General features: G+C 37.6%; 3 protein-coding genes across 3 annotated transcripts; all 3 read right to left on the bottom strand.

Moving 5' to 3' along the window:
• Positions 1 to 12,740: 12,740 nt before the first annotated feature.
• Positions 12,741 to 17,086, bottom strand: ptger4a (prostaglandin E receptor 4 (subtype EP4) a). Its single transcript, XM_020932348.2, has 2 exons — positions 16,056 to 17,086; positions 12,741 to 15,708 (listed from the first exon to the last, which is right to left on the bottom strand). Exons 1-2 carry the CDS (start codon positions 16,833 to 16,835, stop codon positions 15,196 to 15,198), a joined length of 1,293 nt encoding a protein of 430 aa, XP_020788007.2. The 5' UTR covers positions 16,836 to 17,086; the 3' UTR covers positions 12,741 to 15,195.
• Positions 17,087 to 39,190: 22,104 nt separating this feature from the next.
• On the bottom strand, positions 39,191 to 52,130 carry mrps27 (mitochondrial ribosomal protein S27). The gene is made up of 11 exons (XM_020932355.2): positions 52,049 to 52,130; positions 51,741 to 51,818; positions 50,927 to 50,997; positions 50,797 to 50,855; positions 49,966 to 50,080; positions 48,939 to 49,017; positions 47,922 to 48,037; positions 44,108 to 44,210; positions 43,582 to 43,724; positions 41,128 to 41,283; positions 39,191 to 40,298 (listed from the first exon to the last, which is right to left on the bottom strand). Exons 1-11 carry the CDS (start codon positions 52,119 to 52,121, stop codon positions 40,056 to 40,058), a joined length of 1,236 nt encoding a protein of 411 aa, XP_020788014.2. The 5' UTR covers positions 52,122 to 52,130; the 3' UTR covers positions 39,191 to 40,055.
• A 3,778-nt stretch (positions 52,131 to 55,908) lies between these two features.
• On the bottom strand, positions 55,909 to 71,297 carry znf366 (zinc finger protein 366). Its single transcript, XM_055161769.1, has 8 exons — positions 71,280 to 71,297; positions 71,056 to 71,198; positions 65,619 to 66,566; positions 63,870 to 64,037; positions 63,502 to 63,652; positions 61,486 to 61,697; positions 58,029 to 58,201; positions 55,909 to 57,034 (listed from the first exon to the last, which is right to left on the bottom strand). The coding sequence occupies exons 3-8, from the start codon at positions 66,557 to 66,559 to the stop codon at positions 56,568 to 56,570; spliced, it is 2,112 nt and encodes a 703-aa protein (XP_055017744.1). The 5' UTR covers positions 66,560 to 66,566; positions 71,056 to 71,198; positions 71,280 to 71,297; the 3' UTR covers positions 55,909 to 56,567.
• Between the last annotated feature and the right edge of the window lie 792 nt (positions 71,298 to 72,089).

Here is a 72,089-nt window from a genome sequence, read left to right as displayed (position 1 = left end):
CTTTCACATAGTCTTTCCACAGATCTGACCTCAAACTTGGCCTGATGGAGTCAAAAGTTTAATGCCATATTGTGCAACATTCACTAGTAAAACAATAACACCCTAAAGGATACAAAGAGCTGCTTTAACAGTAATAGCACTACTCAGAATAGCTCTCTATAATCTTTTAGCTTCTTTAGCTTATCCTTTCTTCATATGTAATTTATGAAGCATTCCAGCATTTAACGAGGACCTTTCTTTACAACCCAGCGAAGTTGTTAAAGGTCCTGTAATACACAATATTGACTCTTGTGAGCATTAAGCCATGTTGTAATGTTATAATCAAAAACAAACTTTGTGTTGTGTTTTGTTTCATTCACACAGTAGCCCTTTAAATTTGTGTACCATTTGTTCATTTGTTTTTCAAAATAAAACCAAAAATAAGAAAACAAACAAACAAACAAAAACATTATTTTCTTCTTTATTTGTCTCCAAAACCAAAATGAAAAAACGCATAACAATTAGTCTTTTTAATTTACGATTTTGTGTTTAAATGAATAATGGAAAAAACATATAACGGCCGTTTCCCGTTTCTGTGACTTAAACTGCGATGCCGGACTTTTGCTCCATATATGGACTGAACCAGGACTGAACCGGGACTAAAACAGGACTACACCAGGACTAAAACCGGACTGGAGTGTCGGGACAGGCCCTGAGGTGTGCCCATGTAGACTGTCGGGTGATCAGGACTGAGACTAGAATGAGACTGGGACGGAGACTGGGACTTAGACCAGGCTGACCCGGTTTAGTCCTGGTTCAGTTCTGGTTTAGACCTGGTTTAGTCCTAGTTCAGTTCTGTTTCAGTCCTGGTTTAGACCTGTATTAGTCCTGGTTCAGTCCTGGTTCAGTCCATAGGTGGCACAAAAGTCTGGCATCACAGTTTAAGTCACGGACATGACTGTTGTCCGTTTTTTCCATTATTCATTCAAACACAAAATCAAAACCTGAGAAAATGAATCATTATCCGTTTTTTTTTTTGTTTTGTTTTTTTTTGGTTTTGGAGACAAATAATGAAGAAAATAGCTTTTTTTTTTTTTGTTGTTGTTTTTTATTTGTTTTATTTTGAAAAACGAATGATACACGGATTCTGTTATTATTAGTCTGTCCACATCTCCAAAGATCAAAATGCTGTGTTCCACCTTGTGATGTCATGAAGCTGTAGTTTTCAAGTTAACAGCTCCCTTTTACCTTTAGTTAAGTAAAGATTGAAAACTCCAGGTCTAAATTTATCCATATTATTCTAGTGAAGATGCATGGAGTTTAAAAACACAGTGGAGCAATTCCTGTATTGCCGTACATGACATCATAAGGTGGAAAAGAGTGTTTTCAGTTTTAGAAATAGAGTAATATAGGCCATTTGACAGTAATAGCACCACTCAGAATAGCTCTCTATAACCTTTTACATCCTCATAATTTCTTCATATGTAATTTATGAAGCATTCCAGTATTTAATAAGCTTTCTTTACATCCCAGATCTGTTGTTAAGTTGTAACCTCGTGACCTTTCCTACAGCTGTACCTTTAGCACACATTTTCTCACACACGCCATTGGTTCAGAGGTAAAATGGACCAGATATGGCCTAACATAAAACAGTGAAATATTACAGAGGATATTAGAGCTGGACATGATTTACAATGCTGTTAAAAGCATATTTCCCTTTAAAGCGTGTTTGCCTTCAAGTTTAGGTTGATGAATGAATAAATTAAACATATAAGTCACAGTGAACTTTCACGCATGGAGCAGTTGGATTTGAATTACACGCTACTACATTTTTAGATGTCAGAACATCAGCACAATTTAAAGGAGCAGTGTGTGGAGAGTATGTCACATGCTTTTCTCCATAGAGATGTTATATGCTTTTGTATGCTTGGAATGTGCCACAGTAAAGCATTAAAAAGGTGCTGTAACAGATTTGTATTGTCTTCAAAATGTGGGGAAAAACAGAGCTAGTTAATTTTATTTTCAAAGTGATCCAGACTTAGCCAGGCTGGCGCCACCTAGTGCTTCCACTCAATTGAATTTCTCTCGAGCGACTAGGTCAGGAATCGGAATAGGTTTGCAAGAATCCCGGAAGTTGTAGACTGTGTACCAGTCAATCAGCGAAGAGCCATACATTCTGTGTTGGCAACGACTCCCGAGATCAAGGATTTAAAGCCAGAAGAGAATGTTTGATGAATTTTATCAAGGGGAAAGACATTACTGCCCTTCTTCCTACGAGATTTGGGAAAAGCTTAATAAAGCCCCATTAACCGTGCATTATATATGTCATGACCAAATAGCAACGATTGGTTAAATAAAAATAGTACCCGCCTACCATCGAGCGATCGAATCCTAATGCTGTGAGGTCAGACGATTTCCACGAAGTGAAACCGGCTGATGAATCAGGCTAGTCCAGACTTATTCTTCCTTTTCAAACCAATGCTACTTCCTGGTTTACAGATGATAAAGGTGTTTTATAGTTAAATACAGACAGCGTTCTCATTACAGTGCTTCATCCTGTAGCAAGACAAATTAAAGTGAGTTCAGTGCTCATAAACCTATTTCCATAGAGACAAGAAGATGACATTTCCAGGTTACATGTTAGGTCTGCGGAGAAGCAAGTCAATAAGAATGCATGTTTTCCAAGGTAATTTTAAGCAAAAACCCCTAAAACACCAGTAATGAAAAAATGCTAGATTAATGAAATACTGTGGAACAGTTCAGACAAAACAATAACATCTCCATGGTTACAACCAGGTTGCATATAGTACACCTTTAAATAGGGCTGGGTATCATTAAGAAGTTGCCGATACAATAGACACTTTGATACATAGGCCAACACATATCTCGATACAGTGCACTTTCGATTCAATACGATATATTTCAAAACAATTTGATACGGTTCCGTAAAAAAATAAAGGCTAAATCATGGCTGTGATACTAAAAATCTTTGTTAAACCACTTCTTGTGCAAAGTTAATATGAAAAAAGCAATTTTTATGTTTTCTTCCTCTAAACAAGCAACAAAACTGTAGTGCTTTGACAAAATAATTTAGTAAAATATACGAAAAAATCGTCTTGGCAATATATCGATACAGCAGCCCCCGATATCGATACTGTATCATCACATTAAATTATACGATATATCTTGCATTATATGATATTTTTGCACACCCTTACCTTTAAACCCTCAATATCAATGTGTTAGACCGCCATTTATTAGAAAATGACCAAAATATGCATGCATTTCTATGTTTTGACAAGTAGTGAGTGGTTGGACCTTCCCAGCTATAATTCAATGATTAATAGTGCAGAGAAATGTGGTCTGTAATTGGTAATTACAGGGTTTAATGATTTTCACAGTGTGTAATGGACAGAACTGACGATAGTTTTAAGACTTACTGACGTACAGTGCGGACTTGGCAGAGCTGCAGGTGGAGATGGGAAATGGCGCTATAGCTTCCAGTATTTGGAGACCCATGTGAATTACTGATCTCTCTATGGATTTAGGGATAAGCAAAACAGGTTATAATATAATTTTATCTGACATATAATTCCACTGTAATCATCAAAATAGTCTAATATAAGAGCGTGTACCCAATTTGGTAAAGTCAGAATCATTTAAAGGTCCTGTATTACACAGAGTGGATTCTCATAAGCTCTAAACCATGTTTTTATCTCTTCAAAAACATACCAGGAGTTGTGTTTTGTTTCATTCACACATGTTGAGTAATCCTTTATTAGTCTGTTTACATCTCCAGTGCTCAAAATGCTCTGTTCCACCTTGTGATGTCATGTATATTTTTTTATGTTATTATTATTATTTTTGACTTGCTTTTTTATTTATTTTATGCTTTGTTTTATTTAATGTATTAACTGATATTGTGCTTACTCTGTGCTGCACTTTGGAGACTTTGTGTTGGTAAAATGTGCTATACAAAAATGAATTTAGTGGTTGTTTTCAAATTAACAGCGACATTTCCCTTTTTTTGTTCAGTAGAGAGGAGCAGTTCTAAGGGTGTAATCATCTAAATGATTCTAGTGAAGGTGTATGGAGTTTAAAAACACAGTGGAGCACTTAACACATTACCACATGATGTTAGAATTATACGGTTTCTGACAAAGATGTGTGAATGAAACAAAACCCAACTTCAAACATGTTTATTATGATGAAACAACATTATAACATAGATAATAAAATACTATAATATGAGCCCTTTAAAACATTAACAAATTTATAAACTCATTTAAATATGGATGTTACTTTACTTGTTAAGCCTGTGCTACCTACTTGTTCCCATGAAGATATAAGTTATTGTTATACCTGGAATGTTTCACAGTATGGCATTAAACCTATTTATCTCCATGGAGTCAGATCTGTAGAGGTGACCCTGCTCACAGTAGAATGCATGTTCATAATACAAAAATGAAAAAAACAAAAACAAAACTCTATTGAATGAATAGAAGATAATAGAAGATCATTTCATACTGTGGAACATTCCAGGCATAAGCAATAACATCTGGAAACAAGCAGGTGGTGGATCTTCTTCCAGATGTTACGACAGGCACCTTTCAAGGTCCTACATTACACAAAATTAACTTCTGTGAGCTCTAAGCCATGTTATAAAGTTGTTACCTCCTCAAAAACATATCTGGAGTTGTGTTTCGTTTCATTCACAGATGTCTGAGTAACCCTTTATTATTAGCTCATCTACATCTCCAAACCTCAAAATGCTCTGCTCCACATGGTGATGTTATGAAATTGCATTTTTCAAGTTAACAGGATTGGTGTGAATGAAACAAAACAAAACTCCAGGTATGTTTTTGATGCAGAAACAAGATAAAAACATAGATCAGAAAATAATGGGGTGTAACGATATCCAAGTCTCACGATACGATATTGTCACGTTATGAACCCCACGGTACGATATTTATTGCGATATGGTGGGGAGGCTCACGATTAGGGAAGTACCAATATCCTAATCTCTTGGTATGATATTTACATGATACACATCTCACGGTATGATATTTATTGCGATATTTTGTGGAGGCTAACAAAACAGTGAATATGCAACTTTTTCCTCTTAAAATGCATTGGCAGGACCTAATCCAGAGAACTAAAACTTAAAAGTGCTTAGAAATGTTATTTCTTCATGTAGTCTACACTGAAATGGTGCAAAGAATCATGGTCTTTGTAGTTCCCTCTGTCTTTTTTTTAGCTATTGCTGCACCATAACTCTTAATTTAAGCAAAGAGACTTGTAATTCAATATATTGTGATGGTCCACGATATTATTGTGAGAACTTTGATGATACGATATCACGATATTTCTGTTATTGTTACATCCCTACTTTTTAACTAATCTGACATAAAATAGGACAGTAGGCCAACATTAGCTCTTAACATCTAATAGTTAATCAAAAAGGCAAGGAAATGTACTTAGTGATGTATAGATTAAATGCAGTGTGGAGATAATGGAGAAGGTATATCATTAACAATTTAGAGCTATTTTGACATGTGATTTAGGTTGCTGTAAAAGGCAGAAGTGGTTTGTGTGTTGGACTGGAGAAATACAACCAGGATCAATATTGAAGTGGCACAGGTCATTTGTTGAGCTATTGGAGGAACCATATACTAGAAGTGTATAATGCACAAGAAGACGTTTAAACAGAGCAAGTTTAAACATGCCCTATATGTCGAAGTTCTGGTGGAGGGTCCCCAACCTTCTTGTCTTTGTGGATATCATATTGCTTTGCCAGGAATGTTCCTCTGTATTGCTTTAAACTTTTATTATTGCTAGAAAATACCTTGAAAAACATGCATTCTTACTGTCAGCAGGGTCACCTCTCTACAAATTTGACCTGTATCCTCACCTTGCGTGGTCACTTGCTTGTCTTCATGAATAAGAAGAACTTCCAGGTCAAGCAATAACATCTTCATGGAGACAGATAGACCTGAAATAACTAAAACGGCTCCACTTTTATAAAAAAAAATTAACATAAATAAATACTGAGCCCTAAAATACAGCTTTCATATACTGACGTCAATATAGTAATTGTTGTGCCAAGTCTACACTACCTAATTATATAACATTTCCTGTCTATCTGTCTCCATGAAGATGTTATTGCTTGAGCTGGAAGTTCTTCACCTTCCGTGGTCACTTGCTTGTCTTCATGAATAAGAAGAACTTCCAGGTCAAGCAATAACATCTTCATGGAGACAGATAGGCAGGAAATGTTACATAATTAAGTAGTGTAGACTTGGCACAACAATTACTATATTGACGTCAGTATATCAAAGCTGTATTTTAGGGCTCAGTATTTATTTATGTTAATTTTTTTGATAAAATTGGAGCTGTTTTAGTTATTTCAGGTCTAATATAGTAAGTAAGTAAGTCTTTATTTATATTAATTTATTTCACAGACATTTTTTGTCCCCAAAGACACTTTACAGAGCATTATTCATTCACTGTATACCTGGCGATGGTAAGTTACTATTGTAGCCACAGCTGCCCTGGGGCTGACTGACAGAAGCATGGCTACCATGCCAATCGGCACCATCGGTCCCTCCGACCACCACCATCACTCACGCACACAGACACCACTTCCATACTAGGCAATGTGGTTGAAGCGTCTTGCCTGAGGACACAAAATGATTGAATTGATTGTATTTAACTGACCTTGACTATCAACTGTTCATGGAGACCTGTAGCATGTTTTGGGTTGATGGTGGAAACCAGAGCTCCCGGAGGAAACCCATCCAGACATGGGGAGAAACATGCAAACTCCACACAGAAAGGCCTGGGCGAACCGGGGATCAAACTCAGAACCTTCTTGCTGTGAGGCATGAGTGCTAGCCACTCAGCCACCATATATCAGCCATATAATAAGATTTGAGCCGAAGAGGGTTGAATAGCTTAGCCTGATTCATTAGCCGGTTTCACTTCGTGGAAACCCTCTGACCTCGCAGCATTAGGATTCGTTCACTCAATGGTAGGCAGGTACTTTTTTATTTAACCAATTGCTGCTATTTGGTCGTGACGTATGTAATGTGCCGCTAATATGCCGCTAATGTGCCAGGGCTAATTGGTATATTAAGCTTTTTCCAAATCCCATAGGAAGAAGGGCAATAACGTCTTTCCCCTTGATAAAATTCACCTAACATTCTCTTTGTTCCGGCTTTAAATTCTTGATCTCGGGAATCGTTGCCAAATGTATGGCATCTACATCCATCTTGACCACTTTTTTTTTACTATTGTGCTGTACCACAAGACAGACCCTGACAAGCTCTTTTGATTTTGACGTCATGGCTTCACAGGTCTTCGCTGATTGGCCGGTGTGCGGTTTACAACTTCTGGGATGTTCGCAAACCGTCTGGTGTATTCCGATTCCTGACCTAGTCGCAGGAGAGAAATTAAATTGAGCACAGGCACTAGATGGCACGCGCTTGGCTAACATAGTGTAGACCTGGCACAACAATTACTATATCGACTTCAGTATATGAAAGCTGAAACAATATATTTTGGGGCTCAATATTTATTAACTGTACATTTTCTTGGTAACAGTGGAGTAGTTTGGGGTATTTCATTTGTAATATAAAAAGAAGAAGGTTGAATAAGTGGCTTCTATCATTCATTTTTTTCATTCATTTTAATTCTGCTATTTATTTGCTGTAATTCAGGTCTTTTAATTATACTATCTATTTACTAATGGTTTACTGGGATAACTTTGCATTGTTGTTATTGTGTCAATGGTATAAAGTTGTTTCAAAGTTATGGTTTATCGCAGTATATTTCTGTATCGTGCTTCAACATTTGTTATCGTGACAGGTCTAAAATAGTGCACCTTTAAACACTTAGTGTATGTGCCCAGTGATGAGTTTATCTTATCTCGCTCTTCTGACAAAGCTTTTAAGAAGTGTGTTGATATTATTAGACCCTGAAGATCAAAGTTAGCATTTAGCACTTTATTTTCTGGGAACTATGGCTGCACTTTAATCTTTGAACAAAGTCACTGTATATTTTGGGGGGAATTTAATAGACGAGCGAGTGACCAGTCGTGTTGACATTGGCGTCCCTCTGTTGAGATGATAGCTTCCTCTATTCTTGGTTTTCAGTTTCCTGTTATCTGTGACATTTTGACAACTTTCCATTATTCAGAAGATAAAATAATTTGTTTTAAAATGTTAATTGCTATGGTAAGAATCAACAAAAGTGTTCATAAATCTGAAATCCATGATCGCCAACATCTGATAAGGCAAATGGGTCTAACAGAGTCACAGTGAGCTCTCGATCATCTATGTCAGTTGTTGTTCTTGGTCGTATAAAAAATATACAATAAATATATGAGGCTCTGTGGTTGTTTATAATGGAAGCTGAGAATTGGGACAGCAGTGACCCGACCTGTTGTTGTGTCCTTGGGCAAGACACTTCACCCACCTATGAATGATTGTGATGTGAGATGTAATTTGAAAAATTACCTCTTCATGACATTACGAGGAAGAAAAGAGCATTTTGAGCTTTGGAGACGTAGACAAACTAATTACAAACAAGTGAATGAAACAAAACACTACTACAGATTTGGTTTCAATGAGGCAACAGTCTAACATGGCTTAAAGGTTGTATAGAGGATTTTTTAAAGGGAAAAGAAATACAGTGACAGAACTTTTTCAAATGTTGTGCATGCGTGACACCACCTTCCTCCTCCACAGCTCCCTCAGTAGAAACACCTCCTCCTGCCTCCTCACTCTAAAAACCATGCTTGTTTACAGTCAGTGCGTGTTCAGATTTACTGCTGAAGTGACCTGTCTAGAAATAATATAGCAACCGGTGCGTCAGTTTTTAGACCCTTTGTCTGCTTCATTCGTGCAATCGCTGGAAGAGTTCTCCAAGAATCACGTGTTTGGCTTTGCTCCTTTTCTCCTTCTCTTCTTCTTTCAGCGACCTCAAAAACGGACTTTCTTTTGTGGCAAACTGGTCGTGGATTCTCGTCCACCACCTCAACAAACAAGCGAACTGCGAGGAAGCTACAGTTTAAAAAAGGCTCTAAGAACCGCTGCATAAACCACATAATCCCTGCGTGCATGCGAGTCAGTTACACTAGAAACGTAGGGAGTTTGATTGACACCCTAATAGCCAATAGAAAATGAGGTAGCCTTATCTATTGGCTGATGTTTATCTGCCCTCACTAGGTTTTTTTTTTTTTAGTCAACATAATTACAAGGCTGCTGCATCACTGTAAGGGTATTTTAAACTTTCATTGACAATTTGAAACTCAAAAAAAAATCCTCCATACAACCTTTAAAGCTTACAAGAGTCAATTTAGCATAATATAGGACCATTAATGTTTTCTTGTGCATGAATAATAGTTATGCACTACATCAGAATTTTGGTTTCACATTTTTAAGATAAGAGGTTGCTCTGCACGTCGAGTGTAATGGCTGTCAAAACCAAAAATAGAAAGACTTCCACACTCTGTGAAAAACTTGAAAAAGTTAGCTTTATTTACAGCGGCGCAATGTTTCAGCAAATGGTCCTTCATCAGGTTTGTGTGAGGCTGTGAAACCATTTTAAATATGATATTAAAAGTAATATATAATAATATGATAATAAATATAATACATAATAATATTTAAAATGGCTTCACCGCCTCACACAAACCATTTACCTGATGAATGCCTAGTTGCCGAAACATTGCCCTACTGTAAATAAAGCTCACTTTTTCAAGTTAGACAGAGTGCAGAAGGCTTTCTATTTTTGGTTTGACATTTTGACCATTGCGAGATAGTGCCAATGCCTCAGTGGAGGTCTATCTCTCTCAATGCTGTCACTGCTGCAGATACTTTGTACACAGATTTCAGTGCCTAAAATAATTTGGTTGCAATGTGTTTACCAGATGTTTCCTGGGGATGACTTTCTAAGAAACAATGTGAACGTGTGGTCTCTTAATTAAGCCAAACAACCTATCCCTTCTTTAATGGGATGAGGAAATTGTTCTTGGACAAATCCTCTTGTTTATTGTTCAAATCTATCACTGAACAGTGGCTGAGTGTTGTGGTTCACATTAGCGCTAATAGTGGTTCATTACTTAAGACATTAGATTAGGCAGAGGCATAACACACAATCACATCTTGTTCTGGTGAATGTCCAAGTCTCTGCTGATTGAGTAACGTGGATGTGACAAGTGGTTACTACTTTCATTTAGAAGATACACAGTAGAGAACCAGGTATTACTTACAGGTATTACTCTTGTGAGCATTAAGTCACATTGGCATGTTACCTCATCAAAAACATACCTGGAGTTCTGTTTTGTTTCATTCACACACATTTGACTCTCCTGTGTTATCAGTCTGTGTACATCTCCAAAGCTCAAAATGCTCTGTTTTATGTTGTGATGTCATGAAGCGTTAGTTTTCAAATTCAACAGCTCCTTTTACCTTTTGTTCAGTAGAAACTGGCAATTTCAGGGCTGAAATTATCCAAATGATGCAAGTGAATGTGTATGGATTTTTAAAACATTCACTTTCTGTATTACAACATGACATCACAAGGTGGAACAGAGTGTTTTGTTTTTCAACAGAGGGTTTGAGAGAAGAACTTCTGTCTGCCAAAATATGCAGAATTTGTATATTTAAACGTGTGTGTGAATGAAACAAAACACAAATCCAGGTATGTTTATGATGAGGAAAAAACATTATAACATAGATCAGAAAATGGGGGGCCTTTATCTTGTAAAAAATATTTTAGTTTCTGGGATTGGTGGAAGTAAAAAGTATATTATTGATCAAGAGTATGAGAAGCATTCTGGAAGATCTGGAAAGAAGGCAACTGGATCAATGATAAACTAATTATCTAAATGATAATGGTTTTACAACATTAAAACAAACAACAAGTTAGAATTTCCAATGAAAACATTTTAGTTAATTTGCTTCTCTATGAAGAAGGATGGAAAAACACAAATTTCTAACCTCAAAGTTGTATTTCAGCTTCACAAAAAGTATCATTTTGATGAAATGTATAATATATCTGTAGATGTGACAAACTGTAGTGGATTTAACTGGATGTTTTTTTTCGTCTTCTTATGTTAACAAATAATGTATAATACTATTGTAAATGTTTTTAAACTGGGCTTTGATATCACTCACATGTTTTGGAGCGATTTTCATTTGCCAAATGTCCTTTGATTTATCATATTTTGTGATATTCTGAAGATAATCCCAGTTTTTCCATTGAGAGCGCATTATGTTCCACTTCACTTTTGCCTCCAGTTGCCTCCATTCTTCATTTAGTTTGTTTAAATGTTTTTGTTTACAATTTTTAAAGGGTCTATTGGGTTTTATATTCAAATGAGGGTATCTTGAATTTAGAAAAGCAAAATGGATCAAGCGGTTGTCCTATTTTTGTGTGACTCATTCTTGCTTCTCCTGACCCTGTACCTGATTAGATTTTCCATAAATGTCAGCCACTCCTTTGGCTTTATCCACAATTCAACAACTCAAGTGTCTGAAAAACATGGGACCTGTTCCACTCTGTGTTGTGCTACTGTGTCTCATCATTTCTCACACTTAAATTCAATTAAAGTTTGTTTTTCCAAAAGTCTGGAAAGTCCATTGACCCGGCCTCTATAGTGTACTCTGCAGCCTGTCCAAGTCACTTTTCAAATTGCGTTGGACTCTATTTATTATTTCAGTAAATATATCTTCAGCCAGGTTCACTTCCTGACACAGACTCTCTCCAGTTTCTGTCATAATTTTATTCAATCTTTTGGGTCACTCTTTAGTTTATAAGAATACAAACAGTTTGGCTTCACTCGCTTCAGTTTGTCTTTAAAGATGCACTGTGTAACATTTCTGATGGACGGTCCGTCAAATGCTTTTCTCAATGGAGATGTTACTGCTTTGCCTGGAATTTTTCACAGTATGATATTAAACCTTTCTACTTTCATGGAAACCAAACCAGACCAAGTTACAGGTCAGATCTGTGGAGAGGCGACCCCACTCAGAACCTCATATTTTTGTTTTGTTTTACTATAAAGCCACCTCTTAATTTAATAAATGTAAGGTGGGGCTGTTTAATGTCATACTGTGGAAAATTTTAGGCAATAGCATATCCATAGAAACAAGCTGGCGACAGATCTTCAACCAAAACGTTACACAGTGCACCTTTAAAGAAGCTGTAAGCGATGAGAGAGAAAAAAAAAAGACTGAAAACTGGACACATGTTAGTAACTTCCTCTAAGTGCTGAGTTTTGAATATATAGGTCAAAGGTTAAAGGTGATGTGTGGGGTTATTTTGTTATTGTACACACACAGCAGATCAAAGTAGCAAAGTATTAGTAAATAGTGTAAGATTTAAAATAATAGAGAATGTGAAGTTCAGCTTTAACTGAACTTTTCCCAAAGCTGCTTAGACAAATCTGCAGACACTAAGTCACTGTGTGTGCGGCGGTTACTGAGAAATTTACTTGTGTAATTAGTGCACAAACTCGGTGGAAAATGGATGTAATGCAGTGTTACATTGTTAGAATATTTAAGGCTAACGAAATGAAGATTACTGTTGGCAAAGTCATCTAAAAGTTTGCACATTCGTAACCCTGTCTGTCAATGTTTTCAGTGCAAACGACAGTGTTGAAAGTGGACTATTGCAAATATCTGACTATCCTTCCTGTTTTTGCCTAAACATAGAATGTCCTATTTATAATAACTGACACAATACAAGCTGCCCATACAGTACATAGTGTATTTTCATTGGGGAAGTTGGACATCAAAAATCTGATCAACATTACAGACAATAGGTTGGCCTGTCACGATAATTACTATATCGATTTATGGTTCAATACATGACAGATAAAACAATATTTTTTAGGTCAATATTTATCTTATGTAATTTTTGTTTGCAATACTGTGAAATTCCTGGTTATTTTTTGGCTATGTGATAAGATTTAAGTTGTAAAAGGTTGAATAAATCAAACTTAGTACTTAGGTGTCTGCTATTTATGTACTGCAGCTCATGATTTTCTAACAATTTAGAATATTTAGAATAGTTTTTAGTAGTTTAAATTTGCTGTGGGGTTATGTCAGTAATTACTTTCAGTATTACTGTTTATCATCTGTATTTTCTTATCGATATATCTCACATCAAAACGTGTTATCGTGACAGGCCTAACAAGAGGTGGACGAACAGACAGAAGTTACAACCTTCTCACAGAGAAGAATCAACAGCCATATTACTGTTAAAATAAAGGCTTTTTATACACTTCTAATACTAAACATGAAGACACATGACTCAGTAGTGGTGGAAGTTTCCAATTCTATTATGATCTTTTACTGTAATCCAGGTGCTGATGTCCATTTAAACTGACATTGTAGAGTTTTCCAGAGCTAAAGAACAAAACGGAGCTGTTCTATCGATGAACATTAGTCACTGATCCACCACACAATGTCCTTCAAGTGACTGCACAATACACACTGTTAAAGAAAAGGGACCACACTCAGCAAAACCAGGCCTGAATCACACGGATCACATTCAACTTGGCTTTGCACCAGCCTGAACTGCTTTACGGTAAGGTTTCCATGACGACAGCGGAGGGGACAAATGATAGCTTTTCCATCACTGACACAGGAGAAGTGGGCCATCTCCGCTTAAAACAACATCTGCTCTGAGTCCAGTGACTTATGAGGTAGATCTGTGCTAAAACAACACACGCTTCAAGTTTCATTATGACAAAACTAATTCACACAACACAGAGATGGGCAGTTATTTGAAAAAATATTATGTAAATTTCAGTATGGTTGACAGTGCTTATTACTTGCTTGCATCTATTGTATTCTTGCTATTACTGATGCAAACTTAAAGGTCCTATATTACGCAAAATTGACTCGTGTGAGCTTTAAGCCATGTTATAATGCTGTTATCTCACCAAAAACATAGTGGAGTTGTGTTTTGTTTCATTCACACGTTTGAGTTTCAAGTTAATAGCTACCTTTAAGCTACCTTTAGCCTTTGATTCAGTAGAGATTGCCAAATCCAGGACTAAAATCATCCAAATGAGTCTAGGGAAGGTGTATACTTAAATACTCAAGGTCTGTGTGTTAACCATGTGTGAATTGAACAAAACACAACTCCACGTATGTTTGTGATGAGGAAACAACATTATATAAAAGTAGATCAGAAAATATGGGCTCTTTAAAGACGGGTGTATGTATCAATTTTTTTTTTTTTTTAGAATTACTGAAAGGTTGTAGCATTGTGGCCACATGTTTGGAATCTAAATCTTGCATGGTGTAGTCAGCTTCTTTTGTAAACTGCTTTGTAAGGGTGACAACTCATCTCACACATATTGAATAGTTTTGAAATTTTGGCAAAAATGTATACTATGGAAAAATGTTTCATTTTGTTTCACTTCACATCTGACTTAAGTAACTGCTCTCACATACTTCTGTTGGCTCTTGATCAAGATTTATGACTAGCCAAGCTGGAATCTAACCAGGCCAAAAAAGTAGTCATTGTAGTACAAGAGTTTGGCAATATTGATAAAAATTTTCTCAACATTTTTACATGATTCCAAAGCTGATATTCAGGAGCAAATGTGCGTGTACATGTTGTGATAGTGGTTCGCCCTAGGGTTGTGAAGCGTATTGAAATTCAGATACTAATCGATACTAAGTAGTACGAAAAGTAGATACTCATTTGAGCTAGTATCGATACTAATAAAGTCACATCAACAGGACAGAAATGAACCTTTCCTGAATAGTCTTGAGCTGTATCAGAACAAGTATAAGACCACATAGACTAGTATACGCCCATGGACCACTATGGAACCTACTTGGACCACTGAGGGATTACACAGATATAAGGCCACATGGTAATATAAAAAAAGTACTATTATTTAATGTTGAAAATGACATTATATCGACTTAAAAAAAGAGTGTTTTTATTATTATTGTGGTATTGGGTATTCAGTCTATCCTTTAGTATTGAAATCAAGTTTGAAATTTTAATATCGTGACGACACTAGTTGACAGAAAACGTAAATGGACTGTAATGTAACCACCAAGTGCAAATACTCTCCTAATACGGGCCTTAGTGCACATTTATCCACCCACCTCTGCAGCTGTGTTAATGTATGTGCCTACTAATTGTTTTCAGTCTTTTTCAGATTTTCAGATAAGTTTACAATGCTCAAATTGATTTTTCCTCCACAGTTTGAGTTGTTAGAGACACCTGTAGTGCTGTGTCTTTGGTACAGGGTAGAGCGGGAAGTTTTACCTCTTCACTGCTCTGCTCTGAAGAAAACGAAGCTTGTGAGTCTTTCGTTAACTTTTGAAAAGTGACAGAAAGTAGATCAGTTCTCTCTGGCAGTGGAAAGAACGTTTGTGAGGAAGTTGTGGCTCCCCTTAAGTCCTGGGACACCACGGAATGAGAGTCTTGTCTGGATATAAGTGAAGATTGGTGCTGTGAGTCTATGCAGTGGAAGTTACCGGGTGCCTGCTGCCTGCCCCGTGCTCCCATCTTACAGAACAGACACTTGACTTTTTCTATGAGCTTCAGCAGCACAGCCTTCCGCAGGAGGATGTAGATCCAGGGGTCCAGGATAGGGTTGAACGAGGCGAAGCGGATGGCTCTCAGATCTGGGTTCTTCTCCAAAAGCTTCTCCACCGGGGTCTTGTAGAGCTGGTTCAGAAACACCTGTGCCTGGAAACAAAGCAGTGAGATTTCAGAAGGGGTTCAAGCATTACAAAAGACAATTACAAGGCAAAGAAATGCATGTACACTTGTTTTGTTAATATTTTTATTGAAATGGTAGAAGATCTGAATCCAACAAAATGGTTGGCTTATGTTAAAGACGTGTGCATTTCACAACATTGCTACTATTCATAATTACGTACTTACAATACAATAAAGCTCTTCTGCACAAGTTAAAACTATGACCTGTTGCTAATGCTGACTATACAAAATAAGAACTTCCATATAATCCATCAAATAGCCGTGCGTAAAACGTGCGTAAAAGATGAAAACTGACCACAGGCGCAAACACTCACCACTAGTGGAATGGAGCAGACCAGAATGACTACCGATGTGCCGATGAGCAAAATGACCATCTGGATCTCTGCTCCGGCCAAACGGCTGAAGCTACGCGCTCTCCTGCGCGGGTCCACGTTGCGCTGAGGATCCGTGCCCAGAGACATCCTGCGCACGTAGAGCCGGTGCATGCGGATCAAAGCCACGCACACCAGCACGTTACAGATGACAGTGGCCATAATGAGCACAGAGCTCAGTCCGGCGTACGTAAAGGAGTACGCGGCGTCGCTGGTGCGGTTGCTCCTCCATTCCAGGAAGCACCAGGTCTTCGGGTACTGCATTTTGATCTGCCCGAAGCCCATGCTGGGCAGCGCGCAAAACAACGCGTTGGACACGTAAATGCCCAACAGCGTGAGCGCCGCCAGACGCTGGTCCACGAAGTCGTTATAGAAGTAAGCATGGTTTATGGCGATGTAACGCTCCACTGACATGGCGCAGATGATGCTGAGCCCCGCCAGAGAGAAGAACAGCATGGTGAAGCCAAAGTACTGGCACAGAGGCTCTCCTCCGGGCCACATGCCCTTCACATAAGTGGCGATAGTGACAGGACTGGCCAGAAGCGTGCCCAACAGGTCCGTTACAGCCAGTCCACACACCAGAGTGTAGAAAGTGGTCTCCTTCTGCTCCCTCCGGGTCTTACACAGCACCACGATGGCGATGACGTTCCCCACCACCCCGAAAATAAACATGATGGACGGGATAGTGGGAACCATCGGCCGCGGGATGGTCTCGTTATTCATCGCTGCGTCCTTGAAGAGAAGTTTCAAAAAGTTTTAACGCCAGTACCTCCACTCCAGAGCGTGTGACTCTTGTTCTTTTGAGGAAACACTGAGCAGCATGGTCAAACGTTTTTCTTGTCTCTTTGCTCAAAAATGAAAAAAAAAAAAAAAAAAAAAAAACCTTTAAGTGAAGAGCAGGCAGGGAGCGAAGTCCAAACTTTTGCTCGGAGCCTGTGCACAAAGAGACTCCAGGGTCTGACAGCACCGAGACTTTTGGCGCTACTCGGCCCCTCCCTTTCGCTTCACGCACTGCCTTCTCCGCCTCTATCACATTAGGACATGGAGGTGTGTTGAAACTGTAATCTTATTTAGCTACCTGATGGCAACATATTTTGATTGTGTAACGACCTAACAGGTTACAAAAATAGAATCACTGAATCAACTACAGGTAGAACCACAAAAGGCTTTTAAGAGGTCTTAAAAAATGTAATAAAAATTTTGAATAATTGGCAAGAGATTCATACACAATGAAATAATATGTTAATTATTGCAATTACACCTTTAATATTAGGCTACATTGTTGTAAGCATTAATTATAGGCTAATAAAACTTTCTGTGGTTATGTATCCTTGAGCAGATCCAGTAAAAAGCTATTTGACCACAAGCTCTGTTACTAATGTTGTATTTTTACTTCAAAGACTACAAAGAAAGACAAAACTAGTAAAATAACGTCATGCAATGTGACGACTGTTGGGTCTGATTTGAAAACCATGTCTGGACATTTTAATTTGTTTTGACTTATTCACTGAAGCTCAAAAGTAAAAAAGTATTATGAGTTGATGAAAAGACAGTGATTTTAAATAAATAATGGACTAAACAGGCAGATATCTGGAGACAATGCAATGGAAAAGATCATTAGTGTGTCAGTTATTTGGATGTCTAGTCTTGTGGATTGTTGCAGGAATTTAATGACGTCCTTCTGAAGACAGTTAACTCTGATAAGGAAGTATCAATATCTTTGTTCGGTTTTAAGAAAAAAACAAGCTGAAATCAATAGAAAATATAGGCTACAATGTACAAGTTAGGTCAATGACGTCAACTTTTATATTGGTAATTCAAGCTCTGTTTCTGGTGTTACTTTGTGAATGTGTGATTGTGTAAATGGTGGTGGTCGGAGAGTCCAGTGGCACAGAATGGAAGCCACAACTCTATCAGTTTGCCCCAGGGCAGTTTTTGGCTTAAGGTATAATGTAGAATGCTAGAGAGAAAACTGAGAATTGTAAGATCCTTTGAGAAGATTTGTTGAAAAATCTCAATAGAATCAAAAAGACTGCACTAATTTCAAGTTTCTATATTATATCCAATTGACTCTTGTGAGCTTTTAGACATGCTAGAATGTTGCTACCTCCTCGAAAACATACCTGGAGTTGTGCTTTGTTTCATTCACACATGTCTGAGTAATCCTGGTTTATTAATTTGTCTACATCTCCAAAGATCAAAATGTTCTGCTCCACCCTGTGATGTCATGAAGCAGTAGTTTTCAAATTACCTTCTGTTCAGTAGACATCATGACATCAGGACTGAAATCATCCCAGTGATTCTAGCCAAGGTGCATGGAGTTTAAAAACACAGTGGAGCACTTCCTGTGTGTATTACCACATGACGTCACAAGGTGAAACAGTGTGTTTTCTGTTTGAGAGAAGAAATCCACTTAAATATGCAGGGCTTGTACAATATGTTTAACATGTGTGAATGAAACAAAACACCCGGTCTGTTTTTGATGAGGAAACAGCATTATAACAGATAAGGAAATAGCACAATATGGGCCCTTTAAGTAAAATAATTTCCTTTCCAAATAACAAAACATCTTATAGACCTCTACATTATCTGAAATAAATGAGATTCCAGTATATCAGTTCATATTTCAGAAGTACAAATAAGCTTATCTTTACATCTTGTACAGCTACTTCCTTCCGTCTGTTGCACACATGGGTCTTGAGGCCTGGTGACCCTATGCTTTCTCAAAACACTGCACTAAACTCCTCTTTTGTTTCTCATTCTCAGTCTTACTCAAACAGAAGTGGGGAAAGCCCTGAGACCCTTTAGGCGCTTATGGAGACTGCCTTGAAAAAATATTTATCCTCAACTTTGACATTCGTTGGTCGTATACAGTGTTGGGAAGTAACTGAACACGTACTGAGAATATGTTTTCTGAATTCTAATTTTGAGGAACTGTATTTTGGTACAGTTGTTTTGTTAATTTGGTGCTAGTCAGAATAAAAGTTAGTTCTAAATTAAAGGTTCATTGTGTAACGTTTCTGGTGGAAGGTCCGTCATCTGCTTGTTTCTATGGAGATGTCATTACTCTATCTGGAATGTTTCATAATATGACACTGAACAGATCTACTTTACATTTAGGCTACATCCACACAGCAACGCTCCTGGATATTTATTTTTTTGCTGGTTGAAAAAAATTTGCGTCCACACACGTGTTGGATCAGTAAATATTCACGTCCAGACAACAACAAAGCACTGAGTGAAAACGATGTAATACATATGCCACACCTGTATGTGGTGCTATAAACAGGATACAGCCAGAGCCACTGGACACACAATACTACAAAGAGCTCATGCGCCTAAAGTCCTTTCTCTTCCGCAACAAACACACGGGCTCATCGTTTTCTAAAAGCTGCGGTTTGTTTATCCACACGACAACACAACGCCGGTGTTCTCAGATTTCTCCACTCTGGAACCCGTTTCCAAACAACACTGTTTTCGCCCACCTGAAATGCCGGCTCTGTGTGAACGAAAGGCAAAAACCAATAAAAACTTCACTGTTTCGACCAAAAAACGTTGTCATGTGGACACCACATTTTTATAGCTCATATACAGAAAATAAATATATAGAAAAACTTACTTGTTACTGTGAGTGGGATCGCCTCTCCACAGATCTGACATGTAACTTGGTCTTGGTTTGGTCTCCATGACTATAGAAAGATTTAATGCCATACTCTGAAACAATTACAATTAACATTTTCATGGAGAAAAGCATCTGATGGACCCTCCACCAGAAAGAACATGGTGCTACTTTATCATGTCATTTTGGCTTTGACCTGCACGGTATTAGAAAACATAGCTCTTTCAGCGTATGTATGTGTAATCTATTTAGACATAAAATAATGCATAACAAAAACAATGATATGTATAAGTATATATTATTAAATGACACATTTTCTCACTATAAGATAATGCAACTTGGTGTAAAAGTATTCTATGTTCTTCTGTTCTATGTACTCTGATTGGACCATGCATCAGAGTATGCTACAAATTACATTTTCATTCAAGTATTCAGTGTTCCGTAACCACAACTAAATACATTCTCAAAGTATTGTTCCCATCACTGGTTGTATATGCATAATCATCAAGTCATACTCTTGAAAAAGCGTGGTTGGTGGTTATGTAATGTTTTTGTACAACTACATGTGGCACTTTAAAATGACATTTTTAGCATATTTCCAACCTCAGTAGAATATGCACTAAGTAGATTTTGAAGATTAGACTTCTTATACATTGGCTTTTCCTGGATTTGTTTGTGGAAGTCAGATACCCCGGACTAGAATATTATCAACCTGCAAGAATCCATATTTCGGGGCCTCTATTGTAGACCGGACAATTGCACGGCTGGTTGTTTTGCAGCTGGACTTTGGGGCAGAGGAAAGCCCTAGTTTCCAAAAACAGGTCTGTTATTCCCATGCCAAACAATGGGTTCATAACATTGATAATTTGATTTCATATTTCAGATGGAGAACTTTGATATAACTTTGAAAAATATACATGTTGAAACTAATTATATTTTGCTGGGTCCGTAGTCATGCCATAAAAATGCAGGCCTTATCAAAAACATACCTGCAGTTGTGTTTTGTTTCATTCATACATGTTTGAGAAATCCTTCATTGTTAGACTGTCTGCAAAAACTCTCCAAAACTCTAAATGCTCTGCTACACCTTGTGATGTCATGAAGTGGTATTTTTCAAGTAAGCAGCTACCTTTTACTAGCCTGATTCATCAGTTGCAAACCGTCTGACCTCGCACCATTAGGATTCGTTCACTCAACAGTAAGCGAGAACTTTTTTTATTTAACCAATCGCTGCTATTTGGTTGTAATGTATGTAAAGCGCCAAATTCCATAGGAAGAATGGCAGTGACGTCATTCCCCTTGATGAAATTCACCAAACATTCTCTTTGCTCCGGCTTTAAATCCTTGATCTCAGGAATTGTTGTCAACACAGGATGTATGACTTCGTCTACATCCATCTCGCTTTGTTTACTGTTGTGCTGTACCACAAAAGGGACCCAGACAGGTGCTTGAGTTTGAGGTCATGACTTCACAGCTCTTCAATGATTGGCCAGTGCTCAGTCTACAACTTCCTGGGTTCTTGCAAACCGTCTAGTGTATTCCGATTCTTGACCTAGTCGCTGGAGAGAAATGAAATTGAGCGGAGGCACTAGGTGACGCCAGCCTGGTAAACCTTTTACAGCGGAAATTGGCAATTCCAGGGTTGAAATCATCCAAATAATTCTAGTGAAGATGTATGGAGTTTAAAAACACAGTGAAGCACTTACTGTATCACCACATGACATGGTGGAATAGAGTATATTCTGTTTGAGGAAAGAACTCAGCTTAAACATGTGCAATTGAAACAAAACACAACTCCAGGCCTGTTTGTGATGAAGAAACAACATTATAACACACATAGATCCTTTAAAGTTGCATTATGCAACTTCTCTGGTGGAGGTCTGCCACTTGCTTGTCTCCATGAAGATGGTGTAGCTTTGTTTGAATATTCCACAGAAAGGCATTAAACTATTTTTGAACGTGGGTGTCTCCACTTCACAGATCTGACCTTTAACTTTGCCCAACTTTGGAACATTTCTGGCAAAAACATTTCCATGGAGACAAGCAGGTGGTGACACTCCACCAGAAAAGTTACATAATGCACCTTTAAGTTCTTTTAACAGGCAACGATTATGCCTTTGTGATTAAATAATTGTTGTTTTGGTAGTATGGAAAAGATTTAGTTCTTTATCTTAACAGAGAAGACAATGAACTTTATGCCAGTTTTTGTTTCACCTGAATAGACCCAGTAATTACAGATATTGAACCGAAACCGGGTCAAATCATGTACATCACAATGAAAAACAATTAAAGAGCAAATCCACCATAGAATTCTACCATAACATCCATGGAAGCGCCAGACTTTACAGTACGGACAGTTTAAAATGTCCTAATCCCACGCGAACGCCACCTATCCGCACATTGTCTTCTTGTAACGCTCAATAAAAAATAAATAATTTATCCCACTCATTTTAGGACTTTAACAGAATAAACTGAAAGTGCAGGTGTGTGGCGCTGACTGTTCAGAAGCATTTAGGTGTAGCTGATTTCCCTTGAAGCGATGTGTCTGTGCCTTTTGGTTTTAATGCCAGTACTAAGCCTTTGATTTATCGGCCCAGATTACGATACGCCACAGGGTTTTTATTTGTCAGGAAAAACAACAGGCCCCATTGAAGAGAATTCGAATAACATGGGACAGGTACAGACAAGAGGGAGGGAGGTTGTAGAGCAGGTCAAAGGAACCCGTTTTCATACCTACAGAAATCCTGCCAATGCTCCAGTGATGTATCAACACGCCCAGAGAACCGTGCCCCAGATCCTTTGGCAAATCAGACATGGCCATAACTTTTAAATTCACTGCGCCTGTCTCATTTGGGTTTTACGTGTTACCACAGTGTTTATTCTGATTGACTTCATTTTCTAAGACTTGATTTTCGAAGTGAGGAATTTGACTAGTAAACATGATAGTAAAACATCAGAAAACATGCTACTACTGATTTTCCTGATAATGTATTTATACTTTACACTGTGTCTTTCTTGGTTGTTGCGATTGTATTCCCTCTGCACAGTAGCTCAGAGTGTGTAACTATAAAGTTAGTGGTTGAAGGCAGCTCCACCCATAATGTCTTTGGGCAAGACACACCAACTTTGTCTATGGCACCGCCTACATAAGTAGCTTACCACCACTTGAGTACGGACAGTGAATGAAAATTGTTCCACTGTTAAAGAGCCCGTATTACGCAATTTTCTGATCTGTGTTATGTTGTTTCCTCATCAAAAACATACTTCTGTTCTGTTTCATTCGCACATGTTTAACACAGAAACCCTGCATATTTAGGCTGAGTTAAAACATTCATGAGGGAATACAGAAGGTGCTCCACTGTGTTTTTAAACTCCATTCATGTTCACTAGAATCATCTGGATCATTACAGCCTTGGAATTGCAAATCTCTATTCAACAAAAGGTAAAAGTTACTTGAAAACTACCGCTACATGACATCACAAGGTGGAGCACAACATTTTGAGCTTTTGAGATGTAGACAGACAAATAATAATAGTACACACCAAGCTAACACAAGCTTTATTTAGTTTGGTTAGTTTATTTATTTAACGATACAGGGACAGTGCACAATCTACATTAACCTTAAAAGGAGAGATGCATTGTACCAGGTTATAAATCCAGCGCAAATTTCCACCTGTCGTCCCTGCGCTGGTTGATGTTATAGTTCATAAAATCAAACATACAAAGAGAATGTCTTTATAATGTCCGGAGCATCATAACAATTCTGTAACATCATCACACCCAGTTCTCTCAGCATCTTAAAATCATCATCCATCAAAATCATAATTCAGTTCATTCACTCCAGAACATCATCATCCTTATGGGCGCAGGTTTGGTTTGAGAGGAGCCACTGTTTCGACAAGCATGAGAAAGTGCCGTAGTTTGTACATGTGTTGGTAACATGTTCCACTGACAGCCGGACGCGCATTAAAAGGCTGAGCTTCCAAATGCTGTCCTGCGTTAGGGGATCCTGATGTGCAACTAGTGGCAAATGCATTGTTCCCATGTACAGACTCTTGTTCAGTCCTCTTTCTCTGACAAAGGGGCCAGACTGTGGAACTGTTTACCAGCTAATATAAAATTGGAAACCAATAACAAATTTAAAAGTCAGTTAAAATTATTGTATGTTTCCAATTAAAAATGCATCCACTGAAAATGTACTATATATATTTTATCTGTATGTGACTTATGCGTCTTTTCTTATCTGTTTTTATGCATGTAGTTTAGTTTTTTGTTTTGTTTTTTTAATATGGACAGGTGTTGAAAACTAGCACACAAAGCAATGCATCTGGCTTGCGATTGTGAGTCAGACTCGAGTCAGATTTGAATCACTATTTTTAAGACTTGAGACTTGATAAAATAGACTAAGACTTGGGACTCGACTTGGACTTAAAGGTCAGTGACTTGGGACTTGACTCGGACTTGAGGTCAAAGACTTGAGACTTACTTGAGACTTGCAAAATGTTAACTTGGTCTCACCTCTGGGCTTTAACAGTAATTTGCCATCACAGAGAAAATAACAAATGACTGCAGTGTATTGCTTTTACAGGCAAACTACAAGTTTTATTATTAAGCAAAGATTAATTGAAATTTCACATTCATCACATTCAAGTAAACATTTCATTCATGTTCCAGTATTTCCCCGCAGTGATCCAGGTGCAGTCCCGTCTGAATCGGGACTCTCCATTCTGGCCTGCTTTAAATGTAAACTTTAGAAAGACTCAGACATGTTTATCCTGGGCTCAGTGTGATTCAAATACCATTCAAATAACATCCGTACGCCATCTCTGCTCAGCATAACAAAATTGTGAAGCGCACTATCAGATGTAAACTGTTTGCTCTGGCCCTCAGCTCCACATGTGGCGCGGCCTGGAAACGGAAATGGCTATTGTAAAAAAGATTGGATTGGAGAAAAGTAACTAGATTTTAATCACTGAATTTACTTAGGCATAAAATATATATTGTGGGTATATTGATACACTTGAGAATCTATTGTTTAAAGGTGCACTATGTAACATTTCTGGTGGAACATTTCTGCTTGTCTCCATGGAAATGTTGTTGCTTTGCCTTATAATTTCCATGAGCTTGGCATTAAACTCTATCTCCATGTAGACAAACCAACAACCAACAAGCAAAGTTACAGGTTAGATCTATGGAGAGGCAAGCTCCCAGTAAGGATGTATGTTTATCGAGCAATAAAAACATCTGTAACTGATGCAAATGGAAGATAAGCATGTTTAATGCCGTACCATGGAACATTAGAGGCACAAAGATTGCATCTTCTATCACTAAATTACATAGTGCACCTTCAAATTGAATATTTTGAATAGTTTTCTTTCATAAATATTAACTGTCTCCTCTATAATTACTATTATAGCTATTATATTTAAAGGTTCTATATTACACAAAATTGAGCTTTTAACCATGTTAGAATTTTGTTACCTCCTCAAAAACATATCTGGAGCTGTGTGTTTTGTTTCATTCACACATGTTTGACTAGCCCTTTATTATGTGCATCTGTGTACATCTGCAAAGCTCAAAATGCTCTGTTCCACCTTGTGATGTCATGAAGTGGTAATTTTAATGTTAACACCTACGTTTTATCATTAGTTCAGTGGAGATTGGAAATTTCAGGAGTGAAATCATCCAAATGATTCTAGTGAATGTGTATGGAGTTTAAAAACACAGTGGAGTATGTCCTGTAGTACCATATGACATCACATGCTGGAAGAGAGTGTTTTTTGTTTGAGAGTATGAGAGTGTGTATGAATGTGTCAGCCACGTGTTACGGTAAAACAACTGGGGTAGGACACGAGCACCAGAAATGGTCCCAAACATGTACATGCGCATATCCTTATGTTTGTAATGTACCTTGCTCAAAAAAAAAAAAAAAAAAAAAATGCAGGGTTTGTGTATTAAACATGTGTGAATGAAACAAAACACAACTCCAGCTATGTTTGTGATGAGGAAATAACATTATAACATAGACCAGAAAATACCCTAATATACAGTATGCAGAACAGCTCCCTTTTCCTTTTCTGACCAGAAACTGCACAATAATGAGTTAGTATAAAAATAATACAATCTTCAATAATGTACACAAAAAGCCTATTGATATGAATGACCTCTTCCCTCAAATTAAGTTATAATAAATCCTAAGTTGGTGATGTGTATTAAATCAACAGTCATCAATAACTTTCTGAGGTTGACATGTGATAAAACCTTACTCAAGTTTCTCCAGTTCAGCAGTGACAGCGCGGTACACAAACCTTTGAAAATGCAAGACTACCACCGGGACAGTTAATCCTGAGGGCGTGACTTTTCATATCGTAGCAACTGCCAAACAGCCATGTTACGGAAAAATACCACAAACTGCCCCAAACAAGCCACTGTTGGAAAATGTGATGCCAACGTCAATGCAAGCATTAATGGTAAATATTAAGAGAGAGACAAATACTTTAATGTAGAGAGGGGAGGAGCAGCCAGATATTCACTCAGATAACTGTAATGTTAAAAGGTTATGAAATAATAAATTAGGTGCATCCTGCATCTTTTCTGGAGGAAGGTCCAATACCCACTTGTCTCCATGGTAATGTTATAGCTTTGTCTGTAACGTTACTAACATATCCAACAAGCATTTATTCATTATAGGTGTTTCTATTGCTCCAAAATACCATAATTCCTGTGGTGAATAGGGGCGACTCTCCACAGATCTGAACTGTAATGTAGCATGGTGCTGTCACTTGTTTGTCTCTATTGTGATATATTGGTTTAATTCAGTCCTTAGTGGGGGTGGTACGATGCTGGGGGGGGCATGTGTAACCTCGGAGAACATGCTTTTTTTTGCCCTACTAGAATAAAGTGTAATTGCACTTCCACTACAGTAGTTGGCAGTAGAGGTCTGCGTGGGACAGAATTTTCAGTCCAGTTCCAGCCTGTGCCTAGACTGATTCATCAGCTGGTTTCACTTCAAGGAAACAGTCTGACCTCACAGCATTAGAATTCGTTTTTTTGACGATAGGCGGGTACTTTTTTATTTAACCAATTGCTGTTATTTGGTTGTGACGTATGTAATGCGCTGCTAACTGGTATATTAAGCTTTCCCAAATCCCGTAGGAAGAAGGGCAATAACCTCTTTTCCCATGATGAAATTCACCAAACATTCTCTTTGTTCCGGCATTAAATCCTCGATCTCAGGAATCATTTTCCAACATATATGACTATTCACTGATTCCCACAAATCCCGCAAGATGTGGATGCTCGCTTTCTTAAGCTTTATCAAACGCGGAGAAGCAGAAAGGAATTGTCTAAAATGTGCGTGAGATTAGACCACATCTGTAAGTGTAAGCTTAAAATGTTTTTATTAATGCCAAATAAAATATCCAGCTAAATTTTTTTTTTATGATAGGCATATCATTTGTATATTTTATTTTACACTCATTTAGTTTGTGGGACTGAAGTTTATCATCCCACCCGTCCACTCCTGCATTGTGCAGTCCCACTCCCGCCCGGACCCGCAGTGAGCTTTCAAAATGAGTCCCACGCTGCAGTGTTTTGCATCTGGTTAGTGCAGGGCTGTAGTTGGCAGTTTAGTGTCAGTTTTTTTGCACCGAGCATGCGCACACACAGCACAGAGCAGGAGATATGAAGCGCAGTGAACAAACTCCAAGGGACACAATGGAAAAATATTTAACAGGGAAGAAAAGAAAGGTGGAGAAAGATGGAGATAATTTTCTCCTGAAAGCTAAGACGAGGAAATATGACAAAGCACTTGACTTCACTGTGACTATGGTGGGAAACCAGGAAAGATGTCAGACAGCATGAAATTAAGGCATCACTTAAAAACATTACAGCCTATCACACTGATAAACCATTTGAGTTTCTTCAGCGAAAATGTGCTGAAAACTGCCAAAAAAACATCCCGCTTTGTGAATAATACAAATTATACTAGTTATAGTCGCGGGGGAGAGTGGAGGGGCGTGAAATGTTTTCTTCTTCCTATGGGGGGACGTGACTGAAAATAATTGAGAAGCACTGGTTTAATCTATACTGTGGAACATTCTAGACAAGCAATAGCATTTCCATGGAGACAAGAAGGTGGCAGACCTATAGAAAAGTTACACAGTGCACCTTTATGTAACTTTTCTGGTGGTTCAAGGAGATGGAGGGTGCTTTGTCTAGAATGTTTCACAGTATGGCTCTCAAGTTTTTTATCTTCATGGAGACAAGCAGGTGCTGCAACCAAGTCAAGTTACAGGTCCGATCTGTGGAGACTTGAGTACACTCATAGTAGACCTAAATGCAAGATATAGCATTTTAATTAGTTTAATGCCTGCTAGAACCTTCCACGAATAGCAATAACATCTCCATGGAGTCCAGCAGGTGTCAGAAGATATAAAGTTATATATTTTGTGAACACTGCCCTACAATTCTATCCTGCTATGAGTAGTCAAACATCAACATTTAGTTTAAATAAAGATAAAATATAGCACAAATGTCTGTACTTTAAGAAAATACAGACAATAAAATGAGAAAAACTGAATCATGTGAAGAAGCTAAAGGCAAGACAAGACAAATGTTCAAATCACTGATACTGGCACCAGATGGACAGAGGGAAAAGTAACAAAAGCTCTACATGACTATTGTTATTTAAAGGTCCTATATTATACAAAATTGACTCTTATGAGCTTTAAGCCATGTTCTAATGTTGTCTCCTCATCAAAAACATATCCAGACTTTGTTTCATTCACACGTGTCTGAGTAATCCTTAGTCTGTTATTAGTCTTCAAAGCTTCACACCTTCAAAGCTCAAAACGCTGTCTGTTCCAGGGCTGAAATCATCCAAATGATTCAAATGAAGGTGTATGGAGTTTAAAAACACACTTGAACACTTTCTGTATTTTGTTTGTTTTTTTTCTGTGTTTTTTTTTTTCTGAAAGAAGAACTCTAAATACAATATGCAGGGTTTGTGTGTTAAACATGTGTGAATGAAACAAAACACAGATGAGGAAACAACATTACTACATCAGCAGGTGACACAGTGGCTGAGGGGCTAGCACGCCTCACAGCAAGAAGATTCTGGGTTTGATCCCTGGATCACCTGGGCCTTTTTGTGCGGAGTTTGGATGTTTCTCCCCGTGTCTGGTTGGGTTTCACACACAAACTGTCTGACCTTGCAGTGTCAGAATTTGTTTGCTTGACAATGCCTGCGGGTACTTTTTTTCATTTAACCAATTGCTGCTATTTGGTCGTGACATATGTAATGCGCTGCTAACGGGGCTAACTGGTATATTAAGCTTTTCCCAAATCCCGTAGGAAGAAGGGTAATAACCTCTTTCCCCTTAATGAAATTCACCAAACATTCTCTTTATTCTGGCTTTAAATCCTCGATCTCGGGAATCATTGACAAAACAGAATGTATGGCTCTTTGCTGATTGGCTGGTGCCAGAACTTGCACTTCCAGGGTTTTTGCGAACCGTCTAGTGTATTCCGATTCCTGACCAAGTTGCTGGAGAGAAATGAAATTGAGCGGAGGCACTAGGTGGCCCCAGCCTGGATACTGGTTTCCCCCATCAACCCAAAACCCAAAACATGTTGCACAGGTCTCCAGGAAGAATAGCTGATAGATAAGGTCAATTAAATACAATCAATCAATCAATCAATCAATTAACCTGTGCAGGGACTACAGGTGGAAACTAACACTGGTGCTACAACCTGGCACAATGCATTTCTTCTGTTAAGGTTAATGTAAATTGTGCACTGTCTCTGTCTCATTAAACAAATAAATAAACTTAATAAATAAAATAAACATAGATCAGAATAATCATAATATGGGCCCTTTAAAAAATGAGATAATTAAATGATAGTTATAGTCTAAAAACCATGAAGTACAAACAAACATCTCAGTTAATGTTGTGCTAATCTTTAAGGTACATAGTGTTAGGAACATGTTGTGGATGTAGCAGTGATAATGCATAAACTCAGACATAAGATCAGCAAAAACAGCCCAGCAGGAGTCAGGTCGGCTAATAGGGCTGTTTATAGTCCACTCAATGGCCTTAAGAACCCATTAACACTAGAGCTCTGGGCATGTGAACTTATCAGCGATCCTTACAATGTCTGTATAGATTGTATTAGGGGCAGAACAATAAAAATAATGTGAGACTTCTAACAAGTTGCCGTACTGATTAGATTTGTGAATTGTGTCTTAAAGGGCCTATTTTACACAATTTTATTTTTTTTATCTATGTTATAGTTTCTTTATCAAAAACATACCTAGAGTTAGTTTTCACAGGTTCACAGTATACATTTTAAACAGATTCAAAAGATTAAGATGCATTCACTTTTGTACAATAACTACATCAAAAATGGGACAAAACTGGATATAAACCAAACCAAGACCAGGATTAAAAAGGGACCGAAAAGGGAATAAAAAGGGACCAAATCAAATCTACATTAAACCAGGTTGGGAACACACCCTACCACTTTAGATGAGCCCTTTGAAGGTGTATTATATAACTTTTTTGCAACCTGCATGGAGATTTTATCTCTTTGGCTGGAATGTTCTAGCCTGATTCATCAGCCGATTTCACTTTGTGTGAACCGTCTGACCTCGCAGCATTAAGATTCGTTCACTCCTTGACAGATACTTTTTTCATTTAACCAATCACTGCTATTTGGTCTTGACGTATGTATTGTGCCACTAACGGGGCTAACTGGTATATTAAGCTTTTTCCAAATCCCGTAGGAAGAAGGGCAATAACATCTTTTGCCTTGATAAAATTCACCAAACATTCTCTTTGTTACGGTTTTAAATCTTCAATTTCGGGAATCGTTGACAACACAGAACGTATGGCTCTTCACTGATTGGCTGGTGCCTGAACTCTCATTACCGGGGTTCTTGCAAACCATCTAGTGTATTCAGATTCCTGACCTAGTTGCTGGAGAGAAATTAAATTGAGCGGAGGCACTAGGTAGCGCCAGCCTGGATAGGAATGTTCCATTGTATGGCATTAATGTTGTGTTTTATTGTCAAAGAATACCTTGAAAAAACATGCATTCACTGTGAGCAGGTTTGCCTCTCCACAGATCTGACCTGTAATTTGGTTTAGTGGCATCACCTCTTGTCGCCTCTCCTCTATTCCACTGTTGCATTTTCTATGGTCTATGATGAAACTCTCAAAAGGAGACATCAAATGCTTATCTTATCAAAAACAAATGTTCATCATGCAGAACACGCATTATCTCGCAATAAAATAGTAACAAATTAAGCAACGCATCAGCAGTTTCCGTGGTAAATGAATCATTAAATAGCAAAAGGTGAAAATGTGCAGATCAAGCATAAGATTAAAAATACTTTATGGTGAGGAAAAAAATGAGTCATCTTATACTGTGCTTATGACAGGATGGACTGTTCATTTCACAGAAATGTAGTTAAGATCATTATATTTAGATTTTACTCATAACTTCAGGTTTCAGTTTTTACGCCCTGATTGGAAATCATAACATCGCGCTTGGGAATTACATAGCGATTAGTTACCTAGCAACCATGTAGTACACAGGGCCAAAACTCCTCTAATGTACACAGAAATTATGATTTTTATGATAATGTACGCAGAAATTATGATCTGACAGATAAAAATATAAGAAAACATTGCGGAAATAATATTTAAAGTATCAGAAATAAAGAAATTTTTGATAGAATTTTGATGTGACTTCATCTTTCTAAAATAAAACTGTAATTTTCAACTTTTCTTCAACTTTGTTCTTGCTTTTTAATAATAGTAAAACAATCATTTATATTTACAACAGGTATTATCCCACCCAATTAAGTAAAAATGCACTGTGATACAATTACAATAATCATATAATACATATACGATATAATATAATATATTAGTAGACATTAAAGGTGCTTTGTGTAACTTTTTTTTCAATTTATGGTATTAAACCTTTCATCATCACCTTATGAAGACCAAACCAGGCCAAGTTACAAATCAGATCTGTGGAGACGCGAACCCATTCACAGTCAGAATGCCCATTTTTCAAGGTATCTTTGAGCAATATAACCACTTGTAATTTAGCTGTATAATGTCATACTGTGAAAAATTCTAGGCAGAGCAGTGATATACCCAGAGAAACAAGCAGGTGACGGACCCCCGACCAAAAAGTTACGCAGTGCACCTTTAAGTTATCATTCTAACAAATATAAATACACCAAAAAATCTAAACCAGGTCTAAAAAAGGAGGATTAGAGGTCTAAATTAGGAAAAAACTGGTTAAAAATCTGATTGTGCAAAGGCATAAATAAAATTGACTGTAATTAAAGATGCATTATGTACATTTCTGTTTGTATCTGCTCCTTGCCTGTCTCCATGGAGATGTTAATGCTTCACAGTTTGGCATTACCTTTAACAATCTTGATAAAGTGTAGGTGTTTTTATTGTCCAGTTAAAACATGCGACTCTCCACAGATCCGATCTATAATTTAGCTTTAGTCAAACTGTGGAACACAAGCAAAGCAATAACATGTTCTCCATGGTGACAGGCAGGAATGTGACACAGTGCAGCTTTAAACAAATACAAAAAAAAATCTGTTTCCAGTAACCTTAATAAATTGCTCCACCTTTTTAAACTTTCATTGTATTTTGCAATAGTTTGGCTTCATTTGTTGAAGAATCACAAATGTCTCTTTTAACACTGATCTAAGAAACAGCTGGTGGGGTGAGTTACAGAAAACAGAAAGGCGTATGGTTTGCTTCATTCACAGATTTGTCAGTACTGGACAGTAATTGACAGATCTCCTGGTGCAACCCTGACCCAAGACGATGCATAATCATGTTGCAACTCCACAGCAATCAAGAAGAAAGACAGAGTCAGTGATGAAAAAACAAAACAAATGTAGGCCTACAGTGAATGTCTCATAATTGTGCAAAAAACATTTTGGTGTTCATACTTTGCAGATGATATCAACAACATTTCCTGGAGGTGTCATGACAGTGTGCTTAAAAATGCCTCTCTCAGATAAACGTGCAGTCATAAGTAGGGGTGTGCAAAAGTATCGGAATATCGATATATCGTATCATTTAATGTGATGATACATATCGATATTGTAGGCTCCTGTATCGATGTATAGAGTATTTTTGCCACCTCCCTCCGTTCCCTACAGCTGCCCCTCATTCTGTAATCAGCCCAGGCCCAGTCTATATATACTCCCTCTTCTCCCTCAGTCTTTGCCAGATTGTCAACCTGTAAAGACAGACACTCAAGCTCCTGAAAACCTGAAACCTGAAATCCCTGTATTCCCTGAATCTGTTCTGTTTGTGACTTCTCCAATTCTGTGTTGTCCCTGTTTGTTGTCCCTGTTCCCGAGTTTACTCCCAGTCTGTTTTTTATTAGTGTATTCCCAGTCTTGAAAGACATTTTCGTTCACACTTAATATCATAGATTCCTCTGTTATATTTTCAGTCTGAGTTGTCATTATAAACATTTCTTGTTATAGGACACTTTCTGTTATTTAAATAAGACTTTGTTTGCCTGAGTACTCGTGTTGCATTTGAGTCCAATTTACCAGCGTGATAAAATGGGTGTGTTTCTTATGAACTTTGCACAAGAAGTGGTTTAACAAAGATTTTTAGTATCACAGCCATCATTTAGCTGTTTTTTATTCAACTGTATCGAATCAATTTCAAATATATCATATCAAATTGAAAGCACACTGTATCGAGATATGTATCATCTTGTGGCACCTAAACAGGATCATGAACGCTCATATTGATCACAGGCTCCTGCAAATATATTGATTTTGTATTTTTCTTGAGTTTTCAGAAAATATAAAAATTCCTTTGGAAGTTACAGAGACCGAAAACAGCATTGATTTCCTTCAAACAAATATAAAATAATACAAAATTTACCAAATAAATTATGTAGCTCTTATTTATCTACAGTAAGTATCTAAGTAACTACAAAACAGTTCTGTGTAAATAAAAGTTCAAACATTATGAGACTTTCTAGGCCAACTACGACCAGTAAATATTTTTATTGCATCAAAAAGTCCAACAAGGATATCGATTGAACTGATATTCAGAAGCTGATGTCCGATCCAGCAAATTCTTAGGTCTTGTGCTCATACTGTAGCTGATTGTGCCTCAACAAGCTTTTGAAAAAAATCAGTTCCAGGACCGGGGGTGAGTAGTCACACTTGAGCTCTATCAAAACAAAAAAAAGTTCTTCGGAATTGAGTAAATTTCCAATTTTTCCAACATTTTAGTCATAAATGGACAAATCATGCGTCCTTACTGTGAGTGGATTTGCAATTCCGCAAACCTGACTCTTATTTGGCCTGGAGGAGGGCCTCTTCCTGCTTGCTCTGAAATGTTCTTTGACTATAATATTCCACAGCATGGCATAAACGTATCTATCTCCATGGAGAATGTTCCAAAGTATGTTTTAAAGTTCTTGTTTCCACTGAATCAAAAGAAAGTTACATACTCTACCTGTAATTTGGATCTAATTAATTACTGAAATTATTGTTAGCTGATGAAGTTATCAAGTTATCTATCAAGAATGAATGTAAACGTAACATTGCAAGAGAACTTTTCCTGCTCCCTTTCCTCCTTGGGAATTAAAATCCCACTATTAGACAAAATTGACCCTCGTGAGCTTTAAGGCATAATGCTCGTCCTTATAATGCTGTTACTCCGTCAAAACATACCTGCAGTTGTGTTCATTTCATATACACATCTGAGTAATCCTTTATTATTAGTATGTCCAGGGTTCCCACTCTTTTTCACTGACAAAATTTCAAAACTTTTCATTGACTTTTAGACTACACCCTACATGTGTAGAATTGATCAGACTTTTAGGGCTAAATATTAAATGTTAACCCTTTCCCCTCACCCTGTGGTTTGGGATTATAATTTTTTAACATTCAAAATACTGTCAGTGCATTTATTGTTGTCTCTTTTAAACAAAAGGCTTCGGAAATAATCATAATAGGCTAATGAACTTAACAGAACGCTGTTGTGTGAAAAAGATACTAAAATTCCATGATTTTTCCCAAACTTTTCATTGAATTTACATAATGCCATGACTTTTCCAGGCCTGGAAAACATTTTAAATTTCCATGACTTTTCCAGGATTTCCATGACCGTGGGAACCATGTATGTCTATATCTATAATTCCAGGACTGAAATCAGCTAAATAATTCTAGTGAAGGTGTATGTAGTTTAAGAAAACAGTAGAGAAATTCCTGTATGAACACATGACATCACAAGGTGGAACAGAGTGTTTTCAGTTTGAGAGAAGCAGAAGAAAAGCCTAAATATACAGGATTTGTGTGATTAATATGTGTGAAATAAACAAAACACAACTCCAGGTATGTTTTTGATGAAAAACATTATAACATAGATCAGAAAATAGTGTAATATGAGCCCTTTAAACTCTTCTATATGTATATAGACACAGAGATGGTGCTACCAGGTCAAGTTACAGGTCAGATCTGTGGAGAGGCATGTTTTAATGTATTTTTTAGCAAGAGAAGATCACATGCTTGTTTTTTTATTCCAAACTGCTGTGTACAAGTCTGAGCTCAGCCGTTTGATATATGAGGATCTAAAATTGGATAGAAATGAGACAGCAAACAAATGAATTTCCTGATTAGACTGCAATAAGCGTCTTCTTGATATCTGAGCCCTTCTGTGACGTCAAAGACCACCTGTCGCCCCCAAACACATTAAACTTGATCTCAATGTAATTTGCTGTTACTTTACCATGTTAAATAGGAAGCGTCTGGTCTTAATGGATAATGAAAGATTATTAAATGTGCAAGTCTGGTGGAGCTCAGAGTCAGGGCCTAAAAAGCAGCAACGATGTCAGTGTGTATCCAAAAATACACCATTCTTTCCAGTGACCAATATCTTATATTTACTATTTCAGTGCTGATTTTGTCATATTTCTCATATTCCTTAGGTCATCATGATACACAGATATTTTTGAAGCACAATTTTAAAGGTCCTATATTACACAAAATTGACTTCTGTGAGCTCTAATCCATGTTATCATGTCATTACCTCACCCAAAACATGTTTCATTTGCATATGTTTGGGTAACTCTTAATTATTAGTATGTCTACATCTCCAAATATTATTATCTTTAGTACAGTGGAGACTGGAATTCAAGGATTCAAATTATCCAAATGATTCTAGTGAAGGTGTATGGAGTTTAAAAACACAGTGAATCACTTCCTGTATTACCACATTACATCAGAAGGTGGCACAGTGTGATTTCAGTTTGAGTGAAGAATTCAAATATGCAGGGTCTGTGTATTAAACATGTGTGAATGAAACAAAACAGAACTCTTGTATTAAACAGAAAAGTGCCCTTACTGGAAAATGTAAAACTGGGCAAGGCACAAACCCGAGGCACTCCGACTGAATATATTAAAAGTCCTTTAATGCATGAAGGGACGCCAACGCGTTTCGACCAGCAACATGGTCTTTGTCAGGGCAAAATTGTAAAACAGGACACACAGGTGGCATTAAATACAATCAGTTATAAATCACATGACAACATCACAGGGTTGTTGGAAAAAAACAACGAACAAACCAAAAACAAAAACGGTTGGCCAGCCATAAGGAATAAATGGTTGGCAGCAGACCCACCGAACAGCAACAAGAATAACAGGACATGTTGGAAGTAAGGTAGTCCTACTTACCTCCAACATGTCCTGTTATTCTTGTTATCCTTCATGCAATAAAGGACTTTTAATATATTCAGTCAGAGTACCTTGGGTTTGTACCTTGCCCACTTTTACATTTTAAGGGCACTTTTCTGCTTAAGACCACTAGTTTAACCCTCGTAGAGCACATGTACTGCTATTTTTTTAACTGTTTTATGACCCAGTGAAGCGCTCTATCTCTTTTCTTCATCTGACAACTCTAGGTATGTTTGTGATGAGGAAACAAATAACATAGATCAGAAAATAGCGTAATTTTGGACCTTTAAGCCAGAGGTTGAGAGAAGCAAGTTGGACTTGAGTCAGACTTGAGTCACTCTTTTTAGGACTTGAGACTTGACTTGATAAAATAGACCATGACTTAGGACTTGACTTGGACTTGAAGCTCAGTGACTTGAGTCCTGAGACTTAAGAAGACTTTTTATACTGAGCATAATGATTCGCACTAAGATCTTGACAATTTTTGCATTTGCATTTCTACAACTCTTATATAAATACTCACATATAAATATACCATGACTTTTTAAAGTACAATTTAGCTAAAAATTCATATAAATTGCAAAAATCCAAGCTATATTTGGTAGTTTGGTTTAAAGACTTGAAATGATTTGAAGCTCAAAGGAGATGATTTGGACGTGACTTGGACTTATGGGCCAGTGACTCAAATAAGGGAAGTCCAAGTTGAGTCTTGACTTGGGACTTGACTCGGACTAAAGGTCAAAGACTTGAGGCTTACAAAACAAAACAACGAGCAACAAATATACTCCCTTTTCCCACTATGGAAGTAAAAACATTTATACATTAATCTATCAATCATACACTTGGTACACTTTTCTGGTTGAAAGTACAGCCTCCTGCTTGTCTCCATGGAGAATGTTCCATGGTATGGCATTACACTTATCTCCATGGAGACAAGAGACAAGTTGTAGGTCAGATCAGCAGAGAGGCAAACTTTATAACTCTTAAATTCAAATGAAACTACCCACAAAAAATATGAATCCCACTAATGAATCAATGCTAAAAACTGATTTCTCTGTGATAATTATACTGATACAGCTAATGAGGTTCATTTTCTGCTGAAGATCAATCATCATGACAATACTATTACGTGGGAGGTTAGCAATTTCCTGGTTATTTTTTATTTTTAAATTCATATTTCCTTTTTATTATGTATCTCATTAAGAACTTGATAGTGTCACACAATACGATAATGTGGCAAATACTTAACAATCGCTTTTGAGATTATTGAAACCATTTATATTCAAAGGAACTGAGTGTAGCCTTCACTATTAAAGAAGGTACAACAACTCAGTGGCAAAGTTAGCAATTTGGGGGATCTAGGTGAACTTGAGTTTGGGGCCCTCACTACAATGCACCTTTTTTTTTTTTTTTTTGTTTTAAATGGATTTATTGTCTGTTTTTCCCCATTGTTCTTGAGACATGCACATCTCTATTTATTTGAATTATGGTGGATTGGAAACTTGTCTTATTAGTTAGGTAGGCTACAAGATAAAACTACTTTGAGTTCTGGGTATTTTTTTTTGCTAGCACGATTACATTTATGTTACATATGATTATTATTATTATTTTTCTCATGATTATTGTTTAAAAGCAAACTACTCTCATTTAATGTCATACTGAGAGAAAATCAAATTGCTCTGAGGCCTCAACCATTAGTGCATTAGACCATTGGCACTGAGGGCAATTGGTTGGGGGCCCCTCCAGGTTTGGGGGCCCTAGGTGGCCGCCTACTTTTGCCCGATGGTAGCATCGCCTCTGCTACAACTACAACCAGAACCTGAACCTGGGCTGCCAGTGACTAAACCTGCAGACAGTACTAGTAGAGGACATATACATGTTTTTCTCAGTACATGGAAAGACAATGACTGATGTGTGATTTACTTTAAGTGTAATTCTTAGTATCCAGTTAGTGATAGGAAATATATAACAAATGGTACAAATATAAAGCTTAGGGTGACAATATTTCCGTTTGTGAAAACCCGGACGCCTTACGGGGGGTGGAGGGTGGGGCCTCAACCCTGAGCTACTTTCACCTCGTAACCTGTGGCCTCCCACTTATCTCGACCGGCACAGAAACCAGAGAATTTCTTGTACAAGTCATTGTTAAATCTGCATTTGCGCTTCGGCATGTTGCAGACTGACCGCCTGTTTGTGTCTTCTCGCTCCTTCTGAGTGCATAGAGAGCTACGAGAGACGCTCAATTTAATGGCCCCAATGAACGGTAATGAAAACCCGGACATTTCCATCACTTAAAAAAATACCCGGACGCCCAGGACAGAACGCAAAAAACTGACATGTCCGGGGAAAAACTGACGTTTAGTCACCCTAATAAAGCTGTTATTAATGCTATGTTGAATCTTTATATTTATTTTTTAAGCAGGTATTCAGTATTCTGTAACTAAAGACATTTGCAAAGTATTCTTCCCATCATAAGTCAGGTTTATGAAATAAAAGATGTAAATACAGTTGCTTGAACTATATTCTTAATGCATGATCAGCAGTGTCTTGGATGCTTTGTCTCTTTGTGTGAGAAAACGCTCAGAGATCGCAGAGAGGAAAAGGAGTGGGAGGATGTGTACGGTTCCCAGCTTTCTTGTCTTTTTGTATACATGAGATCACCAACTTAAGCAGCCACTACTGACGTAACACTCTTCAAGCAGTAAATGCATTTCAGTATTTATTAAAAAAGAACACAACACTCTTAGTATGCGATATATAATGAAGACATGACAGGAAAGGAAGAGTTTATTTGCAAAAACAGATGTCATTAAAAAAGATTAGGTGAGATTTACTTTTGTCGTAGCAGTATTAAACGGACACATTTGTGTACTAACACCAGGGCTTGCACCAATACTTCTATATCAGCTGCGAGATGACAATTCACGGATAGTTTAGTTAACTTAAAGGTCCTATATTACACAAAATTTACTCATGTGAGCTTTAAGCCATGCTATAAAGTTGTTACCTCATCAAAAACATACCTGGAGTTGTGTTTTGTTTTATTCACACATGTCTGAATAATACTGCAAAGCTCAAAATACTCTGTTCCACCTTATGATGTCATGTAGTGGTAATTTTCAAGTTAACTTTTTACCTTTGTTCAGTAGAGATTGGCTATTTCAAGGCTGTGGGGCACTTCCTGTATTATCACTTGACATAATAAGGAGTGTTTTTTGTTTGAGAGAAGAGGTCAGTCTAAATATGCAGGAATTGTGAATGAAACAAAGCACTTCTCCAGGTATGTTTGTGAAACAACATAAAACATAGATTATAAATAGCGTAATACGGGCCCTTTAAAGTGATAGTATACAACTTTCTGGAGGTGGAGATAGAGAAGTTTTATGCCATACTGTGGAATATTACTGCCAAAAAACAACACTTCCATGAAAACAAACAGGAAGTCTACCTTTATTTTAGTAATTTTTTGACAAAACGTTGTGTGGCTTTAAATTAAACAGTTATCAGTTTTGCAAATTAACTCTTCAAATATGTTTGTATGTTTTTGTGGTTCAGTGCTTTGAGTTCATGTTTATTGAGCAGAGGCAGAGGCAGCTAATCGAGCCTTCTTCTCCTCCTCTGCTCTCTCTCTCATCTCTTTCTCTCTCTGGATGAGCTGTGCCCTCTCTGCCTCCCAGCCCTGCACCTGCTCCTTGTATCGCTCCAGGTCGGGCCCCTCCGTCGTAGACAGCTCCTTTTCGGCCAAAGCGTTCACCAGAGTCTGAAAAGAGGCAGCTTCAACTTTACCCGAGGACTCCAACTGGCTCCTCAGCTCCTGCAGACACAAAATAAGACACAATATTAAAGCAGACCTACTATGTAAAATCAACTTTTCAGAGCTTTTAACCATGTTATATTTTTTCCCCCTCAACGTTTACTCACCCAAAGTTGTATTTGGTGATACGTGCATGTTTGAGCAATCTTTAAATCGCTTATTTTCAAGATGCCATTTTTCCAGTCAACCCCCATTTTCACTGTCCTGGCAGACACCCACTGCTCTGTAATTACTTTGTCCAATTGTATTTTCTTAATCTGTGATATGCAAAGGATTTGGCGGCGTCGCATAGTCATTTTTGTAGCGTGATCTGCAGCTATCAATAGGAGATGCCAACAACTTTTTCAGCATGGTTTACAGAGACGTCTGCATCCATTGGGCATTGCAGTTTTCTAACGTGGAAGTCAGTGGGCTTCTTTCTTTAATAAGATCAATAATACGATATAGCACAGTATTCGCAAAAAAAAAAGGAGATGTGAATAAGTGCTTTCATACAATGGATCTAGAATCTGTTTGAATTGTGAAATATCCATAGATTTGTTAGGACAATTACCGTAGACAATTTTGCTGATGCAAGTCTACTTTAGGAACCATGTTCAATAAGCTGAAAAGGGTTGCAAATATCTCAACTCAACTTCACTGTCTGATTAGCAGCAGTGCAGTGAAAAGAGAATTGTGAAATGTACTCATTTCTACAGCTGAATAGGGTACTACTAATAATAATTCCATCAAAAAACTAGATCATTATTCTAAAGTACCAAATCTATATTATCCTTTATGCACAAATTAAAAACTTGAGTCATTCAATCAGATTAACAGCAACACAAACCTTGAACCTGGCGACATATTGAGGTAACTTTGCACGTTCAGCTTCATCGTCTTCATCGACTGCATCCTGTTTTTTCTCATCCTCTTCCTCAGTGTCTTCTCCAGAGGACTCGGACTCAGAGGACAAGTCATCGAGCACACCACCCATCAGATCCAACTAAACACAATAATAGAAAATATGCTTTTAAGGTAAGGCATTAAGAATTATATATAACATTTTATTACTTGCATATGAGGAAATTATAAGACTAAAACTGGTAAAGTGTCTCAACCATCACCATCCTCTTGAAGATCTGAAAATGTCAATTAAAGACCTGAAAGTGAAATATTTATTCTGGAGATTGACAACAATAATTTTCACTTCTAGTTCATTTACAAGTAGGAGTGAGAAGATGAACAAAAAGAAGAATTATTTTTATGTATTTGTATTCATTAAACATGTTTTTTGCCATTTTAAATATACATTTTAATATTATTTTCTTTAACATAATTAGTTAACACACAATTTCTGCATATTCAGTTTTCTCTTCAACTGAAAACTGAAAACGCTTTGTTCCACTGTGTTTTTAAACCCCATTCACCTTCACTGGAATCATTTGGATAATTTCCGCACTGAAATGATCAATCTGTATTGAACTAAAGATAAAAGGAGCTCTTACCTTGAAAACTTCCACTACTTGACATCATAAAGTGGAACAGAGCATTTTGTGCATTGAAGATGAATAATGTTGGATTAATCCAATGTGTGAATGAAACAAAAAACACAACTCTAGGTATGTTTTTGATGAGGTAATAATATTATAACATGGCTTAAAGCTAAAAAGAGTTCATGCTGCATAATATAGGACCTTAAAATACATTTCTCACTCTCTCATGCGAGAGTGAATAAGATCATCTGCGCAATGACAAAAGAGGCTGCAGATTTGATGTGAGAGGTGCCTGACTCCAGGCTACACAGACCTGCACCTTCTTCAATGTAATATTTCCTGCCTTGCCCACACCATATTGGCTCCATTGATGTTATTGTGGTGCCCGTATCTGACAAAGGCACTTTTGCCCCTTGTTCCTTTCATTCTCTTGGACATCCTTCATGCTACAGGCTCTTTAAAATCTCATTACATTTGGACAAAGCTTAATTATGAAACAGCACAATGCAAAATATATGAAATTATACCCCTGGGCAAGCACACATGTAAAAATATAACTAATATGACAACAGGCATGTGCAATGTAAGGAGACAGGTCCATTATGAGAAAGCAATGACGCAAATGCCCAGTTAAGATCAATATGTTCTTGTATCACAGGGTGGGACTGGGAACAGAGGGTGACCAGTGAAACTTGTTGCAGACAAGTTTGTTGCTTAAAGGGCACATATTACGCCATTTTCTGATTTAAGTTATTATAAAGTAGCCTGATTCATCAGCTGGTTTCACTTCGTGGAAACCGTCTGACTTCGCAGCATTAGAATTTGTTCGCTCGACGGTAGGCGGGTACTTTTTTAATTTAACCAATCGCTGCTATTTGGACATGATGTATGTAATGCGCCGCTAACAGGGCTAACTGATATATTAAGCTTTTCCCAAATCCTATAGGAAGGACAATAACGTCTTTCCCCTTGATAAAATTCACCAAACATTCTCTTTGTTCCGACTTTAAATCCTTGATCTCGGGAATTGTTGCCAACACATAATGTATGGCGCTTCGCTGATTGGCTGATGCTCGGTCTACAGCTTCCAGGGTTCTTGCAAATTGTCTAGTGTATTCCGATTCCTCGTCGCGGAAAGAAATTAAATTGAGTGGAGGTACTAGGTGGCAGCAGCCTGGCTAATTATAATGTTGTTTCCTCATCAAACCTCATCTATCTTGAATTGTGTTTTGTTACATTCACACATTAACACACAAATCCTGCATATTTAGGCTAAGTTCTTTTCTCAAATGACACATACATCCATACATCTGCTCTAGAATCATGTGAATGACTTCAGCCCTGGAACTGCCAGTCTTTATTGAAGATTTATTCACTAGATGTATTTTTATGGGCTTAAAAATACCTTGAAAAACACACATTTTTGCTGTGAGTAGATTTACCTGTCCATAAATTTGTAGTTGTTTGACCTGGTGCCATCATTTGCTTGTCTTCATGGGGATATAGAGGAGTTTTGTGCAATATTGTGGAACATTCTAGGCTAAGCAATACCATTTCTACGAATCAGGCGGACAAAAAGTTACACAGTGTACCTTGAAATCCCTCAAACATTTTTTTTCTTTTGCATTTTATATTTATTTGTTCTCCTTTGCTATAAATATTTGCACAGATTCTCTACCAAAACATGTGAGATCCATCCACCGCTTCAGTTCTGGTGATTCAGCTAATGGTAAATGTGTTTAGATGACACGCAAACAGCCTAAACAACAACGCAGTGTTTATTTAACGAATGAGTGAGTGGTTCTTACTGCGTCTTTCGTCAATGTGACATCTCCGGTCTCTGCAGCCACCCTCTCCATCACGGCCAGAGCTCTGTCCACGTATCCATGGCCCCAGTGCAGAGGCATGCCTTTAAACACAGCGTGGATCCCATTCTGCATCTCCACTTTACCTAAACAAAAAAATACAGTGGTGGATGAAGTACTCAATTTTGTTACTTAAGTAAAATACACATACTAGAGCAAAGAAATATTCATGTAAAAGTAAAAGTATCACATGAAAAACATCTACTTATTTGTTTAAAAATGCACTTAAAAGAGTAAAAAGTAAATCACACATATTTTTGGGATCTAAAAAAGCTTCAAATGTTGATTTTGGTAGAGATCTGTTAATTTCACCACTCAAAACATAGTTAACTGGTATGAGAAAAGTGCAAATTCTTCATCCTTCTCCAAACACATTGATTGTTTTTTGTTTTTAAGACGTGCCCAAAGTAGTGACACCAACATGAAAAACTGTCAATTAAATTTTAAAAAGACAGCGGTTCTTACTCACCGAGGAGGGTGTGTCCAATGAACTGAGCACTGAGGCCTATGGTGCTGTTATTTGTGAGGCCACAGAGGAGGAAAGAAGCTCCCAGTGCCCGTTCCTCAGACACCTGAAACAACAAAGGTCATGCAAATAAATGTGTGTTTTTAAAATGACAAGTTTCAGTTACAATGCTGCTTAGGGGAGGAAAATGTGTGAAATGTTTAATTCTCTTTTTTACAGTAGTTATCAGTTTCACCTCACAGCATTAGGATTCGTTCACTTGACGGTAGGCAGGTACTTTTTTATTTAATCAATTGCTGTAATTGGTTGTACCAATTATTTAACCAACGTAAGTAATGCACCGCTAATGGGGCTAACTGGTATATTAAGCTTTTCCCAAATCCCGTAGGAAGAAGGGCAGTAACGTCTTTCCCCTTGATAAAATGCAACAAACATTCTCTTTGTTCCAGCTTTAAATCCTCGATCTCAGGAATCATTGCCAACACAGAATATATGACTCTTTGCTGATTGGCTGGTGCCCGGACTCGCACTTCTGAGGTTCTTGCAAACCCTCTACTGTATTCCGATTCCTGACCTAGTCTCTGAAGAGAAATGAAATTGAGCAGAGACACTAGGTGGCGCCAGCCTGGTTAGTTATTAGTTGCCATGTCTGTAAATTGCATTTGACGGGTTAGACTATTATTTTAACTAAACCATTCCATATTACACAAAATTGACTCTTTAAGATTCTTTAAGGAACAGAGTGTTTTATGTTTGAGAGAAGAACTCAGAACTACTCTGTTGCCATTTCTGCATCCATGAAGATGCTGTATTATTTGCCTAAAATGTTCCAGTGTGACTGTAAACTTGAATAAATGCAAGAGAGACATGTGTTTTATTGCTCAAAAATAGATAAACATTAATTCATATTGTGAGCAAGATCAGCTCTCCACAGATCTGCCTAGTGATGTCACTTGTTGGTTTCCATGAAGCTGGATATGTTTAATGCTATACAGTGGAATATCCCAAGCAAAAAAGGAATACAATTTCAGAAATTCAGGTATTCCTTTTTAGATTTTAGCGCTACTTCCTGTAATTTACAAAAAACTTTCCTTCCCAAACCGCCACTTGACTTCACTGCAAATTAAACATAATTAAAGTTTGTTGAATATATTTGTATAGGCTATTTGTTGAGCAATTATTATTATATAATATAATATTAAGCAAGTGACTGGAGGTGTCTGAAACAACTTTGAGCATTTGTCAAATGAGCAGGAGGCACACAAACTCCACACTTTTTAATGAACTTTATACATACAAAGCACTCAAAATAGTCCATAAACTTATTTAGCTCCATGGAGAGTCAAATTACAAGTCGGATCTGTGTAGAAGTGACTCCAGTAAAGAAGAAAAGACCTGTAATAAAATCAAAATAGACCAGAAAAATTACGCTGTGCACCTTTAACTAAACATGCGGTTATTCAATTTGAGCATAATGTATTTATCAGGTACACTATGTAATACTGTCTAAAGCACATAAACTTATCTAATCAAAATGTCTTGGGCTGAAACGGTCCGAGTCAGGAGAACCAGACTGCACTGTCTGCAAACTCAGCAGTGCATGTATCAGGTTCAATGGAGGAAATCATAGACTGTGTATATAAATGGGCAGAGCTGACTCGATAGACGCTGAGTTCTAAATAGGAAATGTCCATGGGGGCTCCTCCGGCTCCATCATTTCAAATTTTTGTGTTACAGTTTTGGGAAGAAACATCAACATTTTACAGTTAATCACGAGTCACCAGTGAGAAGCTTTTTAAACTTTCATTCCCACTGGCACACCAAAATTATAATCAGATTTCTGTTGCTTTACGATTACCTAAATGACATGTAAACTACAAAACCTGATGTGAGTAATCAGAGGGACCATGATCTTTAAGGATTTAGATGAGTTTGAGTTTTACTTTTTATTTAAAGGGCCCATATTACGCTTACCTGTCATTCACACATTTTTAACACACAAAACATGCATATTTGGGCTGCTTGTTCTCCTCTCAAGTGGAAAACACTCTGTGGTGATGTCAAGTGGTAATACAGGAAGTGCTCCACTGTGTTTTTAAACTCCATACAACTTCAATAGTAGGACTGGGTATCAAGAAGTTGCTGATATGATACATACTTTGATACAGTGCACTTTCAATACGATACAATATATGTCAAACTGATTTGATACAGTTTAAAAATATATATATATATACTGCGATACTAAAAGTCTATGTTAAGCCACTTCTTGATCGAAGTTAACATGAAACACAGCCATTTTAATAATTGAAACAGTGAAAATGTGAAATATTTTGCATAAATCCTCTAAACAAGCAACAAATTTGTAGCACTGTAACAAAATCATTTAGTAAAATATACCAAAAAATACTCACATTAAACGATACGATATATTGATATTTCGATATTTCTGCACACCCCTATTTCACTAGAATCACTTGTATAGTCTCCGCCCTGGAATAGCCAATCTCAACTAAAGGTAAAAGGTATTGGTTAACTTAAGAACTACAGCTTCATCACAAGGTGGAACAGAGAATTTTGAGCTTGGGAAATGTAGACAGATTAATAAAGCAGGATGTGTGAATGAACAAAACACAACTCCATAATCAATCAGAGGAAAGAGCAGTTTACGTTCAAGTTTCTGTATGTGTTTTTTTTTTTCATGCATTTAATTGAAATGATTTAATTTTACTTCTAAAATAATAATAATAACTTTCTTTGAACATTAATAACTATTGTATTAAGGAGAAAAGCCCCATTCAAACCTAGAACATTGTTGGCACTTTTATAAACTATAAAAACTTTAACACTCAAAATAAGTTGTACAAAACTGAGTCCTTATATTTTCTTAATACATACATAAACCCAAAGAGGCCCAGCGCACATATTTTACCTGTACTGTGCCGTCACGGTTTAACTGCAATAAAAACACGACGTCACCTTATTTTTACACATACTTGTACATTTCAATCATTCAGCTGACAGACTGAAAAAAGTCCCATGTTTTAAGTCACACTCAAAATGTGTTTTTGAGTGAAAGCGTTCATTTATCATTTGTATATTTTTACTTGCTTTCATAATACTTCTTACACACAGATGACATGTACCACTAAAAAAATATTTGGCTTTCCAAGTGCTACAACATCGAAACCAGGTCTGAACAGTAAATTTTCTTTGGAAATATAGTAAAAAAATTTATAGTAAAAAAAAAAAAAAGTATGTTATTGAGCAATGGTTCACCTTTATCTTATTTTTCAGCACTGGTACATGTTTAATATTTGGTTAGTTATACGATCGATTAGTACCTTGGTATTGATTTTTTGACCACCTTAAACAAGGAAGCCAAAAGCACAATGTAAATAAAAAAAAATACTACTAAATTAACCTGGTACCTGGAGTAATGAGTCTACTCTTTTAAATAAGTAACTTTTGTGTTTTCTCCCAAGTCCATCAGTATACTCAAAAGCAGCACTGAACGCTTGCTCTGGTTTTGGAAACACATTTTCGTTAAATTTTTAAACACTTTTCGAAATTTCAAATATTAAGAGTTCAAAGACATCATGGACACTACGTGCTACGTACTAATATCCATAATGTGGTTGTTTGAAGTCCAAAAAGCACATCAAAACCTCAGTTAGATATTTTCCCCAAATCGTTCAGCACTACTAGGACCCAGTTAGGCAGATTTAAATACATACTTCCTCCTTTTACAGTTGGTAAATAAGATAATGTAGCTTTAATTAAACAAACTTGTGTAGTTTGGTGCAGCTTAATTTACCGTAAGTTCCGGTTTAGTTGCTAGATAACGTCCCAAAGCGTAAAAAGACAGAATCTGCGTAGAGGGGAGATCAAACGCCTCCTGAAGCATCACCTCTTCCACCACAGCACACGCACCTGTACAAACACATCATTATATATTACCTTTTCCTAGTAAGCTTTAATCAATGTTGACAATGCTAACAAACTTTCATTTAATTCTTTATTTAAGTTACAATTAAGGATTAAGCTAAATAAGGATGCAAAATAACTCTGTAAATAATTTGCATATTACGTTATGTAACTATTTGTTGACAATACATTATATATACAGCAGTGGTGAAATGTAACAAGTATAAGTGGTAAAGTACTGTACTTAAGTTAAAAAAGAGGTATCTGTAGCTTACTTACTTACTTACATTTTAAAGTGGATACTTCACTACATTATAGTATAGTATCTGTGCTTTCTACTCTACTGTATTTCTGTAAAGGATCGAAAAGTAAAAGTATTTTTTTTCAGACCCGCTGAAAAAGCTGAGGGTTTATTTTTAACATGTCCTGTCATTTGAGCAAACAAAAATATACAACAGAAAAACATTTCAATTGTTTCTGTTGAACAAAATTAAACACGTCTTTTATTAAAATCACTAAATTTGAAGCTTTATTGGATCTCAAAATCGGCATCAAATACTTTGACTTTTCACTCTTTTAAGTGCATTTTTAAATGGGTAATTTAATACTTTCACCTAAGTAGATTTTTTTCATGACTTTTATTTGAGGTGTTGTTTTTTTTCCCCAGTATCTGTACTTTTACTCAAAATTAAATACTTCTTCCACCACTGTATACTAGCCTTTGTGATAGCAGGCCAGACATCCAGGTGTTTCATAACTTCTGTACTGAGCAAACAAGAGAGGAAATGTTTGAAACTTGATCTAAAAGATTGGACAAAACAGTCTGTACGAGTCGAGAAGAATGCATTCAGACGTATAGAGACTGTTCCTGCTTCCATAGCAACCCTATAGATTACAATAGACTTACTTTTATAGTCCTCGTCTTTAATGTATGAGTCGATTAGCAGATTGAATGTGAAGCCGTCTGGGAATATGCCATACTGGACCTGCAGAAATAAACAATTATGTAAGATCGATTAAACATGTGTATGTAATATTACCCGGGACAAGTAGAAGTGGATACACAGCTCAACAGTAAACGTCTAGTAATTTTTCCATTCATTTTTCCAATAGATATTTTAAAAAATTCAAATATTAAGAGGTACTGCAGCACTCCAGAGACTAACCAGCGACATGCAAACTAATATCGAACTAATAATAACTAACTAATAACTAATTAGGTCCAAAGACATGAGACAAAACGCAAGATTCTGTGATTCTGTGTATTTAATAACTTTATTTAGTTTATAAAGTTTCAGAAATAGATTTTAAATAAAACTGTAGGTCATGTGGTCATTAGTCACCACAAAGCTACTTTCAAACTTTTAATATACATATTTTTTTGTGAAAGTCTGTGGGTAAAATTTATGAGAAATGTATTGCCAAGCTCTTGTTAACTGAACGTAAAAGGTCGCTATTGACTTGAAAACTACCACTACATGACATCGCAAAGTGGAACAGAGCATTTTGAGCTTTGGAGATGTCGACAAACTAATAATAATAATAAAATAATAACATTTAAACATGTGTGAAAGAAACAAACACTACATTATAACATGGCTTAGAGCTCATAAGAATCAATTTTGTGTAATACAGGACATTTAATTATGATCACTGGGAGTAAAAAAATCTATTTGAGGATATCAATTGTTGTTAATATTCCCACAACCATAACATCTGTAAAAACCATAAAGTCTGGCACTGTGTATGTGTTTAGAGGTGCATCAGATAAGTGTGAGAAAACATCTGGGTGGTTGCACTCGGTCTGTAATCATTCAAAATGAAAGAAAGCTTTGATCAGCGTCCCGTGATAAGTTTGTTTACATGAAAGCCGCTTCCTTCAGTCCAAACAACATAAGGATGCTTGCCCTGATGAAAACTAAATAAACTTGTACCTTGTTTTGTAACGTGTGCAGGGCCTTCTCCCTTCGGTTGTATTTCAAACATTGCCGGATCCAGCTGTGAATGGTCCAGTCTCTCAAGTACCAACAGTTTGGACTATGACGAAATCTGAAAATATAATTCCAACAAAAATATAGTAATTTAGCAACAGATGTTTGAATCAAGATGCATTATGTAACTGTATTGTCTTCATGGCGATGTTATTGCTTTGCCTGAGACGTTCAATAGTATGGCATCGAACTGACCTGTCTTCATGAGCAAAAGCAGGTGCTGCCATCAGAACTGAACTGAATAAATTGGATTGAGGTTTAAGCCCATATTCTTGAATCAATAAAGCAATAATAGAGACAAGCCTGTGATATTCCTGTCTCCAGTAAAGTTACATAGTGCACCTTTAAAGGGCCTACATCAGACAAAATTCTAGTGAAAGTGTAAGAAGTTTAAAAGCACAGTGGAGCACTCCCTGTACCACCACATGACATCACAAAGTGGAATTCAAAACAACATATCCTAAATATGCAGTGTTTCGGTGTTAAACATGTGTGAATGAAACAAAACACAAATCCAGGGATGTTTTTGATGAGGAAACAGCACTGTAAAAGACCAGAAAATAGTATAATGTCAACCCTTTAAGTCGGTCCTGAGGTGACAAATTTTGATGGCACCAACTGATAGGATTATCACTACACTACAACATGATACACTGTCCTTTGTTTAAATTCACTGAATTGTGAATATGTGATAAAATTCCAGAGTAAACAGGACACTTCTGCAATTGGTTCAGAGAATAACAGAATGACTTCTCAGAAAGAGGAAAAACTTACTTGTACAAGTAATATTCTGCTTGATCAACTTCCTCTGTAGAAGAGATGTTGTCGACAAACTAGAAAACAAATGGGAGACATTACTTCCATAAAAAACATATTATTATTAACATTGTAAGTATGAACTCACCCGTGACACTGTCAAAGAGCTGACAGGGAGATTTCGGCCGTATGTCCTGTCCATAACATTGGCCAGTGCAGCTACAATGCAAGAAAGAGCTTCTTAAAATATGTAACTGTATGTTGCCCTTGTCAAAGTAAAGACATACTACAGATAAAAACACATCTTAGAAATATTATCAAAAGCTAAATGTAAGTTTTGTGCATGAATAGTATTTATCACATATACATGAAGTTGCAGCACCCCCGTGTGTTCAAAGCTGACGGCGTGCAAGTCGTTTTAAAACAGAACAAAAAATTACATCTCTACAGTAGTTAAAGGTGCACCAAGTCACTATTCTGTTGTAGAGTCCTGCTCTGCACAGAGTTATTACTTTGCATATAATGTTCAATGGTGTGGTCTTACAACTATCTTGCATTTATGAAAATGTGTTTTTATTGCCAAAATACATCGAGAAACACACATTCTGACACTAAGTGGGGTCACCTCACCACAGAACTGTCCCATAATTTTAATACGACACTGTGGAACATTTTAAGCAAATCAATCACATCTTCATGGAGACAAGCAAGTGGCACATCCCTCACCAGAAAAGTTACATTGTGCACCTTAACGCAATTATTACTCTTTACGCTTTTAAGGATGCTACTAATTCAATTAAGCTTAGGCCTTTAGTCACTTAGAGATTTCATTAAGACCTCGAGAAACAATATGACAAGTCAAGGTGACTCAGAGCATCTCCAAATCTGCAGCTCATGTACAGTGTTGAGAAGTGTACTTTATACAAATGTACAATAGTGTCACAGTCTTGTACAGATCTTACCCAAGTTCTGAGGATCCTTCTCTCTGGCCTCCCACACTTTGGTGTCTGTGTAAGCTGCAGACAGCAGGCATCTTCTCACTAGATCGACACATCAGGTCATATGTGTTATTTTACGCGCATTTTACAGTCTGGATACATTCATTAGCAAAGTCACTTCACTGATGTTGTCAACATGGCTAGCATCTTTAGGATCAAATACAGTTATTAAAATGCATTTAAGCTAAAATAATTGATTTAAAGACCAGTGAATAACTGTTTTATGGAAAATGCGATCATATAAAATGTATGCAAAAAGGACATAAACGTACCAGTGAAAGATTGTGAAAAACATTTAACTTTGACAGCCGCAGTCACACAGCGCTTCCACACGGAGGCCGCCATCTTGGAACGGTACAAGTTTGCTCAGACAGCGGGGGTGTTCTGTACGGGCGAAACCATTTTGAGAAGTTTTAATTCTAAGGCAATATTTGCAGTGTTCTGGTAAGTTATGACATCCAGATGAACGGTAAATAAAAACCATATTACAAGTTGAATTGTACATGTATTTACATTATATTATACTGAAATTGCGTTTTTCTGCCAGTAGAGGTCGCAATTTGTCTTCCTTGGAGAGAGGAAGCACAGGCACTCATCCTCATTTGTGGTTTACAGAGAGAAAGCACAATGCAAAAGTGTGCAATATGTTTCAAAGCTATTTAAAAAGAGCTGCAGGGTTCCTCTGTCGATTAGATTTTGTCAAGATCAACACTCTAACCATCTTTGCCATGATATTAAAAATCAAGCAAGTGGCAACATCTAAGCTTAATTGAAGTTTAGTTTGGGAATTGTATTTTAAGTAATTTATCATTTTCTATACATCTATCACTGCTAAATTAGCCTTTAACTAATGAAGTCCATTTGCTTTTTTCCCAACATTTGTTTTAGAGGTTTGTGTGGAAATAGGTGACAGGTTGAGCATGGGTGGGGCAATGTTATTAAACAAAACATGGAAGAATTTAACATCCTCTTGTGTGCCTTCTGTCCAGCAAAACAGGAAACATTCACCTGAACAAAAGCCCACACCGAAAAATAACCCTGCATTTGTAAACAATTAGCCTCTGCACATATGAAGATAGGGCTATTTATACATTTTAAATTATGCAAAATATATATTGTTTTTATTTTGTAAATGTGTGTTTTTGTTATAAACCAGGGTGAACATGTAAGCTGTATTATGTTTATTAAGTAAATAAACTGTACTTGCAAGTTGTATGATGGTGTCTTGCTCAATGACACAACAATCGACTACAGAACGAGGCTGAGATAGATTCCTAGGGTTGGAGTAAATATTTGGATAACTTCTTTCACCACTTAAGGTACAAAAAAGTAACTTTGTGTAACTTTTCTGGTGGAGGGTCTGCCACCTGCTTTTCTCCATGGAGATGTTGAAATGTTTCACAGTGTGGCATTAAACCTTTCTATCATCAGGGAGACCAAAACAGGCCAAGTTACTGGTCAGATCTGTAGAGATGCAGCCCCGGCCACAATGACACCATGACATTTCCATAGAAACAAGAAGGTGACGGACCCCCAACCGAAAAGTTACATGGTGCACCTTTAAAATTCATCTCTATCTGACAGAAGGAATATAACAGTTTTTTTCTCTATGGAGACATTATTGCTGAAATGTTCCACAATATGGCATTAAGCTTCTTCAGTTTAGATTTAATTTGAATTATTTTGAATTCTGACTGGGCTCGCTTACTGAAGAATGAGATCTATAACTTGGTCTTGTGGTGTCACTTGCTTGTCAAGGAGATAGACAAGTTTAATGCCATATAGACAAGGCAACATTTCACTGGAAAGGTTACATAGTACACCTTTAATATGACTTGCCTGTTGAGTGTTTGGGAGCGTGCTCTCATGGTTCATTGCAGTTTCATTTCATTAAAGGTCATGTCTTCTCTGTGTTTTCTTCTGTTCTGTGTTTCAGTTGTGTAGTGGGCAGAGTGACGTTGTAATGCACATCTTCTCTTCATGCTGTGGTTATTGTGTTAAAGGAATTAAACTTCTTTATCTTGTACTTATTTAGTATTACATCTGTTTTTGAATTCTAATCGGGCAAGTTTAATGCAGAACATTCTAGGCAAAGCAATAACATCTCAAGCACAAGCACATGTTTGTTGTGAAGGAGCTTCTTTTTCTTGCATTTATTTTGATTTATTTTATTTTGAAATCTGATTAGGCTCACCTGTCCAGGCCTGTAACATTGTCTGGTGGAGTCATGGAGATAAGTTTATGCCGTACAGTTACCACGGAGACAAGCAAGTGATATTAAAGGTTACACAATGCCCGTTATTATGCCCGTTGAGTGTTTAAGTGTGTGTTCTCATAGTTTATTGCAGTTTCATTTCACTCTTCTCTATGTTTTCTTCTGTTCTGTGTTTCAGTTGTGCAGTGGGCAGCCCGATGCACGTCTTCTCTTCATGCTAAAGGCTAAAGGCTGGGAATGAACCATAAAGGTGAGGGGAAAGGAAAGGAGAGGAGGATGTGAGAACTTCCTCAAACTATTTGCAGTTTCAGCCCATGGACGCGGTGGTCGTCATGGACAGAAAAGGAGAAGCTGCTCTTCTGCATTTCACAGGAGCAGAAATGACTGTTTACCTGAGCGGGTGAGCAGCCAGTGGAAAGAAAGCACAACATTTCCAGTAACTACATATTATTGGTTAACATTATTGTGCCTTGAGATATGAAATAAATATTTAATCCCTGTTAAACGTGCACTATGTAACTTCTCTGGTGGAGAATCTGCCACTTTGTTTTTATTGCTTTGCCTGGAAACTTAACTATTTCTACTGAAACAAGCAGGAGATGGCACCAGGCTCAATTACATGTCAGGTCTGTAGAGAAGCAACCCCACTTTCAGTAACAATGCATGTTTTTGAGCAATAAAACAACCCTTAAAAGAACAGATAGAATATAGTGCATAGTGCATCTTTAACATGTTTTTATACCTCAATGCAGAATAGTGTTCCTTAGTAGTTTATAGTTACTGGAAATGTTGTGAATGTTGCCCTCAGGTAAATGTCATTTCTGCTCTTGTAAGTTGATTTATGAATTTGCAACACAAAAGGCTGAAAAACGCTGCTACACATGCTGATTACATCCTCACTTCACTGATCCAACTTGTTCTGCTTTTGTTAGACTCTTGATGATGGCCAACAACAGGAAATAATATTAATGTAATGTTACTGCCAGTTTATGTGTTTAAATATTTATTATATAATATTGGATGGCCAAGATGGTATGGCCTTTAGCCCATAGGAGAGGTGTTGCATTGTAAAACTATTATTTATCTGAGATTAAAGGTCCTAAAGTTGTAATATCAACATGGCTCATCAAAAACCTCCCTGGAGTTGTGTTTTGTTTCATTCACATGTTTCTATAACCCTTTATTATTAGTTTGTTTACTTCCCCTAAGCTCAAAATGCTGCAAAATTCCACCTTGTGATGTTATGAAGCTGTAGTTTTCAAGTTAACAGCTACTTTTTACCTTTTGTTTACTAGAGATAGGAAATTCCGGGGCTGAAATCATCAAATTGTGATTCTAGTAAAGGTGTATGGGGTTTTAAAACACAATGGAGCCTTTCCAGTTTTACAACGTGAAATCACAAGGTGAAACAGAATGTTTCTGATGAGGAAACAACTTTATAAAATGGATCAGAAACTAGTGTAGTATGAGCACTTTAATTCTTTGAAATACCTGGCCTCTCAGGTGAGCTCTATACATCATGGCACGTCTTTTTACGATATTCAAACTTTGTACTACTTTTATTTTTCTCTATTTTTAGGGGAAGCTCCTGCAACCTGCCGAAACAAAGCTTTATTGTGAGACTTATGAAGCCTTTGTCTGGGACACCCACTGTGTCCGTCAGCGGCGTTTGATCACAACCTAAAAGAGAGAAGAGGAGAGGTGTTTTCTCTTCCCCTTCCTCTGCTTTGAAACACAACCAGGAGGAGACAGGCAAGTGCGCTGTAACTCAAGGCAACCACTTCTGCTCATCGCAAAAGAAAAGTCAGTTTAACATTCTGGACACAAACCACAAACTTCAGATGAAACAGTTTATTTAAAAGATTTTTGTTACATTTAAAACTTAAAAAAAAATCAAAATAAAATAAAACAGCAGTAATGATCATGATTAAGTTAATTAATTAAATATATTACTATTCTAAATGATCACAATTAAAATGTATTTGTAATTCAGTGACATGATTCAAAATCTGACCACAGCCCCATCACAGATCAATTTACAGTACATTATGTTCAGTAATCATTAATCAACTATTTTTTATTACAAACAATCAGATAAAAAAGTATAATATTCATGCCCACTTTAAAGCTACCATCTGTAGTTACATCAGCCAATCCCCCCAGTCTTCGCTGTATTTTCACATATCACCACTAGATGCTATTTACATTACTGCAGTTTGATTGTTCCAGCTTTTGTCTCACAGAAGATGACCAAAGCCTGAATAAAGGCCAGGTGAGGGGATGGGGAACAGGTTTCACATCTACCATCTGCTGGTCAAAAACAATCAAACAAACATACAAATGGTAGCTTTAAATAAAACTGGTTACAGTGAAAAGGGTTTTGATCGCATGTTAGTTTAACCAAAAAATCTATTGATGCTATTGATAAAAAAAAATAAAATACAATCAAATTCACAGCTTTTTAAAATGAACCCGTGACACTTAACCCGTGATATTTTCCTTTCTTTGGTTTGATACACCTACATTGCCTCACCTCCTCTGTTCCTCACACACATTTTTGCTTGTTTCTCTCATTTTCAGTCTTCTTCCTCATTCTGTCTACCTGCAACTTCCACCGACACACTAATGTAATCACTCTCACCCTTTTTTGGCCTGTTTTGGTTCCTCTCTCCTTTGCTCAGGCTACTCGACTCAGTTTTTACAGTAAATTCGTCATCATAGGGTTTTCTATACTTTCCAGATGTTTTCTCCAGCTCGACAAAATCATTGGCTCTAAATTGTTGCTGTTTGTCTGTCTCTTCACTCTCCTCTTCCATCGGTTCGTTCTGGGCTTCTTCAGGACTGTACTGGCTTCTTCTGTACAGACTGTCTTCATCCTCTTCTTGTCCGGAGCTGCCAGGGAGGCTCTCTCCATCGGACTGGGTCAAATGCAGCCCTGGGTCCCCCGAGGGCTTCTGGGACAGGTCGAACGGTTCCTCTTGGCTGAAGTGGGAGATCAGGCTGACGGAGGTGGGCAAGCAGAATCTACCTCTCTGTCTGAACACTAGAAAACAAAAGACAGAAAGAATTTTGGTGAAATTAAAATACATCTTGATGAATCTAAATGAATTTGCAGTTTAATGATTTGAATTCAGAATATAAATTTTGATTTGTGGATTTGTAGCCACAGCTGCCCTGGAAGTGAGGCTGCCAATTTGTGCCATCAACCACTCACATACTCACCACTTTCATATTAGGCAAGACAGATGAAGTGTCTTGCCCAAGGGTACAACGACAGAACTTGGTTTGAGCAGGAATCAACCCTCTAAGCCAATGTCACACCTTTAATTAGACATTAGACAGGTATTGCTCTTTCTGCATGAGGATCAATACTTTTTGATACTGATGCTCTCACTACTAGATTTGATTTTGAAAGATGTCTGATTGTTTTACTAAATTAGAAATTTTAAAAAATATCTGGCAGTGGAGAAAGAAATTTGCACTTCTAAAATCAGCTATTTCCATTGGTAGATTTTTTATTTTAATTTTTTTTGTCATCTCTGACGAGTTTATACCTTTGTTGTGTCCTTGAGCAAGACACTTCCCCCATGTTGCCTATGTTTGAGTGTGATGTGAGAGTGATTGATGGCTTTTAACAGTCAGATTTTTATGACACACTTTCTGAGATGAAAAAAAAAGTTGGGCGATGCAGCTTCAAAGGTGCACTATTTAACTTTTTGGTTGCTTGTTTCCTTACTTCTCCTTACATTTACTCAATTGCAGGTGATTTTACGGCTCAAAAATACCTCAAAAATATTCATTCTGACTGTGAGCGGGGTCGCCTCTACACAGATCTGACCTGTAACTTCGTCAGGTTTGGTCTCCATGAAGATAGAAAGGTTTAATACTGTACTATGAAACATTCCACACAAAGCAATAACATCTCCATGGAGAAAAGAGTTTGATGGACCTCCACCAGAAAAGTTACACAATGCACCTTTAAACAGAAGAACTGACTAACAAATGTTGTTTTTATGCGTTTATGTGTGGAGGCTTACATCTCTGGTCCAGGCCTCGGTCCATGATGCCGTGTTTGACCTTCATGTGTCTGGTCAGGTTTCCCTTCAGGGTGAACTTGCTGGGGCAGTACAGACATTTGAAGGGTTTACTGTCCGAGTGCAGGTGCATGTGGCCCATCAGGTTGTGCATTCTGTTAAACTTTTCCACAAAGCTGCAAAAGATAAACAACATGATGTCAACAAATCTACCACACAGTTTTGTAGTGTACAACATTTTGGACAATGCACAACTTAAACTTTTGTATCTTGGATGTATTTAAAGGTGCTTTGTGTAACTTTTCTGGTGGCCACAGTATGTATTAAACTTATCTTTTCCTATTAAGACAAGTACGTGGCACCGCCAGGCCAAGTTACAGATCAGATATGTGGAGAGGCGAGCCCACTCATAGTACAAATGCATGCTTTTCAATCTATTTCAGAGCAATAAAACCACTAATAGTCTGTGTGTGGAACATTCTGGGCAAAGCAGAAACATCAAAATGAGAGAAGCAGGTAATGGACCTATCAGAAAAGTTACACATTGCACCTTTAATTACATTGCTTTATTTGTTTTAATGGACGTGTTATAAGAAGAGTACATATATGCACAGTGTGGGAGTGTGTGGTAAATGGTCACATTTTTATATACGAGTGTACGCAGACACTGTGGGCGAAGTGGGTTAAATGTCTTGCCCAAAGACACAAATACAGCGTTCATCTGTGAGAACTGAAATCACACCTCCAACAACCTGTGGGTCAGTGGATCTGAACGCTCAACTGATGATGGTTTTTTATGTTAAGAGCAGGATTCAAACAGCCAACCTTCAAATCAGTGGACAAACTCTCTTACCAACTGAGCTTCTGTGTGCAGGTTTTTTATGGCAAACCAAGAAAGTTTGCATCTTTAAGATATTTTCATCTGTTTATGCATTTTGACCACAATTTTAAACCCCTCTTTTTGGAAAACCATACTGTTTTTGTGCATGATTCATGTAAAAATATAGCAGTGGTTGTAGCAAGAGCCCATATTACACTATTTTCTGATCGCTGTTATAATGTTGTTTCCTTATCACAGACATTCATGGAGTTGTGTTTTGTTTCATTTACTCACGTTTAACTCACAAAAACTGCATATTTAGGCTGAGCTCTTCTTTCAAACTGAAAACACTCTGTTCCACTTGTGATGTCATGTGGTAATACACAATGTCCTCCACTGGGTTTTGAAACTCCGTACACCTTCACTAGAATAATTTCTCTAATTTCAGCCCTGAAACTGCCCATTTCTGATGAATTAATGATAAAAGGTAGCTGTTAACTTGAAAACTACCAGTACATGACATCACAAGTTGGAACAGAGCATTTTGAGCTTTGGAGATGTAGACAGACTAACAATAAAGTGTTACTCAAACATGTGTGAATGAAAGAAAACACAGCTCTAAGTATGTTTTTGATGATTCAACAATATTATAACATGTTTAAATCTCAATTTTGCATAATATAGGACCTTTAAATCTTCTAATTCCACAAAATGAATTGGCCATGTTTATTCACCCTTTGTTTTATGTTATTTTTACACCCAGTTATCAAAGTTTCCCAAACAAAAGTCCAGTGTCGGCCATGCTTGTTTTGTTTTTTCTGCCAACAATTCTTCACAAACTTTCTCAGAACGCAGAATAGTTGTAACTCTACACAACGTCACCATGAATGAATGCAGCAGACACCCCACACCCTCCCTGCACTTTGATTTCCTTTTTTCCTATTCTCTGACTCTTGGACGCGCATTTGGACACACGCGTTAGAATAACACGAGAGGAAGCCCCGTGCAGACAGGAGCTGGACATGGAAGGGCCGCTCCTGTGCTGTCCTTCCTCTGCATTCTTTCTTATGAGGGTGGTCCTTTCCTTCAGGAGGAGAGAGGGACTGTAAACTGTCCAAGAGGGCCGTGAGAAAACAGGAAGCGCCAGAGAAAGCGAGATGAAATCTATTTGCAGGGCCTGTTCTCGGGAGAGGCTGGGGGCCATTGTTGGAGAGGCGATATCCTTCCTATGAACGAGGAGGGTCCCGCTGCCAAAAGCCTCCCTGGTATCTGGTCCCTGCCTCCAGCCAAGCGCCGACTCAAGGTCAACACAGGCCCAGGGCTTTTTATAGCAGCTGCTGCACGGGCTAAATATCATAGGTTTGGAATGTGAATAATGAGACAAATGAGTCGAATGCAATAAAAATGTCATTCATGGTACAAAAATATGTGATTGTGTGAATGTAAAGATGATTAATGCTCAAATGCAACTGATTCAGTGTAAGAGCAATAGGCCAGTTTTAAATATTGCAGCTGTTATATTAATACAAACAAAGCCTTACATTAAATTGCACTTAAAGCCACCTAGTGCCCCCGCTCAATTTCATTTCTCTCCAGCAACTAGATCAGGAATGAAAATACACTAGACGAACCCCAGAAGTTGTAGACCACACACCGACCAGTCATCGAAGAGCTGTGAAGCCATGACGTCAAACTCAAGTGCCTGTCTGGGTCCCTTTTGTCGTACAACACAACAGTAAACAAAGTGGTCAAGATGGATGTAGACGAAGACATACATTCTGTGTTTGCAAACAATTCCCGAGATCGAGGATTTAAAGCTGGAGCAAAGACAATGTTTGGTGAATTTTATCAAGGGGAAAGATGTTATTGCCCTTTTTCCTACCGGTTTTGGCACATTACATATGTCACGACCAAATAGCAATGATTGGTTAAATTAAAAAAATACCTATCTACCATTGAGCAAACAAATCATAATGCTGCGAGGTCAGATGGTTTCCACAAAGTGAAATCGGCTGATGAATCAAGCTACTTAAACCAGGATAAGCCTCTCATAATGCTTCAAGTCATGATTTAATCAGTCATTCATTCACTACACTTACTTAATCAAGACTTAAGCACAGCGTAACATTTCTAGTGGAGGGTCTGTCACCTCTTATCTCCATGGAAATATTATTGCTTTGTCTAGAATGTTCCAAAGTATAGATTAAACTATCACCAGAGAAGAGACAAGCAGATTACAGCACTACACTACATTACAATTCAGATCTGTGGAGAGGCGCCCCTATTCACAGAATGAATGATAGTATTATTGAGCAATAGTAACACCTGTAATGAATAAATGCTACATGTTTAAAGTCATACCATGGAACACTCCAGGCAAAACTATAACATCTCCATGGAGACAAGCAGGTACCCTCCAGTGTATAATGAGGCATAATGCACCTTTAACATCTGGTAGTGGTGAACTTCTATATCTGCAGCTGCCCTGGGTGGGTGAAAAGATCTGAACCATGATAAGTCTAAACTAGATATGATAAGTTGACTTCGTGAATTCATTTTTGTACTTTCACTTGTTGCAAATATTAGCATTTTATATATGACCCAGCAGCCCGTATGTATCTTGCTTATGACAGTGACCACTATAGAAGTCCATGGCATACCTTGCACTTGTATGGTTTGATGTCAGAGTGTACGATCATGTGGGCCTTGAGCGTCTGCTTCTGGACAAAGCTCTTGAAGCACATGTGGCACTGATAGGCTCTGACGTTTGTGTGGATCAGGACGTGACGCTTCATGTTGGCCAGCAGGGTGAACTCACGCCCGCAGATACGACACTTATGCTCCTTCACCCCCTACAGACACACAGAGCAGGTCTAAGGTTATTTAGTCTCTCCATTTGACTCATTCCTCTACACCATTGAGGCAAACTGTCAGGACCAGATAACAACATATAAAAACATATGAAAACTGTGAGAGGGCTTGGATCTTATTGGAGCAGCCTCTGTCATTTTTGGCTGTAATATTCCACAGTATGACATATCTCCATGGAGAATGTTCATGAAGTATGGTTTTAACTTTATATTTCCATGGTAGGTGAAACTCCAGAAAGTTAAATGCTTTTAAGCCATGTTATAATAGTTACTTCATTAAAAACACACCTGTAGTTATGTTTTGTTTCATTCACACATGTTTGAGTAATCCAGCATGATGCTCTGTTCCACCTTGTGATGTCATCTAGTGATTGTTTTCAAGTTAACAGCTACTTTTTGACCTTTAGTTCAGTAGAGATTGCCAATTCAAGGTCTGAAATCACCCAAATGATTCTAATCAAGATGTATGGAGTTTAAAAACACAGTGGAGCTCTTCCTGTATTACCACATGACATCACAAGGTGGAACAGAGTGATTTCTGTTTGAGAGAAGAATTAAATATGTAGGGTTTGCGTGTTAAACATATATGAATGAAACAAAACACAACTCCAGATCTGTTTGTGATGAGAAAACAACAACAACTTTATGACATAGATCTTGAAAGTGTAATGTGGGACTTTTAAGTAGAGCAAATGTTTTTATGTTTTACACTATATTTTTGTCACTCACTTCTAGAAATTGTAAAAAACAACCGTAACCAGCAATAAAACCTAGTCAAAAACCCATACACACACTACTTAGTCACTAACTACACTTGACAACATGCTGTCATCTCCTTGGTGCCACTTCGTGTTTCAAAAGGAAAATCTGAGAGGAAATTCTGGAAGTTGTTGGAATAAAAAAGCACTGGGAGTTTAAATTACTGAAATAGCTGCCAAATAAAAACTGGGCTCAAGTCCAGAGTCATGTCTCATTTTCTCTAGAGACTAAGACTGTCAATATAGGTCAACCAACTGAGTCTGAGAAAATTAATGTAAAACTTCAAAGCACTAGACCCCTTCTGCTATTTCACATTTTTTACAATAAATAAATAAGTAACAGAAATGGACTAAAGTTACAAGTGAAATATTGTTGATTATGCCCTTAACTTATCAGTCTCAATGGAGGCAAGCACGTGATGCCACTAAGCCAAGGTACAGTTCAGATCTGTGGAGATGCGACCCTGCTCATAGACAGGTGGGCAAACTATGGCCTGGGGGCCATATGGGGCCCTTTAATCTTTTTAATCCGGCCCGCCAAACTTGAATAATAATAATAATTTTCAGTGTTTTAAAAGTCATTTCAATAAATAGTAAATACCGTGGGACTTTAAAGACAGATATTTTGTTGTAATGCTTTGTAATGATTTTCAATTATGGGACATTTCAATAACATGGGATATATTTTCTACATATCCATATTTTTTTCTCTTATGAGGTGGATTACCAAAAAACGCCATCCATGTCCTGGTCTGGCCCTTCCGTCAAATTTTAGAACCCTTTGTGGCCCACGAGTCAAAAAGTTTGCCCACCCCTGCTCATAGACAGTGTGCATGTTTTACAGTGTAGGTTTTAGCCATGAAAACACATGTAATTGAGTAAAAGTTTATGCTATGCTTAATGTCATACTGTGTAACATTCCAGGCAAAGCAATAACATCTCCACAAAGACATGTAAGTGGCCTACCTACACCAGAAATGTTACACAGTGAAGCATTAAGAAGTGATGAAAAACACAATAGTACTCACTTTATGTGTGAGTGTGTGCTGTTTGAGGTGGTGGGACTGGATGAACTCCATGCCACACTCAGTGCAGATGTACGGCCGGATGTCTTTATGTTTCATCATGTGATTCTGAAGCTGACTTGGATACTGAAACGTCTTCTGGCACTCAGAGCACCTAAAAAAACAAAAAAAACCCCAAAACAATAAGATGTAAAGAAATAGACTAAAAAATAAGTTCATTTTTTTTTTAAAAAAAAAATCCTGAAACAGATCTTGAAGAATATGTGTCTTGCGTTTAATTGTTATGAGCTCTTGTAAGTTAGAGGCACATAACTTGAAATATTCCGCAGTGTGGCTTTAATATCTTCAGCAGCAGGTGTGTAGCCTCGTACCTGTAGAGCGTGGGTCCTCGGTGCACAGTCAGGTGTCTCTTGAGCTGAGCCAGCGTGGGGAAGTCCAGGCCACACTCCACACAGATGTTCTCTTGGCCTTTCTCATGTTTCAGCTCATGGGCTCGGAGCTCACTGGGATATGCAAAACCCCGAGCGCACACACTGCAACTGCACAAGAGGAAAAGATTTACGATAAAAGATTGTATGGACAAATTTTCTTGCCTTGTATATTTTTTGTATCCTCTTTTTTTAACTATGGACCCTCTGACATTTTGATCAAGCAAAGTTATAACAGCAACCCTCAATGATTTTGTCTCATGTTCTCTCCAACAAGCAGTCACGCCACATTCATTCACAGACAAAGTGAATGAAGTGTCTTGCTCAAGGACACAAAAAAACTGTAGGCTATTCATCAGAGCTGGGAACAAACTGGGACCATTTGGGTTTGTGGCCACAATGCCCCAGGTAAAGCTATAAACATCAAAATTTTATCACACCGTCATATATGCACTATGTAAGTTTTTGGTGGATACTTCTTGCTTGTCTTAATAAAGATTTTATTGTTTCTCCTGGAATGTTCCACAGCATGGCTTTAAACTTTTCTATCTTGCATTTAATACATTATAACAAGTGATTACAGAGTTATGAGTGATTTAATTGCCAGAAAATACCTGTAAAAAACACTGTCATTGTGAGCAGAGTTATCTCTCCACAGACCTGACCTGCAACTTGGTCTGTTAATGTCACACGTTTGTCTCCACAGACTGATCTAATGTCATACAGTCAAACAACTTCGGCAAATCAATGACATTGCAATACAAATACCCTTCAGCAGAAAAGTGGAGTGTATCCGTCATCTTTAAAGTTGGCCTATTGACTATGGAACATCTAGGCCAGGGGTCACCAAACATTTTTTCTCTGGGGGCCACATTATCGCTCCTGACTATGATGGGAGGCCAGGGTCAGGTAACCCGTATAACAGAACTGTATGACACTGACAACGCAGATTATGTTCTCTGAAAAACAGCACACTTTCTTTACATATCAGACAAACTGCATGGTCCTTACACTGAATAAAAAAATGATTAGTCGTCCACTGTTCTTTGAAAACTCGGCACTCTCTGTCAACTTTAACACTCACCATTTTGCTTTTCTTAACTGCACTACAGTACCATGGATCTATTAAAATAACTGGATAGGTATCGCTGCTTGTAGCTCCCTCCAGTTAATGTAGTGGTCACTCACTGGTACTTCAGTGAACAAAAAACCCTGGGCTGAGAGAGGATTTTTCTCATAGAGCGCAATGTAATCACAAACTGCTCGTGTCCGGCTGACCCGGCACCTACAACTTTCAAAAATGTCTGATTTTGTGGCAATTTTTTACCTATTTTTAGATCATAAACTTTTTCTCAGCTCAAAATCCTTCAGTTGTCTTAAAAAGCACTTTATAATCTTTAGCTCCAGCTCCTCTCGCTCTAATTGGTCAAAGTGATCACGTGAAGTACCTAGCCGAGTTATTCTAATCTACAGTCATGTGCCATTGAGCTCGGCCGATTGATTTGAATGGGTGGCCATTTTGAAACCAATTTGCCAAAAAGTAATTTAAAAAAATAGGCCATGACAACTTTTGAGGACCTGCCTCATAGGGCCAGTTCAAGTGGTTGGGGACAGAATGGCAGGTGACAGACCCTTTACTAAAAAAGTTACACAGTGCATCTTTAAACTGGACAAATATCTATTGAGCATTACCTGTAGGGTTTGACATCGCTGTGCTGCATCATGTGTCTCTTCAGATGGCTGGTCTGGGTGAAGGCTTTGTGGCAGACTTTGCACTTGTGTGGTCTCATGCCCTGGTGAGTGAGGAGGTGAGTGTGCAGGTGACTCAGCTGTTTGAACAACTTCCCACACAGATGGCACCCATGTGGTTTGATCCCATTGTGCCCCAAAATATGCGTCACCAAATTGTACTTAGAAGTATAGGACTTCTCACACATTCTGCACTTCCACCTCTTCTGGTCTCCTCCCACATCGACATAGTAACTCTCATCTACGTGGACGTTGATGGTGAGCTTCTCTGGATTGGTGGCTGGTTGGACGTTGCGAGAAGGTACAAGATCTCGTGTTTTGGGAGCGGGGCGGGTGTCTTCTCGCTGGTAAAACGTGCTGGGGGAGAGGCGCATGAAGGTCCCTGGTAAATAGTAAGGGTACGGGAGGAGACTGTGGTGCAGCGGGGGTAAGAATGGGGGATGAAGGAGGTAAGGAGATGTCGGCCATATTGGAGTTGGACTTATAGGTTCTTGCTTGACTTGTACTGAATCACTATGATGTCTGTTTAACTCGATCATCCCTGATTTTGGAGACAGCGGGCTGATCGGACTCCAGACAGTTGTTTCCCCCATTTTGTTTTCAGTTTTGTCTTCTCGCTCATCTTTAGCTTCTGTTTTAAAATGCTTGCGTGTTTGTGTTGCCTCCCGTTGAGAAAGCCCGAGCATGGGGAAGTAAGCAGGTGGGCTAAAGACGCTGTATGCATTGGCTCCACTGGGTGTAACACTGGGAAAGCCTGTACCGGGGAACTTAGGGGCTTTGATGAGCAGAGGAGGGGGGCTCAGGTAGAAGCTGCGCTCTGAAGTAGGCCTTAGATCATCTTTGCGTTGTGGGCTGCGTGAAAAATGTGCAGAGTCTATTTCCATCTTCAGTCTAGAAAAAATAAAATAAAAATGAACACTGTTAAGTTAATACTGATGCATATATTGTGCCTTTAAAGGCTCTATATTGGCTCTTGTGAGCTTTAAGCAATGTTGTAAACTGTTGTAAAGTCCTGTGAAGTGTTTTGTTTCATTCACACATGTTTAACTAATCCTTTATTATTAGTCAGTCTACATCTCCACCTTGTGATGTCATGAAGCGATAGTTTTCAAATTAGCTACAGCTACCTTTTACGTTTAATTGAGATGGGCAATTCTAATAGCGCGGCTGGTGCCACTTAGTGCCTCCGCTCAATTTAATTTCTCTCCAGTGACTAGATTAGGAATCAGAATACACTAGACAGTTTGCAAGAACCCCGGAAGCTGTTGAATGCGTACCGGCCAATCAGCAAAAAGCTGTGAAGCCATGATGTCAAACTCAAGCACCTGTCTGGATCCTTTTTGTGGTACAGCACAACAGTAAACAAAGCGGTCGAGATGGATGTAGATGAAGCCATACATTCAGTGTTGGCAACGATTCCCAAGGTCGAGGATTTAAAGCCAGAGCAAAGAGAATGTTTGGTGAATTTTATCAAGGGGAAAGACGTTATTACCCTTCTTCCTACGGGATTTGGCGTAACGACCAAACGCAGCGAATTGTTAAATAAAAAAAGTACAAGCTGTGAGGTCAGAGGAGTTCCACGAAGTGAAACCGGCTGATGAATAAGGCTACAATTCTAAGGCTGAAATCATTTGTTTGATTGTAGAGAAGACCAGTTGAGCACTTCCTGTATTAACACACAACATCACAAAGTGTTTTTTGTTTGCGGAAATAACTCCTAAAATAGCCTAAAGCCTAAAAATAATGTAATACAGAACCTTTTAAGTGACCATTAAAGTGCATTATTCATTCACTTTACACTCGGTGGTGGTAACCTACTACAGCACAGCTGTCCTGCGGCAGACTGACAAAAGTGACTTCTTTGAACGCAATCAACCCTTCTGACCACCACCAACACTCACACACACATCGCATTTATACTAAGTTTTGTGGGTGAAGTGCCTTGCCTAAGGACATAATAACATTTGAACTAGAGCCCCTGTTGTCCCTCTATGACACTTGGTACTCCCAGCAGTCTCCCATTGAAATGCTAACCAGCTCCAGCCTTACTTATGTTATGAAATCTGACAATACCGGGCAATATCGGGCATTGGCAAGCAGGTTTTGCATTTAAAAAAGGTCCTATATTATGCAAAATGGATTCTCATGAGCTTTAAGACATGTTAGAATGTTGTTTCCTTACCAAAAACATACCCGGAGTTGTGTTTTGTTTCATTCATACATTTATTATTCTGTCTACATCTCCAAAGCTCAAAATACTCTGTCCAATAGTCACCTTTAATACGACCTTTAATAAAAGTAATGCTACAAAGTTTGGGACAATTTCTGCTCAGACTTGGAGAGTTTGTTTATAACATCGCACTAACTTCTCTCAGCATTTCTTTCTGTGACAAGATTCAGTCCTGTATAAGTAATCTGTGGCTCTATCTCAGCTTGGTTTCTATTTCCAGCTTGAGTTTCTGTCAGTGGAGATTGTCAGTGGACAGAGTGACACCGCCTACACCTCTCAGCCTGAACTTTTCACTTCTGCCTTTTTCATACATCTCCTCTGTGTCCTCGCCTCCTGAAATTAGGAAGTTCAGAAGCACCTTTTCGCTTCTCCATCACCGCCTCTGTCCTGTTCTTCTTATTTGGTGTGATCATTTAAACTATGCTTGCACAACTAAGAAGCAATTTGTGATAGAAATCTCAAATCTGTGTAATTTTTAAGGGTGCATTCATACTTATTACTTTCTTGCTCCTAATCCCAAATTCTGATCTACCTTGACCAGTCCGAACACTATGGGTGACGTGACATTTGCTTAGACCACTTCTTCTTTTAAGTTAACAGGTACATTTTATCTTTAGATCAGTAGAGATTAGAGTTTGTCTATTCCTGGGCTGAAATTATCCAAATGATTCTCGTGAACGTGTAACAAAACATAGTGGAGCACATCTTGTATTACCAAATCAATGTTTTCTGTTTGAGAGATGAACAATTTGTGAGTTAAACGTGTGTGAACGAAACAAAACACAACTCCATGGGCTCTTTGAAATGTGCACAGTGAACTGAGTCTTGGTCTGAAAACATAAAGTGCAAATGTAATTGCCATCACACTACCTGCGATTGTTTTTTTGTTTTGTTTTTTGTTAGTTTTTTGAAATCGTGCATCTTATCATAAACAAACTCTCCGTCTGTCCCTTCCCCATCTGCTTCTGCACAGTCATTGATCAAAAATACAATTCAGTGTAGATAAATAAAAAGATGGGGAACTCTGCAACTTCTGCATCAATTTTAATTTAGATCATATTTTTATTCTTAGTTCTTCTTAGAAATGACATTTGAACAAAACCTTTATTGTTGAATTGAGGATGCATATGTCTGATTTTAAAAGTTAGACTAGGGCTGGAGCTGATTGTTTCAATTAATCATTGATAATTTTACTGAGAGATCAATGTTGTGTTATGAGGCATTTTAAAAGTACGTCTTGTTTGTATTTATGAAATTAAAGGTGAAATGCGCAGCTTTTCTTTTTTCAGCTTGTCTCCGTGGAGATGTTATTGCTTTTTTTTTTTTTTTTTTTGAATATTCAGTGGTATGACATTAAACATTTCCATATAGCATTTTTTCATTATGGGTGTTTCTGTTTCCCTTCTGTGAATAGGGGCGACTCTCCACAGATCTGAACTGTAATGTAGCGTACCTGATTGTCTTCCTTGTGATAAATAGGTTCAATCTATACTGTGGAACATTCTAGACAAAGCAATAACATTTCCATGGAGACAAGCAGGTGATGGACCATCCACTAGAAATTTTAAATTGATAAACACGATTTGAACTGAAAATCACAATAGAACAATACAAAAGTATATATTGCCCCACACTAGTTTAGATGTTCTGTTATCAATATTTGCAAACACACATGTTTTATCAAAGGCGTGTTTATCAACGTTTTTCCGATGTAAGACCATTTCAACAGATACATAATATTAAGATGAAGATTTATGTTTGCAAAACTCACTTGTAATCCAGTGCCGTGAAAACATGTGAGATGCAAACCCACTAAACAGAGTATCATAAAGCAATGTTAGAGTGTATTTATAACAGAAAACTAAACAAAATGTCACATGTTAAATGGTACACGGATTCATGTCACTTTTGAAAAACTTCATTTTAGAGAATAGATATATTTTTTTAGTTCGCTTCCGTTTTTATGTTACAAAGGAGGAAAAGCTCAGAGTGACTAAAAACAGTTCATCTCGAGTCAACATATAGATACAATCATATACAAAATATAAAGATAAAATGAAATATGCTGTACTTTGCACTTAATACAACTAAGAAATTCAACTGAGAAATCTTGTTTGTTCTTTTCAAATGTATAAACTGCAAATGTTTGAACTTTTTAATAGCAATAAAAACACACCAACAATTAAGAAATGACATAAGGGCAGATAGATCGCTGTGTTCATGTTACACAAACCAAGAAGTAAATTTAGATTTGAATTCATACATTTATATACAAGACACATTATTTCAACTCTGCTTGAAGCTACAAAGTTTATGGACCGCTAGTTGTATATTGACCATTCAACACACAATATCGACAACACACACTGGTCTGATAATGAGTTGAAATACTGAGAGCATAATTTTGTAAACATTGGGAATTACTATGCATCACAGTGACTAAAAATTAGAAAAATGCATACATTATTTTAGCGTTTTCATTTCCTCACTCTGCTGTCACTCACCCATACTAACTTTAACACATATGCCTGATGCCAAAAATACCATTAGACAGGACATACTTTGTGCTACTCCAAACTATATAAATACATAATACAACAATTCATCAGTTAGCTTTTTTTTCCCTTATGCACTGTTTTGTTTAAAGGTGCACTGTGTAACTTTTCTGGTGGGGGGTCTGCTTACTGCTTGTCTCCATGGAGATGTTAATAGATTGGTTTAAATTCTCCACAGTATGGTAATTAACTAATTTGTCTTGCATTTATTCAGCTACATGTGTTATTTATTGCTTAAAAACATTCATTCTTAATGTGAGTGGGGTCGCCTTTCCACAGATCTAACCTGTAATTCATTCAAGTTTATGGCCGTACTGTGGAACATTCTAGTCACATCTCCATAAAGACAAACAAGGTGACGGACCCTCTACCAAAAAAAGTTACACAAGCCAATCCAATCCACTTTATTTCTATGGCATATTTCATTAACAAAAGTGCTGCATGTAGAGAAATAAAACAAAGCAAACAAAAACCAGAGTGCACCTTTAATCTCTCCTGGAGCACTCTGCAGCCTGACACTCACCCATACTTTTCCAGTCCGTGCATTTCAAACAGTCGATTAAACAGAAGCCCCTCCTCACATGTGTGCACTCACCTTCACACAGCAGCAGCAGCAGTAGTAGTAGTCCCAGTGCTTGCCTCAGAACATGGGGATGCTGTGGTGGACTTCAGCAGCTCCTTTGGACTCACCGTCTACCTGTGTTTCTCTGCCTCCTGCTCGCTGCACGCCTCTCTTGACTATGATAGCGGATAGCATTTGAAGTGACTTAAGAAAGAGAACAGGAACAATCACTTTGTTCTCATTTTTCAGATGAGTACCTTCGGAGAGAAGGAAGGAAGGGAGGGGAGAGGAAGTCAACAAGCCGAGTGCCTTCCTGCAGAAAAATAAGGAAACACTAGATAGACATCTCCACTTCTCCACCAAAAAAGACATTTAAACTGCTTTTTGGGAGAGAATGCACCACCAGAGCCGATGTCACACAAGAAAACAATACATAGAGGAGTTTTATCAGCTCAGAGCACTTGTCTAATAAACTTTTATCCTTTTATCACACGCCCATGCATTCTAAGAAGACTTATTTACAAAGCATGCACAATAGTTTGAATTTTGATTTATTTTGTTTACAATAACATTTCCAAGCTCTGTGCAGAAGCAAGTGTTTTTGTTTGTGATTGCAGCAAATCTAAACTACCTAGAAATACTAAAACTAGTTGCTTTCTTTAATAATCTTCAGAATACACAAGTTTAGTGGATTAGTATGGTGGAATAAAGCATGCAGATGTTTGTTAGTATTTAAAGTCCAATGTTTGTTTGTTTTTGTATAGATATGCACTGAAATTGTCTTCCTATTAATAATGTTAATTTCTGTTGATTAACATTTGCAGTAGATTTTTGTGCATAAAGTTAATTGTCTTAATAATAATTGCTCAATAACAAAAAGCCGAATTACCACTAACTGGTATATTACAACTTAACAATATATAGTCCCTGAACCAAAGCGCTGCAGAATATTTCTCCACAAATTAATTCTAGTAGAGGCTATTTAGTTTCCTAGTTTTTGTTAAACTGGTTAAAACTTACAACAATATTTCCTCTCATCTGTCTAAATATAGAAAAGATGATATAAA

This window comes from Boleophthalmus pectinirostris, unplaced genomic scaffold (assembly GCF_026225935.1).
Source record: "Boleophthalmus pectinirostris isolate CB_2022bp ecotype Guang Dong unplaced genomic scaffold, ASM2622593v1 HiC_scaffold_4, whole genome shotgun sequence".
Lineage (NCBI taxonomy): Eukaryota > Metazoa > Chordata > Actinopteri > Gobiiformes > Gobiidae > Boleophthalmus > Boleophthalmus pectinirostris.
The sequence above is the reverse complement of the archived record's forward strand: the minus strand, read 5'-3'. Positions and strand labels throughout refer to the sequence as shown.

Coding starts and splice junctions, on each gene's coding strand:
- ptger4a (XM_020932348.2), bottom strand. CDS start 16,835: ATGAATAACGAGACCATCCCGCGGCCGATGGTTCCCACTATCCCGTCC. Junction 15,709..16,055: donor TCTGCTCCATTCCACTAGTG/GTGAGTGTTTGC, acceptor CTTTGTTTCCAG/GCACAGGTGTTTCTGAACCA.
- znf366 (XM_055161769.1), bottom strand. CDS start 66,559: ATGGAAATAGACTCTGCACATTTTTCACGCAGCCCACAACGCAAAGAT. Junction 58,202..61,485: donor GTATGCCATGGACTTCTATA/GTGGTCACTGTC, acceptor TATCTTTTGCAG/CTTTGTGGAAAAGTTTAACA. Junction 57,035..58,028: donor CCGAGGCCTGGACCAGAGAT/GTAAGCCTCCAC, acceptor TTTGTTTTCTAG/TGTTCAGACAGAGAGGTAGA.
- mrps27 (XM_020932355.2), bottom strand. CDS start 52,121: ATGGCGGCCTCCGTGTGGAAGCGCTGTGTGACTGCGGCTGTCAAAGTT. Junction 51,819..52,048: donor TTTTTCACAATCTTTCACTG/GTACGTTTATGT, acceptor GTGTCGATCTAG/TGAGAAGATGCCTGCTGTCT. Junction 49,018..49,965: donor TGCACACGTTACAAAACAAG/GTACAAGTTTAT, acceptor TTATTTCTGCAG/GTCCAGTATGGCATATTCCC.